The sequence below is a fragment of the Chiroxiphia lanceolata genome, chromosome 6, assembly GCF_009829145.1.
Source record: "Chiroxiphia lanceolata isolate bChiLan1 chromosome 6, bChiLan1.pri, whole genome shotgun sequence".
Classification (NCBI taxonomy): Eukaryota; Metazoa; Chordata; class Aves; order Passeriformes; family Pipridae; genus Chiroxiphia; species Chiroxiphia lanceolata.
In genome coordinates this window covers 59,932,891-60,001,863 of record NC_045642.1, presented here as the reverse complement: position 1 = coordinate 60,001,863, position 68,973 = coordinate 59,932,891, and the positions used below count along the sequence as shown (strand labels likewise).

The 68,973-nt window shown below is 42.5% G+C and overlaps 3 protein-coding genes and 1 long non-coding RNA gene across 4 annotated transcripts; 3 read left to right on the top strand and 1 right to left on the bottom strand.

Annotated features, from left to right (window-relative positions):
* Positions 1 to 28,364: 28,364 nt before the first annotated feature.
* On the top strand, positions 28,365 to 30,194 carry LOC116788455 (inositol 1,4,5-trisphosphate receptor-interacting protein-like 1). The gene has a single exon (XM_032691297.1). It carries the CDS (start codon positions 28,638 to 28,640, stop codon positions 30,192 to 30,194), a length of 1,557 nt encoding a protein of 518 aa, XP_032547188.1. The 5' UTR covers positions 28,365 to 28,637.
* Positions 30,195 to 34,721: 4,527 nt separating this feature from the next.
* On the top strand, positions 34,722 to 36,220 carry LOC116788843 (inositol 1,4,5-trisphosphate receptor-interacting protein-like 1). The gene has a single exon (XM_032692032.1). The coding sequence runs from the start codon at positions 34,737 to 34,739 to the stop codon at positions 36,162 to 36,164; it is 1,428 nt and encodes a 475-aa protein (XP_032547923.1). The 5' UTR covers positions 34,722 to 34,736; the 3' UTR covers positions 36,165 to 36,220.
* A 1,837-nt stretch (positions 36,221 to 38,057) lies between these two features.
* Positions 38,058 to 39,152, bottom strand: LOC116788844. Its single transcript, XR_004357788.1, has 2 exons — positions 38,649 to 39,152; positions 38,058 to 38,226 (listed from the first exon to the last, which is right to left on the bottom strand). It is a non-coding gene; the product is annotated as an uncharacterized LOC116788844 (long non-coding RNA).
* A 115-nt stretch (positions 39,153 to 39,267) lies between these two features.
* LOC116788454 (inositol 1,4,5-trisphosphate receptor-interacting protein-like 1) lies at positions 39,268 to 40,946 on the top strand. Its single transcript, XM_032691296.1, has one exon. It carries the CDS (start codon positions 39,268 to 39,270, stop codon positions 40,822 to 40,824), a length of 1,557 nt encoding a protein of 518 aa, XP_032547187.1. The 3' UTR covers positions 40,825 to 40,946.
* Positions 40,947 to 68,973: the final 28,027 nt, after the last annotated feature.

Below are 68,973 nucleotides of genomic sequence, written 5' to 3'. Positions count from 1 at the left end.
CTGTTCGCCTCCACATAATATTGGGTGGGAAACTAGAGGTCTGATTTCAAGCCTTGGATACAAATCCTGAGCTCCTACTGACCATCACAGGAGTAGTACATACATTTCTGATAGCAAAACTTTGGTTTGCCAGGATGAGGGGGGAAACAGGAACAAGAGAAATACTCAAAAAGCTTGATTAATAGATTTTACTGTACAGAAACCTCTAAACTTGGCATAACCTGAGCGTGTCATGTATGAAGTTACTTTACAGGAGTTTTAAAGATTATCACAGGAAGATCAGGCTGGATGAAGATTTAATCAAATATGTGCTTAAGAGAGGTGTGAGTTTAAGTAATACTCAGCACAAGGAAAAAGCTGAATTTTTCTATTTTCATTACTCATTTACAATGCATTTACAAAAGCTCCTGGTAGTTTGTATTGTATTGTGCAGCAAACTGACTTGTGCAGGGCTCATCTATCTCTGCTCATTGGTATTTAATTATCTTGATCTACCCTTTGGACATTATAAGCCTCTGAATGTATGAAGTCTGAAAACATAGACACACAGATTGCTTCCCTTTCCATTATAGCCCTTTGTGTTTTGGGCTGCTGCATGCTGCTGGGTCAGAGTGACTTTGAACCTCGAGGGGATTTGTTGTCTCAGATGTAACATTACCAGCAAAGAGCATAGAACCTGACAGGTTATATCAACAATTCAGCAATAGAAAAAATCATCTCCTCGTCCTTGAGGATTTATTCTTGAGGTTTTAGAATAAATGAATTGCAATAGGAAAGAGCAAAGGGGAAAAAAAAAGAGGCTTCTGACATAAATAGTAAAATGAAGATAAGTAAAACAACCTCCACTACCCCATAGAAAAGACTTCAGCACTGTAGCAGCTACAGCCTGGTTTTCAACTCACCACATCTGTATTGCAGACCACCTGCTTTCCATGTGTCTCACATCCTCTCCCTCAAACAGGCAAACCTCTGGGAGATTATGACAGCAGTGGCCAGTGCGCGTGAATTCCCTTCCAGAGCATGCGATCAGACCCCATTTTGGCACAGGTAGGAACCCCAGGAGCCATGCTGTGGGGTAAATCAGGCACATACCTGCCCTATAAGGCGCAGAGTGATATTTGATCTCCCAAAAAAAAGGCTGGAAACCTGATGAGAGTAATGACTCCTCCTGGGAAAGCCAAACTACTCAAAGCTGTCACTACGGAGAGGTAAATTACATGAGACAAAAGGTGACCTTTCCCCACAGCAAAGGCCATCCATCATCTTTCAATCCACCAAGCAGCCCTTGCATAGTGGTCCTTCTGAGAGAGTCCCTTGGACCTTATGTTTTCACACCTTCTCCCTCTCCATCCTCACAAGCTCTGGCAATTAAACAGGGCAGGGCAGCCTCTCCAAGGTCCTTGCCCTCTACTCCCACTGCCAAGGCCAGTGCTTCAGGCCTGTTTGGAAACACGTACCCCAAGCTCCTACTGAGCTTCAAGGCATCATCCACCTCCCCAACTCCCCCACAGCACTCCTGGGACCCACCACACAGGCTCCTATCCCAGCACAGATTTGTAATCTGGAGTAAATTGCTGCACCACCCAGTGGGTCTTAGACTCCACTTTGGTCCTGAAAGCACAAGCTTCCCAGTGCCAGGAGAGTGGGCTAAGTCCAGGAAAGACAGAAGTTTGAGTACAGGTGTAATCACAGCCTTCCCAGGCAGTGTGGGGTGTGCTCTCCTTCATAATGAATGGCTGCAGAGATGAGACAGGTACTCTGTCCAAAACTGCAGCCCTGGAAAATGATCTCCTGGAGAGTCCCACCTCTTACCACATGCTGTAAAATGGGGAGACTGGTTCAAGTGGGGCCTTTAGTAAGTGCAATTTCAAAAATGCCGGACCCTAAATAGGAGCATTTTTACTGCATACTGTGTAATTTAACCCCCCTTCACTTTCCAAGCTCACAGCCTCAGTTTTTAGCAGACAGTTCATTGCTCTGAGGTTCCCCTGGCAAAGTACAAAGTCCCTGCCTGGCCCTTTAATTCCCACATCATGAGAGAGCTTTCAGCATCTCTAGCCCTCCAGTTGTAACGAAATGTGATTAAAGGTGGTGCTTTTCCTGGGTAAGCCTGACTGACTGCTCTGTCCTTCATCCCCCTCCACATCAACAGCCGCTCTAGGAGCAGTGAGGATTACCTCTGTTTCTCTGAAAAGAGAGTTTTACAAGGAAATCTGGTGACAGGAGCTTAAACAGCAAAACTATTGCACACATGATCCGGCACAGCCATGGGGTGGGTGTTTAGCAAGTGTCAGACAGGAGGAACCCAATGGGCCTCTGATGAACACGGCCACCTCCCCCTTCCTCCCAGCTTTAACCCCTCTGTAGAGAAGGAGAACTGAGCAGAGTAGACAGGTGAGTAGGTGGGAGGTCTGTATATGCAAGATACATCAGTAGTGGCCTAGTTTCAGCAGTGCTTGGTAGCTGGATTGCCATCCAAGTGTCTGAAAGGCACTGTAGTCACCTCTAGAATATATGTTTATTGAGATGACTCCTTCTCCAGGAGTCTGAATCTGAATCCATGATTTTACCTTAAGATATTATTTGCAAGTATATCCTCTATGGGGCAGCAAGGTCTGCATGCTATTGCAAGTGTTGTTCATGAGCATCTTCAAAACAGTAATATTTTTCTCTTTTTACAATGCTTGTCCTGGCAGCCCAGCCCAGGGTTATTAAAAAAAAAAAAGCATTAGAATTTGTCCTGTAGAGATTCCCAGCTGCTTCTTTAAGCTCTGGCAGAGCAGTTTCAGAAGCCAGGCATCGCTGAGAAAAATGTTCACACTGGCACCAACGGGTCTGGTGCTACTTAATTTCACTGTTAATGATCCAGCTGAAAAGAAAGTATGAGACAAGAGAGTCTGTGTGAGCTCTGAACAGATCATACAGTGACCAGAAGTTTATATGGTTTGATACTGGTAAAACAGTGAAAGTAAAACAAAAATAACTACAATAAAAACATCCACAAATTTTCTTCCTGGAGAAGCTGAAGAAAGTGAGGCAAAGGTCTAGCCAGAATTGTATCCATCATCAGATAGTTAGGTTGGCACCCAAAAGGTACAGCCAGAGATGCAGAAACAGGGTCTTTTTTTATGAATTCTTATTCCCTTGCATTACATCAGAAGGCATTTGTGCACAGAGTGCTCTGTGCACTTACACAGCTCCTCAGCAAGTCCATTAGGGGTTGGCTTTTGAGCCCTGATTTATGCTGATACATGCCTTTATCAGGCTCTGAGTGTTGATTATGTACCATTAGCACATCTCCGGAAACTCAGAGATACTAAAGATTACAGCTTGTGAGCTGGAGGAAACAGAAATGGTTTTCATTTGTAATTTGTCATGGCACAGAGGGTATCAGAGACTCAGCCTATGGAGATAAAACCTACAATCACTTCTAAAACCAACAAGAGATTACTGCTTTTAGTGTAACTGAGTGGCACATCCACCATCCCTAGGACCCAGAACTGCTGTAATATGAAAATATTGACAAAATTGCAGTGATAGGGAACACATGTTAGATAAAAACAACGCTTTGTACCCAGAGATACCTCTAAGCAATTGTCACCTCAGGGTAATCAAGGCTTCTAAGATTGCTATGAGGATATCTGTGTGCATGCCATTGGTTCATTTAAAGATACGGTGCCCATAGGTAACCTGAGAGATCAAATCTAATCTCAGTGGTCTTAGGACAGATAAGTTTGAATATGATAAAACTGAACATTACAATAGCTGTCTCAGTGTAACCTTGATAGCTGGGACTCATATTCCCTTAATGAGCAACATACTTGCCTTTTCTTCCATTTTTATAGCACAGACATAATTTTCTTGTTTGTATACAAATGACAACTAAGAACTCCTTTACAGCAGCCCCTGGGGCCAATCCATAAATCCAAATCAGGCTCAGAACTCCCCATTTCTAACTATTCACTTATTTATTTCATATAAGAAGAAGTTACCTGAGCAAAAGGCCATTGCCTGTTGCCATTGCCTGTCAACCCTGAGCACAACTACTCTGCCTCAAAATAGGCAGTAAATAATGGATGAGTCCAGCTGCCCTTTGGAGCTGGCTCTACCTTCCTGAAGATTGGGTGTTATGATAGTGAACAGTTAACAGGCTGTAATACTGAACACAACCCTTTCCTAGTCAGTGCTTCCATCCCCCATCTATGACACGAGAATTGCAGAGCCCTGCAGTGCAAAGTCAAACACTGTCCTGAGGGATTTGGATGTTGGAGACTCACAGATGTCTGAGTCAGGCAGGATTTGTGTTTTGTCAGTGTGAAGCCAAGCTAAAGTTGTTCTGAGAACTTTAATCTATTTTTTATTAAATTCATGAAATTAAACTCCAGTTAACAAGAGCGCCATACAACCAGGCTCTATTTTACATTTGTAATTAGTCTCATTGACTTCAAAGAATCTGTTTTTGTATAATATTTGCAGGGTTGGGATTTGGTTTTGCATCCAATTGATATATCATTTAGCACTTGATATCAACCCTTCAAAGGGAACATTATTGCTTTACATTTCAAAATCACTTTGTAGTGCATTCTGTATATCTTATTATTCAAATTGGAGAGAACAACCTGCAAATTCTCACCAGCTCTAGTCATCTGTGGCTTTATTTTGTGAACTAAATGTCTGTGATGAACACAAGGCTACATTCCCCAAACTCTAGCTGATGTCAGTGCTGAAACAGCAAAACCAGACAGGATTAATCCCTGATATAAATAACCCCTAAAATCATCAATTTTTATTCTCTGCCCTTTGCAGTGGAGTCAGTAGATGAGTAAATACGTCTGATTACTTGTTTTTATAACTTGAGGCATGTTCTTTTCTTAATGCAACTGGACTTCTACAAAAAAATCAAACCTGAACTGAAAGCAGGGCTCTGCTAGTTTTACATGAACAGCTCCATTGTATAATTAAACTCATTCTCTGCCAAAAAAAAAAAAAAAAAAAAAAAAAGTGAAATCAGATCCAGGGCCCTCTGGTGGATTGTGAGGAAATTGTTATCTTCCTTAAAATGCTGAAATGAATCGCTGCCTTACAAAGCTCAGAGTTTGCATCAACATACAACCTTTGCCCTTTAACATTAGCTTTATGAAAACAGAACTACAGATTACAGCTCATCTCTGTGACGACTCACAGGCAACGTTACAGGGAAGGTTTCCCAGAGTAAGGCATAAAGAACCTGTCCAAAAAGGAAAAAACAACAACCCATTCACTGTAATTTCTTTATCTGAATGCTTATCAACTCATTACAGCTGAACACCGCAGAGGAATAGATAAGAAAACAGAGGCAGATCAGAGCCAGTGAAAGATTCTGTAAGAGGAAATGAGCTTTTGACCTTCACACAGTTTGGGGAGTTGGCAAGAAAAATTCAAGCGAGTGGAATTAGTTGAATATTTTCTGTGCTTTACACTTGGAAGTCTTACCAACCCTTCCCTAAGGATTACCCTGCCTTCAAGTGCTGGAAAGACCACATGTTCTCACAATCCTGTCATCTACCCCGGGCAGCAGAAGTTTAGTGAGGTCTAGGACCTCAATCAACAAAGAAAACTGGAGATGGGCTCTAGGGGAGGGGGGGAAGTGAGATAACTGGGCTCCCAGGACAGCATGAGCAAGGATAACTCCAAATGGAAGGAGGATTGTGATGCTAAAAGGAAATATTCCAGGTCAGCAGTGTCTCTGTTCAGCTGTTGGTAGAACAGTTTTCACAAGCTCTTTCTGGACAAAATTAACCTGGAAACCACAATTGATTTCTTCCTCCATGTCATGTACAGAAGCTAAAGAAGCTTCTGAAAAAGGTTGGAATCCTGGAAAGCCTGCCTTTCCAGCCAGCGGTGATGAGATCAAAATGACATGAACACATAGTAAGTGACCATATGATTCAACATAGAGTTGAAAACTAAAAAGCTGAGAAGAGACTGCTTGAGGTTTGACTTGTAGAAACAGGGAGGAACCATTTGTAATTCTCGGTTTTTCTGACTTCTCAGAACTTTCTTAGCATTTCCTTCTTGCAGCTGTAATAAACTCCTGGGTTATTTGCCTTTGTGCTCATTGGTGGTGGATACATGGGGGGGTTTTTTGCTGCATCTTTAAATGTTCCCTGTACTGTATAAAATAAGTTTTGATTAATATAATCATTTCTGTGAAAGTTAAACATTTTAAATGACACTTCTTAAAATAGTGGTTTGGAGTCTGGATTTGCTTTTCCAGCTCCCAGTTGAAGCAGTTCAGCAGAATCAGTAGGAGGTAATTCATGATTCTGAACTTATATTTTCAGTGCTGAAAGTATTACTGTCAGGGTTTTGTCCAGCTCTGGTATTCTCAGTATTGAAAGTTACTTCCAGTGAGATCATGAAAAAGAAATGTGAGAACCTGAAGTCTTTTTTACTTTAATTATGCATCTGCTGCTCTTGGACAGAGCCCAGAATTTCAATGCTTTTAGCAATTTGATTTTGTATTAAGGATAAAGGGTAACTGCTTGACATCTGTTGTGTAAGTGGGCATGGTCGGATACTAAATGCTCCCAGTGCATATTTATTTAATCAAGGAATGCAAGTTTCCAAGGGGTAGATTAAAAAACATCTCTGAGAAAAGTGAAAGGAGTTGGTACTGATACTCATGGCAACGAGTCTTAAAATGTAAAGAGTCGAAACTTTTCAATTAAAATCAGAAAACTCATTTGGAGAGCTTAATTTCCCAAAAATGTCTGCTTTAACTTTGGCTTATTTTCCACGAAAACATACCATCAATGAAGATAGAATTTGTATCTTCATCTTCTGTTAAAGCTGTGTTCTAGTTCACCAAAAACATCACTGTGAAGCCATTACCTGTTTGTGTGGTAATGACACTTTCTAAAACATGCCTTGTCCCTGGTGCCACAGTGATGCACTGCAAAGGATCCAGACCACTATTTTAAAAATGCATTAAATCTAAGCACCACTGACTGTTCTTGTCAGAGAAAAACATTTTGACCTCTTCTTCCACCCTACTGTATCTTCCACATGTTCCAGTCTCCATACCATCATTTTCACCATTGATCTGGAAAACATGTTCCAGCAGCTCTAAACAGAAACCCACTGCTCTGTTTGTCATTCAGATGACAGGAGACCCTTCTGTGTGTCTGAGAAGGGATTGTCAAGCACTTCCAACATCGTATTTTCCCAAAGTGAAACACCAAATTAAATGGCAGCTTAATATTAAAAAAGAAACAACCAAATAAGTCATCTTCAGAGAGAGCTACTAAGCAGTTTAAAGATAAAATTAAAATTAGAAGCTAATTCTGTAGTCTACGCTGGACAATCTTTATACCTGAGATCTGATCTTTTAGGTGCTGACTTCCATGGTGAGTGCTTTAGTTTTATGAACTTTTCTGAGGCCACCTGGTCGCAGAATCTGAGGTTCTTCCATGACATTTTTAACAATGTAGCTGAAAATGCTGGTCCTGAAGCTCCTTTTGAAATCACAGAATCACAGAATGCTTTGGGTTGGAAGGCACCTTAAAGATCATCCAGTTCCAACCTCCTGCCATGGGCAGGGACACATTCCACTAGACCAAGTTGTTCAAGGTCCCTGAGCACCCTCCACATGACAAGTATGCCTCCAGCATGCTTATTCCCAGGATGCAGACTCTGCTCACACCAGCAACACAGAAACCTAACAGCACTTGCCTACGAGCTGAGGTGAGCAAGTAGGAATCCCCAGCCCAACATTTGTGACTTTTGGCCACTATTTCCTCCTTTTCTGCAACTTTCAGAGAATCCACCCCTCTGTGTGCCATACCTCCAAGGCCCTGTGGCATGGCTCATGTTGAAGAGTGACATTCAAGACTGCCTCGTCCATCAAGTGGCACATCTTGAAAGTACCTGGATTGCTGCTTTATTCAGGCTTATTTTAGACAACCCAAACGGTGAGTCATCCATGAGTCCCTTTGAGTAAATATTGCATAACCAGTCTCAGGAAGTTTCTTAAGAAAGTAATTCTCTTTCTGCCCTTCAAATGTTTATGTTCTCAAATCTACCTTCATCTTATAATGCAGAATTGCTTAAAACAAAGATATAAGGGACATCCTGGCTTGCCAGACAGTACTTTTCTATTTCAGGAAACAATATCATATAAACTATTCACTGTCATTTTAAAATGAGGTAGAGTGTTCTGTCCCTCTTGTTTCTACTGAAAAACTGTTGCAAAAACTCACTCCTCACAAATTCTTCTAATTTACAGCTTAAATTTATTCACGGCCAGTTTACAGCCGTTTGTTCTTGTGCCAACAGTGTACTTTAGTTTAAACAGCTTTTCCCCCTCTCTGGTGTTTCCTTTTCTGATGCATTCATAGCTTCCCAAAAATCACTCTCTATTTTCATTTTGCTGTAGGTTTTAAACTTTGTGTAATTTCTTCAGGTTTTATGCATAACAGTGTTCTGAAACTAGCTGCAGTGTCAGAGATGTGCTTTTACTATGGTTAAATTAGAAGAGACTTCATGACATAATGCCTCTGCATATGTAGATCAAATAGACCATCCCTATTTTCTTTTCAATGTGCCACTGTAATTTCATTTTCCTGCTGCCGTTCACTTAAACTCTGGTTTTCTATGTACCTACTTACATTTCTACCTCCCATTGAGAATAAGAATATAGGGAAGAGGAAGGGCAAAGCAATTTCCAGAAGTATTGGTTTACAAGAGAGAGGTCATTTTTTAAAACTAATTTCCAGATTCCATTTCCTAGATGCTCTTTCACATCCCACCCCCCCCCCCAACTGGTGTTTGCATCCTGTTCCAGAGCTGGATCACTTACACGTTGTTTTAATTGTGCCTTGAATTGCTCTTTTAGACAATGGAAATTCATTCATGGAGAGTAGCTCTGATATAGATTTTTTCAGCCTAGCTCAACTCACTAACTGTTGTCCCTGTGCCCTACCCCAGTCATCTCCAGTAATCAGAACTGTACCTTCAGTCTGTGGTGTGTCTCAGACAACTGCCCACACTTGCCTAGCAGTGTCTTCAAAAGCCTTTCCAAGATGCATCAAGGAAAATTAATTCCACGGGTCACATACCCCAGAGCTAAGTAGAAACCCTCCTTGCTTTTTCCAGGTGCTGAGCTTTAAGATAAGACACAAATAAACTGTCCAACACTCCCAGGAGCCAAAAGGGGTTGTGATGTCTGGTCAGCCAGCAGCTGCACTACTGTGAGCCTTAGTTAACCCAACGATTTGGTTATAAAAACTGAAGACAGATAAAGGGAAAAGAGAAAGGAAATAAGGTAAGAATTACAAAGAGTCATAATGAGTCAAGCCAAAGGATTGTTCAGGATCCTGTCTCTGAGAAGATCCAGTTGCAGCTGTTTAGAGAAAGTGCACAGAGGGAGACGAGGAGCAAAAATACTCCCTTTCACAAGGACTGAAAATCCTCTGCCCTCCTTCCTCAATATATCCTTGCAGATTTCCTGCAGTTTTTACTGAAAGATCTCCCGAGTCAGACATTGGAAGCACATCCTTCTGTTTAACAGTCTTTGATGGAGGTATATCCATAAATTTGCCTAATCACATTTTTAATTCATTTATGCTTTCAGCTTCCATGGCATCCTGTAGCAGTGAGTTCCACAGTGTAATTATAGACTGCTTAAAGAAATACTTCCTTTTGTTTGTTCTGGACCTGCACTACAATTTCATGATGTCCCTGTATAGTAAGAAATAATGGCTATTGTTCCCTATTTACATCTGCATACCACTTGTGGGGTATATTTTATATACTTTATATACCTCAGTGATTTAGTCATCTGCTTTCCAAGGGGAGCACTTCTATTTAGCCTCTCCTCATATAGAAATTATTCCATACTGCCAGTCATGCTCAGTACTCTTTCTAGCTATATTTAAAAAAAAAAAACAAACAAACAACCACAAACACACACACACCCCCAAAACCAAAAACAAACAAAGAAACAAAAACCAAAACCAACCCCCCCCCAGCAAACAAACAAAAAAACAAACAAAAAAACCCAAACAAAACTTGCCAAGGAGGAACTGGGAAGAGGTCACAGTGCTTGTATGATGTAAGGTGTGGGTACACTGGGGATTTGCTGTTGCAGTGTGATGGGGTTTTTGTCTCATGCTGCAGTAGTTTCTACCTTTTTTGTCTGGGTTTTTTTTTTTATTTTCATTGCTGCCAAACACGGAACTGATATTTTTATTGAATTATCACAAAATGAGTCTGAGATCATTTTTCCTGAGATGTGATAGCTAATTTGGAGCTCACTGGTGCATATCTACTCGTGGCTGTTCCTCCTCGTGTGCAGCAGTTTGCAGTTATCAATGTGGAGTTTCAGCTATTGTTTCACGATCTGGTTGCTTAAAGTTTATGAGGTCCCTTTTTCATCTCCTTGCAGACAGCTTTTGTTTTCACTAGCCTAATTCCACACAATTTTTAATACTTGTCACATCACTGTTCTCCACTTTCCACATCATTTATGAGTATGACAAGCAGCACAGGTGGAGCACATGTCCCCCCTGAACTGAGAGGATCTGTCCATTGGACATCATTGTCCCCTCTGCCTCCTCTTTTCAGCCATCATCTCCCATTCTTTTGCCCTGCAGCTCACTGAGTGTCACCCCCACTGCCCTCCCTCATGCCCAGCTTGCTGGTTCTTCTCACAGCACTAAGTCTGTGCTCCAGCACTCTGCTGTGACAGATGTTTTAGCCATTTGTGTCCTCTGGTTTTGGAGAGACTGCTCTTTAGAGAGCCTGTCTCAGACCCTGATGTTCCAGTAATGGAAATATATGGAATTATAGAATCATTTAGATTGGAAAAGCCCTTAAGAACATTGAGTCCAAGCGCTAACCCAGCACTGCCAAGTCCACCACTAAACGATGCCCCCAAGTGCCACATCTGCATGTCTTTTAAATCCTGCCAGGGATGGTGACCTTGCCACTGCCCTGGACAGCCTGTGCCAGTGCTTGACAACCCTTTCCATGAAGAAAGTTTTCTTAATATCCAATCTAAACCTCTCCTAGCACCACCTGAAGCCATTTCCTCTCATCCTGGTCACTTGTTGCCTGGTAGGAGAGCCCGACTCCCACCTGGCTCCACCCTCCTGTCAGGGCAGAGAGAGCAAGAAGGTCCCCCCAGCCATCCTTTTCTCCAGGATAAGCTCTCCCAGCTTCCTCAGCTGCTCCCCATCAGACTTGTGCTCGGACCCTTCCACAGCTCTGTTCCCTTCTCTGGACTCACTCCAGCCCCTCAACATCTTTCTTGTCGTGAGGGGCCCAAAACTCAGCTCAGGATTTGAGATGTGGTCTCACCAGTGCCCAGCACAGGGGGACAGTCACTGCCTTGGTCCTGCTGCCACACATGGCTGGACTGGATACAGTATAGAGAGACCACATCACACATGTCCAGCAAATGAGGATACACATCACATGAGCCTCAGACTCAGGCACAGAGGAAGCAGATCCGTGTCTGCTAAATTAGACCCTGCTGCATTCATCCTTCTCTGATGACAGGGTGAGTGATAGAACTTCTTTTGCACACAAGGGTGTGATCACCCCTCACTGATTTTGCCTAGTGATACTTCAGTCCTGTGTGAGAGGCTGGAGAACAAGGTTTGCAGCTTCACAGGCACATCCCAAGAGCTGGAGAGGCTGCCTGGATTTGTTGCAACTGCCTTAGCAGGAGTCTGGCCCATCTCCTCTTCTAGTGAAACACTAGGCAGAGGGGCAACAGGATCTAACCATCTTTTGATTTCTAGTGAAACACTAGGCAGAGGGGCAACAGGATCTAACCATCTTTTGATTCTAACTGCAACCCCAAAACTCTAGAGAATAAAAGAGTGTGTAAGCTGATGCTAAAAGAAGTTGCTGCTTTCTGCCTGGGCTCCCACCCAGCTTGGACCTCTGATATCTCCTCTGGTGACAGAAAGTCTAGAGGCATTAGCAACACACAGAAAGATGAAATTGGTTTTGCCAAGGGTATTGCCAGGGCCAAACCTCACTGTAGTCAGTGAGCAGCAAATGTTTTAACCATTGAACCAGAATTCAGGACCATGTTGTGCACTGTTTGCTGCCTCCCCATCCACACATCACCAGTTTCTGATCTGCCTCTCACACCATAATCTCATAGACAATCCTCAGGCATACATGTCATTCAGGCAAATTAATTTTGCCGTGATTTTAAGGGGAAGAGATCAAGACAGTGCGGACTGTATTTGATGCATCTGGGTAGGAAAGTCAGCATGGCCATTCCTTCCCCTGCAGCAGAAGCAGCATTTGTCTGCATGCTCCTGTGCTGTCTCTAACTGGTTTGATTGAGGCATGACTGTATTATACCATTAGTAACATCTGTAAAAACATCTGAGATGTCTTTGTTTTATTGGAAAACTGAAGACTTCACTTGATCAATGGCTGGTTTTATTATAAGATCTCATACAGGTGTTACCACTCAGCCAGTGGCAGTTCTCCCACCTAAATCCCCTTGAATTAAGTTTTGAGAGGTTTCAAATACACATTCCATCAAATACAAGGGAGATTTTGGATTCCCTCTTTCTATTACATTTTATAATTCTATTAAAAAAGCAATCAAATTTCCCTGGCAAGAGAGAATGAGTCTAACTTGATCCTAGTTCAATATGCAGAGTTTCATTATCATCGCCAAATTTAACATCTTTCTCATTCTTTCTCCTCTATTTTTTCAGCATGTCCCTAGAAATGTGAGCTAGTTTCAGAAGGGAAAAACTGCTGCCTGAACTTGTCTTTGTTACCTCTGTGGCAGCACAGTCCTAGGTCTGTCACACTGTAGAAGCTGCTGGGGTGTTGGGTGGCCTTTTTAAAGCATCCTTTGTGGTTGACCAGTGCCAAAGACAAGTAACAGTAACAAATTAATTCACCTCTGTCCTCAACTTTTGTGGTCTTGAGGCTCAGAGCTTGTCTTCCAAACATGCTAAGGCAGTTCTTAAGGCTTTATTCACTTAATTCTACCACCATCACAGTACAGTACCATACCCTCCCTCTGTGGCTTTATTCATGGGTGTCATGTGTTAGTGAATATTTTAGCATCCCAGTATCTTTAAACACCTGAGTGTTTCTCAAATCAGACTTGAAGAAAAATTTTGTTCAAGTTTGGCCCTGTACGAGCATATCAGCCTCCTTCATGGTTTTCCTAATTGTTTTCAAGCATCTTAATTGATTTAAAACTGCAGCCTAAAATTTGGGAAGAAATTACTTGCAAGTATAGCACTGAATTTTTAAAATTACATGTTTCATCATAGTAAATCCAGTGTGTTGGCTGCAAACAGCAGAGAGTTCTTCCAGCACAACTATTTATCATACTTATCTTTTCCCCCAAAATGTACAGAGATGTGATACTAACAACTACTTACATGTATTTCCCATGAGGCTATCTTACACTCACAGCCAATTGAATCTAACTAGCTAAGTTCTTTTTTATATTTTTCTCTAGATTTCTCTTTTCCTTCTATCCTTGTTTTTCATTACATCTTTTGTTTTCTTCCTTCTGTGTGTAAACTGTAGGAAAAGCAAATAAATCTTGGCTATTTCTCTTGACTTTTCTCCTCTTACTGTGGTTCCTTCCAGACTCCTCCAGTTCTGTTCTCCCTCAGTTTATTATCTCAAAACCATGAGTGTTTTCTACCACTCTGGTACAATGATCTTAATGATTTATAACTCTCTGTGTTCTCTTTACCTTTTCTGTCTTTCAGGAAATCTACTGTGCTGTGTAATTCCCCTGAGCTGTAATGAAAGAGTGCTCTCATTATCTAGAAGGTATATATAAGTATATAAATATAGTTCTTCAATATCTAAGTAAAGACTATATAAGTAAATATCCATCAACTCAAAGCAGTTGTCTTCAAGCACTGGAAATACAAGCACATAATCCTTTTAGTGGAGAAACAGAAACTTCAGCCTAGGCCTTATCTAGAAAGCTAATTAGATTTTGAAGTAGAGAACTGGTTCATTAAAAAAAAAAAAAAAAAAGAGCTCATAATTAGCATGTCTTTCCATCTTTTACTCATCTGTTGGAATTAATTTGGTCTGTGGGCAGCACGACCAGGAAACAAGTCTCATCAGCTCTCTTCATTATGCCTGCTCTCCCTCATAATCTCAGAAGGCACTTTTTCTGCTCACATGTGCATGCTGTCGATAGCAAACCAGCCTTTGTTACTGTTGCTCTAGGGGGCCTTTATAAGGAGTTTAGTTTAGTGAAATAAATAACGTGAGTCACAGCTGGCCCAAGATGTGATCAAGAACATGATGCTGTGTTGCAACCAATGTTCTGGGGAGCCACATTTCCTCTTTTCTGCAAGAAGGCAAGCACCTGATGCTGTCAGGTTTTTTGTCTCTTCTCCTGATAGAGAAATTCTCTTCTTTTTTGGGCTGGCTGGAAATTCTCTACTGAGACACACACACATGATTTATCCCACTCTGGGAGTGAATGTTGATTGACATTAGGCCACGTGGCCCTTATGTGTGAATTTTGCTTTTTCTGTGGTTTTTTTTGCTGTGTTTTACTTTCGTTTGTTGGTTTGGGGTTTTTTGGTGGTGGTGGTTTTAATTTCTGCTCTTTTCTTTGTTCATTTAAAAGAGTAAGGAGATCCAAGTCCAAGTGTGACTTCTGATAGGACAAGGGGAAATGGCCTCAAGCTGTGCCAGGGGAGGTTCAGGTTGGGTATTAGGAAAAATTTCTTCACTGAAAGAGTGGTTAAGCACTAGAACAGGCTCTCTAGGGCAGTGGTGGAGTCACCACTTCTGGAACTGTTCAAAAAAGCAAGTAGATGTGGCACTTCACACAATATGGTTTAGTGGGCATGGTGGTGTTTGGTTGAAGATTGGACTTGATGATCTTGGCGGTCTTTTCCAACCTTAATGAATCTATTCTATCATTCTATTCTATTCTCTCACAAATTATGACAGAATTAGTAAGATGAAGGTCTGGAAATGGAGCTTATGTGAAATTTTCAACATCTATTTCAACAATAGAAGCATCAGAGAAAGACACTTTCTTCACTTCAAAAATGGAACAATAGAGTGCCCTGAGCCCCAGTATCTGGTTCTTATATTATGCTCAGAAAGACTGGTGTCTTATATTGCTAAAAGAATTTTCCAGAAATGTGAGTGCAGCCTTTCAGCTGCACTTTTGAAATCATAGTCCCTCTCCCAGAGCAACTGAAGGCAGTTGTCAGGACTCTTGATGCTCAGGGGCTCCACAGCCCTGACACCTCTCTTGACAGAGTCATTCTGCATTTCAGATGGACTCAGTCACTTGGGCTCCTCGAAATTCTCCTTTGCCTTGGCAATATCACTATCTCAGCCTGTCAGAGCACAGTCACTTCCATCACAGAAACCCATACATAATCCTTTTGCCCCAGAACATTTTTTACCTATGGTGATACAAGAAGGGGAATTAAAAACACGTTTTTGCTGCATCTTTTCAAAAGAAATATATCAATTGTGGATCTCAGAACAGGGAAGAAATTCTTCAATTCTTTTTAAATTAACTATAACACAAACACAAAGCCTTAAGTCCTTCTTTGAAAAGTAGAACTGTTTCATAGCAATACAAGTTGGTCATCTCTCAGTCTTCCTTTCCCTAGAAGATAAAATTGTTTAGCAGCCTTTTAGATGTTTCATTAACTTAGTCATTCATGACATTAACTTAGATTACTAATTTTATAATTTTAGTAATTTTAAGTTCTTTAGACTGTGTTATAACTATTTTACAGTGGGAAGCTAGTGTCAGCTATATATGATTTCCTGTTAGATTATTTCAAAAATGGCTTTATGTTTTGGAGGCTTTCACTGTTTATATTTTGGTGGTTTTTGATATATTAACCTGTTCAAAACTATTTATTGGGTTTTCTTCTCCTCCATCACAATAATAACTCAAAAGCCTACTCATTCAATTTCCTACTATCAATCTTCAGTTCAGGAATTTGAACAAGAAATATATTCCTGATATAACATCAAGGGATATAAACTTGCACAACTAATTCAGAGACATGAGGGAAGCTCCTGACACAGTCAGATAAGACTTTGAAACTTCCAGGTTCTTGCTCTCCTACAAGAAAGTGTAAAAGGTAATGTAACATGAAAGTGTCATGGAGAATACCACTATTTTCTCTTGCATTCACCAGCTTTCTCTGCTCCTTGGGATTAAAATTTGCCATTAGTCTTTGGTTTTGGAATTTCCACTACCAGTGACTTTTAAAAACAGGTTACAGAAACAGTACACAGGGAGAGTTTGAAAGAGACCTTTCTGCCTTGGAGCAAAGGGGTGAACTAGATGACTTCCCAAGGTGCTTGCTAGTCTTGTTTCTGCGAGGTAGGGAAAAAATATTAATGAAAAAAAAAGAAATACAAGAGAAATAAAAATATTCTTTTTAAGATTTCCTTAAGCTGGTTATGTAGGAGTCCATTACATACCCAAAACAGTGTCTTAAAGTATCCTTGTTCTGTGAATTACATTAGAAGTTCTCTCCATTAAAAGATACAAATAGCTCAAGGAAGGTTTGCTGACACCAGATCTCAGATGCTTTTCTCATCATATCTGTCAGACTGAGATGATAGGGCTTGGCATCCATGCAGACAGACCAATTAAGGTATTATTTCATCCTGCAAAGCTCAGGGCACTTGTTTCAGTCCGGCAGGTTTTCAATTTCCACGGTGCCTCAGAGATGCAGAGATGTGCATATCTTCCCTGTGGAAGAATGCAAGAAAAGAAAAGCAGGTGCAAATTCCTCACTGCATTTGACTGTTGCTCTTAAGTGTGACTCTACTGCCCCAAACAGTAGACAAAATATTCCAATGCCACCTTTTTGAGGTTCACATTTCCTAGAGACCCCTGGTAGCTGCCATTGGAGTGTGACTGCAGGATGTGCTCAAGAACTCGTGAATACTTTTGTTTGCTTCTCCCTACCACTCTGTAAGTAGTGTTCTTGATCTCAGTGTATCCAGGCTCCAGGAAAAGAGGATTCTTAAGGATGCCTCATAAGACTGAAATTATTCTTCCACACCTACTCAGACACTTGGGTTTCATGTCCTGCATATAGATAAAGTCAATAGCAGGGAAGAATATGACCAGAAAAGAGTTGTGGCCTTCAGCAGGCACAAAATAGCATCATTTCAAAGGATTCAGTGGGGCTATGCAAGTACACACAAACTGCAAGTTAGAGACAAAATTAAAGCCCTTGTGACTTCATTGTGGAGGCCCCATCCATGAAAGTGTTCAAGGCCAGGTTGGATTGGGCTTGGAACAACCTGGTCTAGTGGAAGGTGTCCCTGCCCATGGCATGAGGTTGGAACGAGATGAACCTTAAGGTTCCTTCCAAACCCAAACCAATCTGTGTTTCTATGATTCATGATCCTGTAATGACACCAGGTCCCATGAAAGATTTACTTTTGTTTCAATGAAGCTTGTTCAAACCTCTGATGAAAAGAAAGACAAAAAGGATGGAGAAAGAAAAAGGTGATGTTTTTCAAACAACAGAGTTTGTTCTCTTATAAAAATTGAAAATATTCACTACCAAGAAGGGAAACACACTTCACATTCCTGTATCTGCAGATCCTCTTTGGAAAGCATGGAAAGTTTTGGTCCCCCCTCTTGGAGAAATTAACTTTGCCACTCATAAGCTTTGAAAAATATAGATTTTAAACTTCAAAGAGTTTAGTGGGTTGGATATTACTGATAGATTATTGATATTATTGATTGCAAGGATAAAGTTTAAATTAATAAAAAGCAATACCTTGGAACTGTCCATGTCAAGACTTGCTATGAAAATATCAGGTTGAAATTTCACAAGTGCTGATTTCTAAGATACCTCAGATCCTACTGAGATCAATGGTACAAAAAGATTCAGCATTAAAACAACACTCCCCCCACTGATGCTCACAATACTTTATATGCCTGTTACAGTACATTGATCAACTTAAAACATCAGTGGCTGGATATTGTTGCACTTTCCTCTATCATACCCAAAAGCCCTGTGCTATCAGCTGTAATTTTCCCTGCGACTATTCAGTTCAGTCTCAGTCTTCATCACCAAGGATCTGTTAGCAGTGCATCAGCAAGTTTGGTTTCTGGTTCATAGCTAAGTTTGTGGCCCTCTTTTCTGGATCTCAGGCACATTAAATGAACACATTGTTACAGGAGCTGTTGTATGAGTGCTGCGTGCCAAAGAAAAATCCCTTCTTTGGCCTTTTCTCTGTCTTCACCTACTTGATAAACCCATAGATCACGATGGTTAATTTAAGTAAAGCACTACAGTAGGAGCTCAGGCTGAAGCAGTTTGCTGTGGATGACCCTATATCCCTTTCCTGAGCCAAAGCATTTCAAGGTGGAATTTTTCATCGTGTAGCTGTAGGTGTCAGACAACATTTAGCTGCACTGAAGTGCATATTGCTGGACTGTCACCATTTAATTAGGTGATTCAAATAAATTTGTAGGTGTAACTACATTACTTACTGTTCAACAAACCTGTGCCATTCGCAGATGTAACTGGAAGAGACCTATGCTGCCATTTAGATGCCCAATGAAATGATTAGACAGTTTCGTTAAATTGGTCAATAATGCCTAAAATTATTTTTCCCATTTTGAGATCTGCTATTAAACCAATTTGTAACCCAGTTAATATGTGCTCTGCAAATTCTATTTTATTCTACGCTGCTTATTTGCATATATTTTTGTTGATAATTTGTGTGTGTGGTGCTTTTACAGCAACATTCCTCTGTAGGTACCTAGCTGATGGTTTGTCAACAATTCCCTGCTTTCACTGACATTTTTCATTTTCAAGTTACTCTCTCTGTCAAAATTTATGTCAAAAATTTCTGTCAGCTCTGGGACAGTGACCCTAACAAAAAATTGGCATATATCCATTACTGCATAGTGCTATTTTTTGCTTGCATAAAGTGAGTGAGCCAAGACCATGAGTCACTAGGCAACTGCTAATTTATAGATCAATGCTGAGCTCATTTTTGTCTGTTAACACAATATCCAGTCCAGAGCTGGCTGAAGAAGTCACTGCAACAATAAAACATTTTATAAGTAATGCCTTACCTATTGTTTTTAGAAGCACTAATGAAGTTTTATTGGTTTATGGGGTTTTTTTTAATCTCCTTGCAGACTTTCAACAGCTATCCCCCAAACAATCATCTGAGGTAACTCAGTCGTCCTTCACAACTGCCTCCAATAACAGCTGAAGGGGTGACATTTTCCAGGTGCTTAATGGGAAATCTATCATTTTAAACACTTAAAAGGTGTTTCACATCAAAATGTTTCTACTGATAAAATTATTAGGAAAAAAAAAAAGCAAAAACTATCTCATATATCTTACCTGATACTAAAAGCTGAAGTGATAACAGTTCTATTAATGCTGAGGCATAGAGAGATTAGTTTCCAAAATGTAATCTCTCTTAAACATTTGCACAAGGTCTACCATGACAGATTCTTGCCATTTCATCTGACATTTCATCTAAATATGCACTGGTTTGCAGAGATGATTCCAGAAGCACTTGGATTAAAAAATGACACAGTGAAAGTCAGAAATATCCCAGTGACACAAAGCAGAAGCAGACAAAAAGCTGCAGATGGATTACAAGCACTATTTTTTAAAGGACTGAGATTTTTCTAGAAACAAATACAATAATGACTGCTTAGCAATGCTTGTGAAACCATCAAATATCGACATCAGCAGAAGGCAGAGACAGAAACACATGTCTATGACACACAGTGATCCATGAGATCGTGAAGAACATCAGTTTCAAAAGTTTCCATGACAGTCAGCAAACATACAAGGACAATTCCTAAAGTAAATATACAGCAGTAAAGCACCATCAGCACTTAAACAGTTGCTTTCACTATGCTATTAAATTATTTTAAATTATACTAAAAGGCATTAGCAGAATCAGAGCAGAATGTGCCACAGCAGAAGGTGAAAGATAACACACTCAGAATGATTAATCCAGTCTGAGATAGGTTTGAAAATCCTTTACATTAAAAGAGAAACCTAGCAACTGCTGCCAGACATTTTTAAAATACTGTACATGCAAATATACATTTTAATGGCTTTATAAACCACCACAAGATTATGTAGCAGTAACATTAGCAAGCTCTTAATGAGCTGAGTTAATGATTAATACAGTAATGCTGCCCTGCATGTTTGCTGCAGTTAAAGAGCTCAGGAATATTATGCACACAGATTTTAGTCTGCCAGAGCAGGTCTCTGTGAGATGATTTAGTTACCTAGGAAGGGACAAAAGGGTTGATTTTTACAATAATTCCCCTCTGGTGAGATAACAGTGCTTTCCATTCAAACAGAAATCCCTATACCCAAATTAGACCATTTGGCTTTCCTCACTGCCAATACTGAGTCATCCCCTTAGACACTCAGAAACAAAACCAGTTGCTACTGATAGTACCAATGCATATCTGAATTTGGATGCAATGTCCAGTTTTAATGCTTGTTCATTCAATTACTGATTAAAAATATTACACAGATCACAAAATGGTATCAGTTGGCCTTGCTGCCTAAACTAATTTACTGAGATTCTTTGTCAAGGAAAAAGGAAAGAAAAAACAGGTACTTTGCTAAACAAGACCCTCTTTCTTGCAGGATCTGATGTAAAGGTAACAGAATACTTAAGCAAAATTACATAAAAATTTCTCTGGAGAAGGCTCACAGTAGATGTTTTGGGGGTTGGGGGGTTTTTTTCTCCTTGAATTAGAAAGTGTGCAGAATTTTCAGAGCATTAATTTCAAATTGTACTATTATGTACTTGTTATGATATGTTAATTCAGAAGAGCCTATTTGGATTCATGGACTTAATTTGTTACAGACTTCTGCTGAAAAAAATTATACATTTACATATGTATATATATAAATGTGTGTACGTATGTATATGTATATATATAAATGTGTGTGTGTGCATACGTGTATATACATATATATATGTGTGTATATATATATAGATGTCTTTGGGTAAGTGAAATACAGTACCCATGAACAGGGAAGTCTAAGACTAAGCCAAAATATCTTTTTCAAGGCAGAAATAAATGGAAGGTTTTGCCTTAAGTGGACTTGGAGTGACACCTCGTGTCATAAAAAAGCAGTGCAAGCAACGAGCTACAGACAGACCCGCTTCGATAGAACTGCAGAAGCTGCTTGACCAGTTTTCTCCCTCTCCACTAGAAATGTCAAAAAACATTAACACGAAGACTTTAACAAAAGTCTTTCCTATTTTCAATATATTTAACCACCATGCTGACAAATCAGACGTCTTTCATGGCATTTGTTTCAGTGAGGATCCCATTTTCTACCACTGGGAAGCGTTCAGCAGGTCTGACTGCAACAAAATGAAAAGAAAGAAAAAAACCAAACCCACATAGTGATTTAATCATAATTACTCTTAATTTGATAAAATTCATCCAGTGCAAATGGCTCAGTGAGCATTTTTTTCTCCTTGAGAATGGCCCATTTTAACTGATGCTGACATTTGCAATCGATTTCAGCTAATCCACAGTAAGGTCCTGTGCTGCAGTTTGGCACAGTTAATCTCCACTGTCCCCCCCCAAGATAATCTGCTGTACAGGAATGACACCCTTCCATTGCACAATCCAGAGTAAAACTCGCTAACCCTCTTTTTTTGACACTTTACAAACCAGCTTATCAGCCCTACTCCACTGCCCTGCACATGAAAAGAGAAAGAGGAAAAGTCATTGCAGCTTGAATTAACCACCAGCACTGGGTCAGGTGCCCAGTGAAGTGATGGGGAAGGTGTCCAGTGTGTTGCTGCAGACTGTTGGCCAAGCACAGCTGAGGAGCACAAGCATCCCGTTTCCATTGTCCTGTTAGGACTGGAGCACTAATCCTACAGAGATTTAATCAGGCTGAGAGAGCCAGGGTTGTTCAACCTGGAGAAGAGAAGGCTCCAGGGAGCACAACATGAATTGGCCAATCTGCAAATGTTGGGTAAAACATGAAGTAAGAAATCTGTGAGGAGGTAGCACTTGGAAAGTGAACGTTCAGTTCACAACAATGACGATACACAAAATGCATGTTTTGAAATATAAACCAAGCTTCGAGTCCTGTTACCTCTGAGTTATTTATTCTGTTACTTACTGAGTCCAATACAAGGATGAGTGGGTGCAATCATCAACCTTCCTTATGAAGGTGGTCAGAATATCTTATACTCCACTACTTTCTGGATGGAACCTCCAAACCACCTGCCACCATCACACCCAACTCCAGCGAGACCTTGGAGGACCTCCCAGTGTCTAAAGGGGCTACAAGAGAGCTGAAGAGGGACTTCTATAAGGGCATGGAGGGATACAACAAGGGGGAATGGCTTCACACAAGCAAAGGGTAGGGTTAGATTGAATATTAGGAAGAAATCTTTGGCTCTGAGGGTGCTGAGGCACTGGCATAGTTTGCCAAGAGGAGCTGTAAGTGCCATATCGCTTGGAGTGTTCCAGGCCAGGTTGGATGGGGCTTGGAGCAATCTGGGACAGTGGGAAGTATATTCAGGGTGTGGTTTACATAGTAAACATGTAAGTGCTTTCAAAAGGAAAAAACCAAACCTGCTGCAACAGTCCAGCTCATTATTAGTAAGTGTTTGGTAATTCTAAAGATTAACCGTAGCAGCTGTGTGATTACTTAAAAATATTGTGACAGGGGTTTTTATACTCTTAGTTATATTCTGACACATTTTTTCATACCTGTGGAGGGGATTTTGTTCAGGTTTTTGGTGGATTATGAGCTCTGACTGGTTTGGTTTTACTGTATCTTTATGCTTTGTGCAAATACAATTTACTGAGCTCAGGGATAAGTGGGTGCAATTCCTCAGCCTTCCTTATGAAGGTGGTCAGAATAGCTTGTTATTATTTTCTGGACTTTTAGAATAAAAAAAAAAGCAATTAAGTATTCCAAGCAATTTCAAATTTCTTCTATTGTAATCCTTGTGATTCCATTAGAAATACAGACTCTGGAATGCAATCTTTAGGAATTTATATCTTCTTTCCAAACTCCTTGAAATCCAGTGACTTTTAAGCTGAGTGGCTACACATCTGATAATATTATTATACTTTTCCTAAGAAATACGAGAAAATAATAGTCACTACAGAGAACTCAAGAGAAGATGCAAGTGATAACCAAAATCAGAATCTTGAAGAAATAATTACGGAGTCATGATCTGGAACTTCTTACTGAAGTATCAAAACCCCCCCCATTTTTAGATATGTATCAAATTGTTTATTATGGTTTTTTGTAATTTAGAACCTACTTCTGGAATTTTCTTCTTTCTCATTTGAAACAACATTTCTTAAAACTTGAATAATTACATTGAAACCATTACCAGAAAACTGGTTAGAAAGTAGATATTTTAATGACAATAATACACATAACTCTTTATCATGAATCCTTGTAGCTGCTACTACTTTCTCTTCGTTGGCATAATTGAAAAGCTTTCTCAGTCAGCAGAATTCTGCACAGAAGGTGGGGTCTCAAATTATTTGGAATTACCTAACAATTTTCTATGCAAGTTATTAGCACCTTGACAAAAAAGAGTGGCATTTTGTTGTTCAGTGCTGCAAAATAATACCTTATCTGAGAAAATAGATGGTCTTCAAAAATGTGCAAATTTGCAAAAGCCTTATCTTTATTGCAATAAAATTTCCAGGACTGAAAATCTGAAAGCCCTAACAAATTTTCTACTTCAGTTGAAAAATAACTGATGAAGAATATAGAGGTGAGTCTGGCGTCCTTCTTATGATTTCTTCTCTTCTAACTGTTCTAATGTATGGTATTTTAATAGTATGATCTATAAATGTGTCTAATAAGTGGGGAACTTTTAGAATTATTGAACAACAGAAAGGAAATATTTTAACTTCAATTTATAAAAATTAAGGGTGAAACATTATTTGGAACTGCTTATCTGTCAAGGTTTTCACTAAAAGACCTCTGAGGTTCTTGGTGTCAGTAAGACTTCTTTTAGTTTTCTTATACCTGCAGATTTTTTTCTCAATTTCACTATCATGTAAAAGGATTACCATGTAATTTTTTATGGGAGGTTTTTTTGTTGTGGTTTTGCTTTGGGGGCTTTGGTGTTTTTTTCAGTGTTTGGAGACATTTACTCCTTATCAGGAGGAAGTTTTATCCTGGCTTCTTCTTATGCTGTTATATATCAAATTAGCTCCTATGAAAAATTAATTTCTCCCCATGCCAACCTTCGAATTGGAGGGTCGTCCAGAACCAGCGAGAGCTCTGCAATTAGCAGTTTGGCACATAAAGGGAGAAGGAGAAATGTCTAAATGCCCATTTCTAGCAAAAAAACCATGTAGCTTTCTCAATTCCCTGACTCTTCGCCCCCCCACAGGGAGATGGAATTGCTGCAGCTCAGTCCATTTTTCCTTGGGAGAACAAATGAGTAAAAGGGAGATGATACTGAAAAAAAGGGAGATACTGATGCCAAGACAAAAGCAGTTAGAGCAGAGGGAGGTGCAGATAAGGATGAATGAGACCAAATCACTGTGAACCTTCAAACCCATAAAAAAAGAGGAGAGAGAAATTGAAGCATGATGACAGGTAAGGAAAGGGAAGGCTGAGAAATGACGGCCAACAAAGTACAAGTGTAAAGGCAAGCGAGCGTTTCCAGAAATGATTATTTACCAGCAAGGATGCTACAAACACCAGGGGCATCTCACTGCAAAGAACTGCGGTGTCATCATGGAGAGCAATGACTGACATCAGTGATTTAGTTCTCATGAGATCCCCCAGGCCAAGACATGGGCTGCAGCCAAAAGCTAATGAGCTCTCATGACATGAGGCATGATCTGTTAGGTTTCTCCTGCACAACTGTGAAACTAAGGCTAGGGGACTGTTTATTTTCATCACAGTATCATTTACAAAGGCTTTCCAAGCTAATTCCCTTTTGGCAAAATGCATTCTCTCTTTCCATGTCAAAAGAAAGCTATAGTTTGCAACAGAGGCCAACATTGTTTAGACTCCAGTCAAATTTGTTTTTACATTTGAATGATCTGCCTCTTAGCCTACAGGCTCTTCAGCATTTGCAGTGTTATATTAGATTAAAACTGTATTGTTTAAAACATTCACAGGGCTTACATACTCTGCAGAATTTGCAAGAGGTCAAACTCACTGGGAACTTAGGAAAAATAGGAGGGTGATACCACCCTGTCATCATTCTCATTACTGCCAAGTACATGGTTTCATCTTTCCCTGATCCTAATAAAACTTTCCTACCAACTTGCATGGTTCAGAGTCATATCCAAAAAACACTAATCACTATAAAGTCTGTGTCAAAACTCCCTAGGGCTTGTCTCTGTTTAGTCCAAAATCCTTTCCATTGATGAAGTCATGTCAAAAAGGACAGAAAATACATATCAGTGGGATTTGTGCATATATTTATTCTTTTTTTGCACTGTCTTTAGTTTAAAGGGCTTCTAATTTAAATCTAAATCAAGACTGTTCGGTTGTAAATGTAAATGGAAATAATGACTACATTTCTAAGCAGATACTAGATAATTATTAATTTTTCTTGGTTTATCTTTATCTGTAATTAAAAAAATCTTCCAAATCTGTCCCTGCATTTTGAATGGAAATAGAAAATAGTTAATAATTATTACATTTGTGTTGTCATTATTCATTATTCTTCAGCATTATTGACAACCAAGTTTCTAAAACACTTAATGTGTTGCAGGGCATCCATTTCCAGTTTCAGTTCTGCCAGGTTCGTACTTATTTGAATCTAATGCCTCAAGCCTTAGGTAAGAGCTTTGACCAGTGGGCTCTTCAATGGAACTGCATCAAAAAAGAAGCCTGAAGAGATCCAATCCAGAACTGTGGACTAGGTAACATACTTAATGTGGTAAACTGGATTTCAATTAGCCACCCAGTAAAGGGGTTTGCAGAAGCTTTTTTGGGGAACTCCTACAGAGTTCCCCAATTATTATGGTTATTGCCTAATCCAGTTGGTACCACAAACATTTCTCAAATGTTTGGGATATTAGAAAGCTTTTTCTCACCCAACTATCAAGCTAATGGGTGAGTTTATGGGTTTTTTTTTCTGATTTCCAGTTGATTAGTCTGTGTCTCCTCTTTTAAAAACAATACAAGTAACATAACAGATCAGAGTCAGACTGTAGTTGCCTCAGTTATTCTAAGATGAAAAGATCTGTTACTGACTTCCTGTACAGTAGTTTTTAAACATTCCTAGTAGTCTTTAATGTACTTTGAGTGAACTCCTTGTACCTACAGTGTAACTGGAAAATCTTGCTGATTACGTAAATCAGACCCCTTAAAGATACTTTGATCCAGAGTCAACAGATTCTTTTAACTGAGGGTGCACAGACCAAGGACTCTATTGCTGCAGGGTCCTGTCATTATGGTCATATCTTCCTCCTTTGGTTGTCGTATGTAGATCAGGTCATCTTGGAAGCAGACATGAGCTTCAGTCACCTCATCTCTCTCAGAAGTGCCTATAGCTACTGCATATATGAATATTTTCAATAATAATCTCATTTAAATAATAATCTCATTGAGGTGTATAGGCAGAGTGCACTAAGTTGTCTTAAGAAGAGTTTTATGGAATTTTTATACTTGAGAGCCAAATCCTTGATAGTTATTCAAAGGCAGTGAGTGGTTTATGCTCTCGCTTTACCTTATCTTAGCTGTACAGCAGTTTCATAGATCCTAAAGATTTACCTCTTAAAACAGAATGAAAAAGGAGTTTTGCTTTCACAAAGCAGGGAGTCATTATTATGCCACTCAGTGATCAAATATGTGGAGAGAAGTGATTGCTGGCCTCAGGTGTCTGAAGAAAAGCTGCACTTCCATTTTAGCTGTACCCTCTAACTCTTGTCGCTGAGACCTGAGTTGGAATGAAGTCATGTTGAGGGGTCAGTCCTGCCTGGGTGAAACAATGGCCTGAAGTTGTGTCAGGGGAGGTTTGAGTTGGACATTAGAAAAAGGTCCTTCACCCAGAGGGTGTTTGGATCCTGGAACAAGCTCTCCAGGACAGTGGTCACAGCACCAAGGCTGATGGAGTTCAAGAAGCATTTGGACAATGCTCTCAGCCACATGGTGTGACTCTTGGGGATGGTCCTTGCAGAGCCAGGAGATGGACTTGATGATCCTTGTGGGTCCCTTCCAGATCAGCATATTCTGGGATTCTGTGATTCTATGGTATAATTGATAGGAATAGGAATGGGATAGAAGCCAGCCTACAACAGAGGAGTACATGCAGTAGCTCAAAGCAGAGCTGTCCCTTTGGCAAAGAAATTCAGCTTTTTCTATTGACAACCAAAAGTTTGAATTTATTAAAATAATTTTCTGTTGTGATGAGGAAGAAATGGGTTTGCAGTGCACAGGGGGGATTCTGGCATAACAAATCAAGCCTTTTTCCATCCAGAAACTGTCCCATCATTTCCGCAATGCATTCATGCTTCAGAAATCAGTTTTCAGTGCTGAGTACATGGAGGACGCAACATGATCAGGGAATGCCTTTGACAAAGCTGGTCAGCTGCACAGTGGGGATGAGAACTGGGATTAACTGCAGCTCTAACACCACAGACAAATGAACAGGGCCTCCTCACTGAGTCAGTCTTTCTCAAGGGAGTACCAGGAGCAGTCAAACTCGCAAGATGCTGCACTGAAATAATCATTGGAGCACTTGTTTGGACATTTCAGGTCAAGAATGACCTGAGAGTAAAGTAACCTCGCAGCCTCAGGCCTGTGGGTACAGATTACCATGCCCCGAGACATGGCATGGGCACCAGAGCCAGACCTTGCTTTGCACTTATAGAAAGGTCAAGAGGGAAGAAAGTCAAGGGAAGGAGTTGCATTTCCTTGAGTCAGGCATCAGAGAAAGGCCTCCCTGTGATTTGTACCAAACGCGCAACCTTGTATCAAAGAGGCCCCCACAAGAACAGAGCTCAGCAGCAAAGGAAGCCATCCCAAGTCACAGGAGGGGATCTCAGGGAGCAAAGCATCCATGAGTCACAGCACCCAATTGGATGTTTGACAAGGCTTTGGGGGCTTCTGCCTGCTTTGGAAAGGAGGTCCCTGGAGACCCATTGCAGAGAGGTGGGCCTGCATTTTGGGGGTGTCGGGCCTTTGGTTGTGCGGGGGCCATTTTGAGTCCCTGAGCTGGGGTGGGGACAAGGGGTGGGGCTGGCCTGGCTGTGATGTGCTCTGGTCCCTGTGACATCACAGGGCTCATGTCACAATGGGGGCAGGGGTAAGCGGCCCCAGCAGGTAACGCTGCCCCAGTCCAGCCTGGGCAAGCGACGAGTGCGCACAGGAGGGAAGCTGCACCTGAGCGAGTGGTTCTCTCTCGGAATTCAGGAGCGACTTTTCACAGGAGCATCTTGGGTGTGGAACGGTGCTGCTGCAGGGGTAGTGGGACAGGCCTTGCTACTTGCCAACTGCCTGGGCCGTCTCCTTCCTGCCCCAACTTTCCTGCAGCTCCCATCCACCCCTCCCACCCTGCCCATTCCAACCCCCACCCCACCCCCTAAACAACCCCTCCCTTCCTTCCCTTTCAGTCCCACTTAACCCCTTGTCTCCCTAATCCTGCAGGCCATGGAGGCCTTAATAGTCCTTGTCCTCCTTGTGCAAACCCTCATCCAGTACCCACACGTGGTGGCTGATGGGCTGGATGAGGCCACCCGTTTGCGCATGGAGATGCGTGAGAAGTATCTCAACCAGGAAATGACTCGGCTGCTGCAGGAGCTGGAGCAGAGCAGCCTGGAGCCCGGTGTCAGAGCCTGGGGAGCCCTGCTCTGGGCTACTTTGGAGCAGTGGCACTTCTGGGCTCTTCTTGCAGTCCTGGGCCTTCTCTTGGCACTGGGCTTTAGCCTCAGGAAAAGGAGCCGTGAGCCACACGGCAGTGCACCACAGGAGAATGCCAGCAGCAACTTGGAGGTACAGGAAGATCAAGTTAATGGCCGTGCAAATGTGGAAGAAAACAATGCTGCTGGAAGAGAAGAAAGGAAATATGGTGCAAACGGAGACCAAGAGCAAGATCCTGACAGTAAGGTTGGCAGGTTCATAGAGGAGTGCATACGCTGGCCTATTCTGGACAGAGGTTGCATGATAACTGACCTGATAGATGATTTGACACGTGCCTTTGGACACCACTTGTCAAGTCGTTTCTACCCAGTGCCACAGCAAGCCATCGGCATGGGCAGTGCCTTTGAAGGTTGGAGTCCCCGCAAGGAGGCTGTTGTGTACCGTGTCCTCGTACCCCTCAGTCCTCCCCCGGGGCACACCTTCCACCTGGAGCCAAACACTGCAGGAGGCATACCAGGAAAGAACTTCTGCATCCGTGTGGAGCAGGTCCACATCCCTGAGGAAAAGCTGCGGAGGAAGAAGAAGTCCATCCTCCTCTACAACCTCTGTACTCGTTCCTACCTAGATGTGGAGAAAACTACCCTATGGTTCCGTCTGATGGTGAGAGCAAGTTGGTGGCGTTTGCCTCAGTCCAACCATTGGCATTTAAAGTTGCTGCCCTCCAGCCGCTCCTGTGCATTCCGGCTGATCAAAGGCGGAGAAAGCTTCTGCGTTGAGGTGCTGTTTGGGCTGCAGCAAGGAAACTCAGACATCTATGTGAGCAGCCAGTCTAGAGAGGCCCTCTTCACCCCAAGCACAGTGTGGCCGGAGACCTACGGCATGGCAGAGATGAAGTTCTTCAGCCACATTGCCCGGCAGGCTCCACCTGACAGCTGCCACCTCAGATGCCTGCAGCTCTTGGCCCGTGCTGGGGTGGGCAGAGCCTTTTCCAATTATACCCTCAAGACCATCATCATGCACCTCCTCAACACCATCCCCATGGCACAGTGGGGCAGGAGGCATTGCCGCCAGCGGCTGCTGGATAGCTTGGATTACCTGCGCTGCTCCCTGCAGAAGAAACGCCTGGACTGCTTTGTCATCGGCAACCAGAGCATCCCCCTGGAGATCGACTTGCCTCCGCACTTCCAAACGCTTCAGCCACCCAACCTTTTCTGGCACCTGGCACAGGATCCAGATGCCCACAGAGAGGCCTGGCAAGACTTCTTTTTCCTCCGCTATCGGCTCCAACAACTGCTCACGGCCATTGACGGAGAAGCCAGCTCTGCTCCGGTGGCTCACATTGCTTAAATGAAGAGCTCAGAGTAGCAGTAGCTAATATCTTAGTAGTTAATTGTAGTTAGTATATTTTTCCCCAGAAAATAGACAAGTAATTCAATCCATCACACAACAACCGGTGAAATACCAATTGGATACCGCCCCCACTTTAGGAGAAACCCTCAAGGCCATACAGCAGGGGAAAATCGGCAAGGCAGCTGGGGTCGACAGAATTCCACCCAAAATCTGGAAACACGGGGGTCTTGCACTCCATACCAAATTTCACGAGTTTGTGGTGCGCTGTTGGGAACTAGGCGAGCTACCATCAGACCTTCGAGATGCAGTCCTCATCACTTTGTATAAGAAGAAAGGAATTAAATCTGATTGCTCAAATTACCGTGGTATTACTCTGCTCTCCATTGCTGGTAAAATCCTGGCAAGAATACTCTTGAACAGACTAATACCCGCTATTGCCGAAGGAATTCTTCCTGAAAGTCAGTGCGGTTTCAGAGCCAACAGGAGTACCACAGACATGGTGTTTGTCCTCAGACAACTGCAAGAGAAGTGTAGGGAACAGAACAAAGGTCTCTATGTAACCTTTGTCGACCTCACCAAGGCTTTCCACACTGTGAGCAGAAAAGGTCTGTGGCAGATTTTGGAACGTTTAGGTTGTCCCCCTAAATTCCTCAAAATGATCATCTCACTCCATGAGGATCAGCACGGCCAAGTCAGATATGGCAATGCACTTTCCGAGCCCTTTCTAATAAAGAATGCTGTGAAACAAGGCTGCGTGCTAGCACCAACTCGATTCACAGTCTTTTTCAGCAGGAGGCTCCAAAGGGCCACGGCAGACCTCGAGGATCAGGACGGTATCTACATTCGATACCGTACTGATGGAAGCCTTTTCAACCTATAGGCGACTGAAGGCCCACACCAAGACCTTAAAACATCTTGTCCGGGAGCAGCTTTATGCTGATGACGCCGCCCTGGCTGCCCACACAGAAGCAGCTCTGCAGCGTTTAACATCCTGCTTTGCAGACGCTGCTGAGCTCTTTGGGTTGGAAGTCAGCTTAAAGAAGATGGAAGTTCTTTATCAACCTGCACCTCAGGAAGCCTTCCATCATCCCCATAGCACCATTGGCCAGTCCGAACTTAAATCATACAGAGTTGGGGCACTTGTTGACAGCAAATCTAGAAGTAGCTCTTATGCAGTTAGTATATTTTTCCCCAGAAAACAGAGAAGTAATTAATACATAGTTGGGGTTCTTGTTCCCAGCAAATCTAGAAGTACCTCTTATACAAGTGGTATATTTTTCCCCAGAAAATAGATAAGGCATTAATATATAGTTGGGGGACTTCTTCCCAGTAAATATAGAAGTAGTTATTATGCAAGTAGTATATATTTCCCCAGAAAACAGATAAGTAATTAATACATAGTTGGGGCACTTGTTCCCAGCAAATCTAGAAGTAGCTCTCATGTAGTTAGTATATATTTCCCCAGAAAACACAGAACTAATTAATACATAGTTGGGGCACTTGTTGCCAGCAAATCTATTAGTAGTTCTTATGCAGTTAGTATATTTATCCCCAGAAAATAGAGAAGTCATTAATAGGTAGTTAGGGGATTTTCCCCAGGAATCTGCAACCTGATGTCCTGTTATTTCCATTAAACATATTGTTTCAATAAAACTTACTCTTTCAAAATCTGGACTGGTATGTTCTTACTGTACTTGACCTGACCTATAGTGCCAAATTGGTTGGAATCGGAAATCAAGCCCAGTTGCACCCAGCCCTACTCATGTCTGAGGACCTGCTGGAACTCCAGGGGCTTTCTTCCCTGCTAAATGTCTATGCCTCGAATGCATCAGACACCCGATACGCTCCCCAGGCAGCCGGTGCCACACAAGTGGGCACCCTGGCTCCAGAGAACAGGCTGCTCTCTTGGCACTAGGATTTGCTGCTGCCCCTTCCCTTCACAGCCAAAGCAGACTCGGGGCACTCAGAGCTGATGCAGCTGAAGAGCCCGTGGAGGCTGACTTCAGTGGGGACGCTGGGCAAGGAGAAAGAACTTGACATTTGGGACAGCGTTCACATGTGTTATGCTTTCCCCTCCGATCACAAAGCACCCTCTGCAGCCAAGGGGAGAAGGTGGCCACTTAGCTCCTAAAAGTAAACACTCTTCTCAGTTGCACTCCTGCATGCAATGTTTCCACATCTGATATTCACCTTTGCCACTCTGGCAAGCATTAGTTGCCTCAAATCCTAAAGAGTTCCAGAGCGTGTGTCACGTGCAGACTGTGAGGAGGGAAAGCATCATCACTCTCATTTACAGGGGACTTAAGGGACTATTCCATGAGTGCCCTGGGAAGATCCTAGCAGGACCTCAAATCCATCAGAGCCCTCGGAGCCCAGGGCTGCCATCTTTCCCTGGCACTTTGGCAGCCATCCTTTTGGGGAAAGGTGTCCCTTGTCAGTGGGACAGGAGCAATAGAGAATTCAGCAAAGGCACTTGGACAAAGCTTTGGGTGCCCCACATTCAATTCAGACCCTTGCATACACTGAGATGGCATCTCCAAGATCAGGCAGCTGGACCTCATGCACGGCTTCATGTCACGCTGGAGACAATGGCAGAGACTTTAGAGAAGCAGCTGCCTCCTGCTTCCGAAAGTCACCCAGACTTCAGACAAAACTCATCTCCTCCAGCCTTCCCAGCAAACCAATTGGTGTTCTTTCTCTTGACAAGAAGCTAAAAATTATCCCATTTGAAGCAGAAGAGCAACTGGAGGAGCTGTGCTCTGGCCAGCCTAGCAGGCATTTTGTTTCAGCAGGGAAGGACAAACCCTTGAATTTAAGGGAGATGCCTCCCCTTTTAGTCAGCTTGTTGCCTGGATGGAACTTCTGCCCAGATTGATCTCCGATCGTGGAAACTGCCCATCCACTCTGCTTCTCTCCCTCGCTCTCCCTCCTTTTTCTTGCACTAAACCACAATCCTATAATTTAAAAATCCCTCCCTGTCCTTCGTCTGATGTGCCTTGCACAGGAACTGACAGTGCAGCAACCATGGACTTCCTGGACAGAGTCGCCACTCCCAAGTCAGAATTAATTGACTCTGGCATTTGGACATGACAATTTCAGCAGCTTCAACAGAGTCAATTGAGCACAAGAGTCAAATTCAAAGGAATCTCTGAACAGCAACAGAAGCCTAGAGATCACCAAGGAAGTGATCCGACAAGGAGTAAGAAAACCCTTCATTGAAAAATTTATTCCCTTTGCCGTGGTGTTTGAATAGAGCTCTTTTAGCCATCCACAGATCCGCAGAATGGATCCACAGATCCACAGAAAAACTGTTCTTCTCCAATCCCTGCAGTGTCAGTGTCAGCCGGTCACCAGTAAACAATCACAGCTCTAAAAGGATCCCACAGAGGCTTATGCTAGAGATGAGTAGTCTGAAATACACCTGCAGGGCCTAATCACCTCCTCTTTTTGATGCTGCACTCTGCCATTTTTGGCCCACAATTGGCTCTTTGGTTCCAAATGCAGGCAATGCAACAGCCACCAGCACAGGCTGGGATGGGGCAGAATGGGGGGATGTTGTCACAGGGGGCCCTGCCTGCAGTGACCACCCACAGACCAGTCATTCTCCTCAATAGGTTGATTGGTGATTTATTAGGATGATTGTTATCGCTATTTACCCCTCAAATATCCCTGGAATACAACACCAGGGGCTTTGCTGGCGCATACAGCACTCGTACCAAACGTGCGGCCTTGGATCAAAGAGGCCCCCACAAGAACAGAGGTCAGCACCAAAGGAAGCCATCCCAAGTCACAGGAGGGGATCTCAGGGAGCAAAACATCCATGAGTCACAGCACCCAATTGGATGTTTGACAAGGCTTTGGGGGCTTCTGCCTGCTTTGGAAAGGGGGTCCCTGGAGACCCATTGCAGAGAGGTGGGCCTGCATTTTGGGGGTGTCGGGCCTTTGGTTGTGCGGGGGCCATTTTGAGTCCCTGAGCTGGGGTGGGGACAAGGCGCGGGGCTGGCCTGGCTGTGATGTGCTCTGGTCCCTGTGACATCACAGGGCTCATGTCACAATGGGGGCAGGGGTAAGCGGCCCCAGCAGGTAACGCTGCCCCAGTCCAGCCTGGGCAAGCGACGAGTGCGCACAGGCGGGAAGCTGCACCTGAGCGAGTGGTTCTCTCTCGGAATTCAGGAGCGACTTTTCACAGGAGCACCTTGGGTGTGGAACGGTGCTGCTGCAGGGGTAGTGGAACGGGCCTTGCTACTTGCCAACTGCCTGGGCCGTCTCCTTCCTGCCCCAACTTTCCTGCAGCTCCCATCCACCCTTCCCACCCTGCCCATTCCAACCCCCACCCCACCCCCTAAACAACCCTTCCCTTCCTTTCCTTTCAGTCCCACTTAACCCCTTGTCTCCCTAATCCTGCAGGCCATGGAGGCCTTAATAGTCCTTGTCCTCCTTGTGCAAACCCTCATCTAGTACCCACACGTGGTGGCTGATGGGCTGGATGAGGCCACCCGTTTGCACATGGAGATGTGTGAGAAGTATCTCAACCAGGAAATGACTCGGCTGCTGCAGGAGCTGGAGCAGAGTAGCCTGGAGCCCGGTGTCAGAGCCTGGGGAGCCCTGCTCTGGGCTACCTTGGAGCAGTGGCACTTCTGGGCTCTTCTTGCAGTCCTGGGCCTTCTCTTGGCACTGGGCTTTACCCTCAGGAAAAGGAGCTGTGAGCCACACGGCAGTGCACCACAGGAGAATGCCAGCAGCAACTTGGAGGCACAGGAAGATCAAGGTAATGGCCGTGCAAATGTGGAAGAAAACAATGCTGCTGGAAGAGAAGAAAGGAAATACGGTGCAAACGGAGACCAAGAGCAAGATCCTGACAGTAAGGTTGGCAGGTTCATCGAGGAGTGCATTCGCTGGCCTGTTCTGGACAGAGGTTGCATGATAACTGACCTGGTAGATGATTTGACACGTGCCTTTGGACACCACTTGTCAAGTCGTTTCTACCCAGTGCCACAGCAAGCCATCGGCATGGGCAGTGCCTTTGAAGGTTGGAGTCCCCGCAAGGAGGCTGTTGTGTACCGTGTCCTCGTACCCCTCAGTCCTCCACCGGGGCACACCTTCCACCTGGAGCCGAACACTGCAGGAGGCATGCCAGGAAAGAACTTCTGCATCCGTGTGGAGCAGGCCCACATCCCTGAGGAAAAGCTGAGGAGGAAGAAGAAGTCCATCCTCCTCTACAACCTCTGTACTCGTTCCTACCTAGATGTGGAGAAAACTACCCTATGGTTCCGTCTGATGGTGAGAGCAAGTTGGTGGCGTTTGCCTCAGTCCAACCATTGGCATTTAAAGTTGCTGCCCTCCAGCCGCTCCTGTGCATTCCGGCTGATCAAAGGCGGAGAAAGCTTCTGTGTTGAGGTGCTGTTTGGGCTGCAGCAAGGAAACTCAGACATCTATGTGAGCAGCCAGTCTAGAGAGGCCCTCTTCACCCCAAGCACAGTGTGGCCGGAGACCTACGGCATGGCAGAGATGAAGTTCTTCAGCCACATTGCCCGGCAGGCTCCACCTGACAGCTGCCACCTCAGATGCCTGCAGCTCTTGGCCCGTGCTGGGGTGGGCAGAGCCTTTTCCAATTATACCCTCAAGACCATCATCATGCACCTCCTCAACACCATCCCCATGGCACAGTGGGGCAGGAGGCATTGCCGCCAGCGGCTGCTGGATAGCTTGGATTACCTGCGCTGCTCCCTGCAGAAGAAACGCCTGGACTGCTTTGTCATCGGCAACCAGAGCATCCCCCTGGAGATCGACTTGCCTCCGCACTTCCAAACGCTTCAGCCACCCAACCTTTTCTGGCATCTGGCTCAGGATCCAGATGCCCACAGAGAGGCCTGGCAAGACTTCTTTTTCCTCCGCTATCGGCTCCAACAACTGCTCACGGCCATTGACGGAGAAGCCAGCTCTGCTCCGGGGGCTCACATCGCATAAATGAAGAGCTCGGATTAGCAGTAGCTAATCTCTAAGTAGTTGATTGTAGTTAGTATATTTTTCTCCAGAAAGTAGATAAGTAATTACTACATAGTAGGGGCACTTGTTCCCAGCAGATATTTAAGTAGGTATTATGCAAGTAGTATATTTTTCCCCACAAAATAGGTAAGTAATTAATACATAGTTGGGGCACTTGTTCCCACCAAATCTAGAAGTAGCTATTGTGCAGTTAGTATATTTATCCCCAGAAAATAGACAGGTCCTTAATAGGTAGTTAGGGGATTTTCCCCAGGAATCTGCAACCTGATGTCCTGTTATTTCCATCAAACTTATTGTTTCAATAAAACTTACTCTTTCAAAATCTGGACTGGTATGTTCTTACTGTACTTGACCTGACCTATAGTGCCAAATTGGTTTGAATTGGAAATGAAACCCAGTTGCACCCATCCCTACTCATGTCTGAGGACCTGCTGGAACTCCAGGGGCTTTCTTTCCTGCTACATTTCGATACCTTGAATGCGTCAGACACCCTAGAGCCTCCCCAAGGAGCCGGTGCCACACAAGTGGGCACCCTGGCTCCAGAGAACAGGCTGCTCTCTTGGCACTAGGATTTGCTGCTGCCCTTTCCCTTCACAGCCAAAGCAGACTCGGGGCACTCAGAGCTGATGCAGCTGAAGAGCCCGTGGAGGCTGACTTCAGTGGGGACGCTGGGCAAGGAGAAAGAACTTGACGTTTGGGACAGTGTTCACATGTGTTATGCTTTCCCCTCCCATCACAGAGCAACCTCTGCAGCCAAGGGGAGAAGGTGGCCACTTAGCTCCTAAAAGTAAACACTCTTCTCAAGTGCACTCCTGCATGCAATGTTTCCACATCTGATATTCACCTTTGCCACTCTGGCAAGCATTAGTTGCCTCAAATCCTAAAGAGTTCCAGAGCGTGTGTCACGTGCAGACTGTGAGGAGGGAAAGCATCATCACTCCCATTTACAGGGGACTTAAGGGACTATTCCATGAGTGCCCTGGGAAGATCCTAGCAGGACCTCAAATCCATCAGAGCCCTTGGAGCCCAGGGCTGCTCTCTTTCCCTGGCACTCTGGCAGCCATCCTTTTGGGGAAAGGTGTCCCTTGTCAGTGGGACAGGAGCAATAGCGAATTCAGCAAAGGCACTTGGACAAAGCTTTGGGTGCCCCACATTCAAATCAGACCCTTGCATACACTGAGATGGCATCTCCAAGATCAGGCAGCTGGACCTCATGCACGGCTTCATGTCCCGCTGGAGACAATGGCAGAGACTTTAGAGAAGCAGCTGCCTCCTGCTTCCAAAAGTCACCCAGACTTCAGACAAAACTCATCTCCTCCAGCCTTCCCAGCAAACCAATTGGTGTTCTTTCTCTTGACAAGAAGCTAAAAATTATCCCATTTGAAGCAGAAGAGCAACTGGAGGAGCTGTGCTCTGGCCAGCCAGCAGGCATTTTGTTTCAGCAGGGAAGGACAAACCCCTTGAATTTAAGGGAGATGCCTCCCCTTTTAGCCAGCTTGTTGCCTGGATGGAACTTCTGCCCAGATTGATCTCCGATCGTGGAAACTGCCCATCCACTCTGCTTCTCTCCCTCGCTCTCCCTCCTTTTTCTTGCACTAAACCACAATCCTATAATTTAAAAATCCCTCCCTGTCCTTCGTCTGATGTGCCTTGCACAGGAACTGACAGTGCAGCAACCATGGACTTCCTGGACAGAGTCGCCACTCCCAAGTCAGAATAAATTGACTCTGGCATTTGGACATGACAATTTCAGCAGCTTCGACAGAGTCAATTGAGCACAAGAGTCAAATTCAAAGGAATCTCTGAACAGCAACAGAAGCCTAGAGATCACCAAGGAAGTGATCCGACAAGGAGTAAGAAAACCCTTCATTGAAAAATTTATTCCCTTTGCCGTGGTGTTTGAATAGAGCTCTTTTAGCCATCCACAGATCCGCAGAATGGATCCACAGATCCACAGAAAAACTGTTCTTCTCCAATCCCTGCAGTGTCAGTGTCAGCCGGTCACCAGTAAACAATCACAGCTCTAAAAGGATCCCACAGAGGCTTATGCTAGAGATGAGTAGTCTGAAATACACCTGCAGGGCCTAATCACCTCCTCTTTTTGATGCTGCACTCTGCCATTTTTGGCCCACAATTGGCTCTTTGGTTCCAAATGCAGGCAATGCAACAGCCACCAGCACAAGCTGGGATGGGGCAGAATGGGGGGATGTTGTCACAGGGGGCCCTGCCTGCAGTGACCACCCACAGACCAGTCATTCTCCTCAATAGGTTGATTGGTGATTTATTAGGATGATTGTTATCGCTATTTACCCCTCAAATATCCCTGGAATACAACACCAGGGGCTTTGCTGGCGCATACAGCACTCGTACCAAACGTGCGGCCTTGGATCAAAGAGGCCCCCACAAGAACAGAGCTCAGCACCAAAGGAAGCCATCCCAAGTCACAGGAGGGGATCTCAGGGAGCAAAGCATCCATGAGTCACAGCACCCAATTGGATGTTTGACAAGGCTTTGGGGGCTTCTGCCTGCTTTGGAAAGGGGGTCCCTGGAGACCCATTGCAGAGAGGTGGGCCTGCATTTTGGGGCTGTCGGGCCTTTGGTTGTGCGGGGGCCATTTTGAGTCCCTGAGCTGGGGTGGGGACAAGGGGCGGGGCTGGCCTGGCTGTGATGTGCTCTGGTCCCTGTGACATCACAGGGCTCATGTCACAATGGGGGCAGGGGTAAGCGGCCCCAGCAGGTAACGCTGCCCCAGTCCAGCCTGGGCAAGCGACGAGTGCGCACAGGCGGGAAGCTGCACCTGAGCGAGTGGTTCTCTCTCGGAATTCAGGAGCGACTTTTCACAGGAGCATCTTGGGTGTGGAACGGTGCTGCTGCAGGGGTAGTGGGACAGGCCTTGCTACTTGCCAACTGCCTGGGCCGTCTCCTTCCTGCCCCAACTTTCCTGCAGCTCCCATCCACCCTTCCCACCCTGCCCATTCCAACCCCCACCCCACCCCCTAAACAACCCCTCCCTTCCTTTCCTTTCAGTCCCACTTAACCCCTTGTCTCCCTAATCCTTTAGGCCATGGAGGCCTTAATAGTCCTTGTCCTCCTTGTGCAAACCCTCATCCAGTACCCACACGTGGTGGCTGATGGGCTGGATGAGGCCACCCGTTTGCACATGGAGATGCGTGAGAAGTATCTCAACCAGGAAATGACTCGGCTGCTGCAGGAGCTGGAGCAGAGCAGCCTGGAGCCCGGTGTCAGAGCCTGGGGAGCCCTGCTCTGGGCTACTTTGGAGCAGTGGCACTTCTGGGCTCTTCTTGCAGTCCTGGGCCTTCTCTTGGCACTGGGCTTTAGCCTCAGGAAAAGGAGCCGTGAGCCACACGGCAGTGCACCACAGGAGAATGCCAGCAGCAACTTGGAGGCACAGGAAGATCAAGGTAATGGCCGTGCAAATGTGGAAGAAAACAATGCTGCTGGAAGAGAAGAAAGGAAATACGGTGCAAACGGAGACCAAGAGCAAGATCCTGACAGTAAGGTTGGCAGGTTCATCGAGGAGTGCATACGCTGGCCTGTTCTGGACAGAGGTTGCATGATAACTGACCTGATAGATGATTTGACGCGTGCCTTTGGACACCACTTGTCAAGTTGTTTCTACCCAGTGCCACAGCAAGCCATCGGCATGGGCAGTGCCTTTGAAGGTTGGAGTCCCCGCAAGGAGGCTGTTGTGTACCGTGTCCTCGTACCCCTCAGTCCTCCCCCGGGGCACACCTTCCACCTGGAGCCGAACACTGCAGGAGGCATGCCAGGAAAGAACTTCTGCATCCGTGTGGAGCAGGTCCACATCCCTGAGGAAAAGCTGAGGAGGAAGAAGAAGTCCATCCTCCTCTACAACCTCTGTACTCGTTCCTACCTAGATGTGGAGAAAACTACCCTATGGTTCCGTCTGATGGTGAGAGCAAGTTGGTGGCGTTTGCCTCAGTCCAGCCGTTGGCATTTAAAGTTGCTGCCCTCCAGCCGCTCCTGTGCATTCCGGCTGATCAAAGGCGGAGAAAGCTTCTGCGTTGAGGTGCTGTTTGGGCTGCAGCAAGGAAACTCAGACATCTATGTGAGCAGCCAGTCTAGAGAGGCCCTCTTCACCCCAAGCACAGTGTGGCCGGAGACCTACGGCATGGCAGAGATGAAGTTCTTCAGCCACATTGCCCGGCAGGCTCCACCTGACAGCTGCCACCTCAGATGCCTGCAGCTCTTGGCCCGTGCTGGGGTGGGCAGAGCCTTTTCCAATTATACCCTCAAGACCATCATCATGCACCTCCTCAACACCATCCCCATGGCACAGTGGGGCAGGAGGCATTGCCGCCAGCGGCTGCTGGATAGCTTGGATTACCTGCGCTGCTCCCTGCAGAAGAAACGCCTGGACTGCTTTGTCATCGGCAACCAGAGCATCCCCCTGGAGATCGACTTGCCTCCGCACTTCCAAACGCTTCAGCCACCCAACCTTTTCTGGCACCTGGCTCAGGATCCAGATGCCCACAGAGAGGCCTGGCAAGACTTCTTTTTCCTCCGCTATCGGCTCCAACAACTGCTCACGGCCATTGACGGAGAAGCCAGCTCTGCTCCGGGGGCTCACATCGCATAAATGAAGAGCTCGGATTAGCAGTAGCTAATCTCTAAGTAGTTGATTGTAGTTAGTATATTTTTCCCCAGAAAATAGAGAAGTAATTACTACATAGTAGGGGCACTTGTCCCCAGTAGATATTTAAGTAGGTATTATGCAAGTAGTATATTTTTCCCCAGAAAATAGATAGGTCATTAATAGGTAGTTAGGGGATTTTCCCCAGGAATCTGCAACCTGATGTCCTGTTATTTCCATTAAACATATTGTTTCAATAAAACTTACTCTTTCAAAATCTGCATTGGGGTGTTCTTACTGTACTTGACCTGACCTATAGTGCCGAATTGGTTTGAATCGGAAATCAAGCCCAGTTGCACCCATCCCTACTCATGTCTGAGGACCTACTGGAACTCCAGGGGCTTTATTTCCTGCTACTTTTCAATACCTTGAATGCGTCAGACACCCTAGAGTCTCCCCAGGCAGCCGGTGCCACACAAGTGGGCACCCTGGCTCCAGAGAACAGGCTACTCTCTTGGCACTAGGATTTGCTGCTGCCCCTTCCCTTCACAGCCAAAGCAGACTCGGGGCACTCAGAGCTGATGCAGCTGAAGAGCCCGTGGAGGCTGACTTCAGTGGGGACGCTGGGCAAGGAGAAAGAACTTGACATTTGGGACAGCGTTCACATGTGTTATGCTTTCCCCTCCCATCACAGAGCAACCTCTGCAGCGAAGGGGAGAAGGTGGCCACTTAGCTCCTAAAAGTAAACACTCTTCTCAAGTTCACTCCTGCATGCAATGTTTCCACATCTGATATTCACCTTTGCCACTCTGGCAAGCATTAGTTGCCTCAAATCCTAAAGAGTTCCAGAGCGGGTGTCACGTGCAGATTGTGAGGAGGGAAAGCATCATCACTCCCATTTACAGGGGACTTAAGGGACTATTCCATGAGTGCCCTGGGAAGACCCTAGTAGGACCTCAAATCCATCAGAGCCCTCGGAGCCCAGGGCTGTTCTCTTTCCCTGGCACTTTGGCAGCCATCCTTTTGGGGAAAGGTGTCCCTTGCCAGTGGGACAGGAGCAATAGCGAATTCAGTAAAGGCACTTGGACAAAGCTTTGGGTGCCCCACATTCAATTCAGACCCTTGCATACACTGCAATGGCATCTCCAAGACCAGGCAGCTGGACCTCATGCGTGGCTTCGTTTCACGCAGGAGACAATGGCAGAGACTTTAGAGAAGCAGCTGCCTCCTGCTTCCAAAAGTCACCCAGACTTCAGACAAAACTCATCTGTTCCATACCAATCATTCTCCTAAAAAGGTTGATTGGAGATTTATTATGATGATTATTCTTACCATTAAACCCTCAAATATCCCTGGAATACAACACCAGGGGCTTTGCTGGTGCAAACAGACTCTCAGAAATGGTACACAGTGATACACATTTTTAAAATCTTAGACCTCAGGTCTACCCAGTGGAATTTAATACCCAGTGGAATTGTGTTGGTATGTGCAAAAAGCAAAGCACCAAAGCCTCTGCTGCTGCAGGGAAGTGGAGTGGGGTTATAGCAGCAACAGATCAAGTCCCAGGAGAGGATGACACCACTGTGCTGCCCAAGGCAAGATGATGGAGGCTTAGGTGAAGGAGGGGACAGCTACTTGCCACCCTATACCTGTGGTTCCACATACACAACTGATACTCTGAGATGATCCTGGGCTACCTGAGGATGCTATTTGTTTGAAAGGGCAGTTCTCTTGCAGTAGTGTGAGTTACTTGAGATGCAGGCTATCTGCATGAAAATACAGTTCTTTGAGCTCCTCAATTCAGAGCATTGTGATGTGATAGTGAGATACATATTAAAGGGTATTAAATCATGTCTACAGCACTGATTACAAATTCTCACAGTCCTTTGTCAGCATGCATGGTATGCTCCAAGCTGTTGCTCAGTCTCTGGGAGAGGATGCTGCTTAAGTGATACCTTCATTTTTCCAAGCCTTTGGAAAACTTTCTGAGTAGGTACAGCTTGTAGAAAGCCCATGCCACTTGCAGAGAAGGTCCAGTGGATGTTTGGGCACAGCAGTTACATCCAGCCACTGCCACTCTCCTTACACAGAACAACAGACACAGGCCAGCTGGCAGAGAGTCAAATCCTGGCCCTACAAAAACTTGTGGATTGACTTCCGTAGGCCAGGGTTTCACCAGACACATTCCTGCTCAGCTTCATAGCTTTCTTCATTGTTCATTAGAACCATGAAAACCACACACCAGGACAGACACATAAATCTGCAAATAGCAAATATATCCTGTAACCCTGAGGTCTGCTATATTTTCCTGTTGTACCTTAACCTTCAGGACCTTGGTTGTTATCCAGGGCTGTTGTTCCACATACACATTCTTAATTTACAAAGCTTTTGCAGCTTGTCAGTGAAAATATTACCTTTGATGCAGGGACTTCTAAGAGTACAGGGCTGCATTAGGTTGGGCTAAATAAGCAGATTGAGCCTACCAGTCTCCAAATTTTCAGGTGAGAACAATGTCCCTTGCAAAAGGTTGTTTGTTGGCTTGATGCTGGAAGGAATTTGGACCAACCTGCACGTGCAGGGCTGGGTGCTGAGCCTCTCCCTGCAGATCCATCTGTTATAGCCTGAGATGACACAGTTCTTCAGGCTGGGACTTTCCCTGAAGCTCTGGAAAGCCCAAGGTCATAAAGGGAATTAATTCAAATTGCTTGAAAATAAGCTTGGTTGAAAACAAACAAATGAGGCATCTCTCCTGGAGTCGAATGCTCTTTCTGGAAAGCTCAGCTGGGCTTTAAAGGGCTTTACTTCTTTCAGAGGTCTTGGAGAGGTCTGTGGCTTCTCTGACTTGCAAGTGTAGACCAGGATGTATTTCAGCCCCTTTAATGATTGAAAGGCATTGAGTCTTCTTACTCCAAAGGAACAGATAAGCAGCTTTCTGAGTACTCAAACTCAGGCTGGTTTTATAAGGGGCATTAGTGCAATAGTCTTTCTGTGCTTAATAATGTGTCTTGTAGCCTAACAGGAATATCAGTGTACACACAGGCTTAGAATAATAGTCTAATCTTGTTATTGTTTGGCATTTGCTTTTCTTTAAATAGTAATACCAAACTATTGTAAGCTAAGACAGTGTATCATAAGCTGGGATGCACAATCTTTGTTGTATGTGAATACACTGGCACACTAAACAGCAACAGCTGAATGGTGTCATTTGGAAAGGAGGAGGTGAGCAAGCACTTTCAATAAGTCAATGCTCAAACACAGGTCCCATGGCAGAGCGTATATGGATGAATCAAGGAAATGAGTAGAGAGGAAAATGGGATCCCAGCCTTTGTGCTGCAACACAGTTCCTGAAACCCTGGTTTTTCGTTGACTGTTTTTCACTTGTTGGACTTACGTACAGAAATGCTGAAAATTACAGAAATTTTAGAAGAATTCATTTGATGTAGAGCATCCATGATCTGTACACAAATGGCTGGTGAGTGGGCTGAGCACTGCATCGGTTTAATGACCTGGAATGCTGTTGAGTCACTCCATATCGGATAACAGCTCCATATTGGATGCTGTTTCAAGAGATCTAACATCTTCGGGTGGCACAAAGGAGCAGGCACACTCCCTCGTGATCCAGCTGGCCCAAAACTTGTTAAAGGGAAGGAAATAGTTCCCAATCTGCACAGATGGCTCCTGTTAACTCGTCTGTCTCATCCCAATGGCTCAGCCTGGTGTCACACGGCAGAGCTTGTGCTGCTTTGCTGTCAGAATGAGAGAGGGTGTCAAATGGCCCAAGCTGCTTTTGATTGCTGTCCTGTAGACAAGTACTTAGCTTTTGTTTTGAACAAGGAATAGGATGGATATTTGCAGCTGGAGGAAGGCTGTAGCAGTCAGGCATGTTGCACAAGGCACCAGATTACTGCCCTGACAGCCTCATGGGCTCTTCCCAAGCATTAGAGGCTGTGGGAGTCTTGGCTAGAGGTGGGTCCTGATTCCCACGAAACATTAAGAGTGGTCCTGCTTAGCTCCATATTCCCCTCCCAGATGTGCCTGCTCCCAGGGGCTCAGTAATCTCTATTATTCTTAAAAAAAAACCCAAACAAATTCTTATTCCACATAAGAGATCTAAATATAGTACCCAAGGAAAAAAAGTGCCTCGTTTTTGTATCATGAGTAAACTCTCTGTGTTAATTCTGCCCTTCTGTGTGCACATTCTGGATGTGCTTTATGAAGTCAGTGAGGCAAAACCAGCCCTGGGAGCTCTTCCCACTTCCCTCAGAGCCACACTCCCCTCTGGGTGCTTGCCCAGCTGCTGTGGAACCCCCTGACCCAATCCAAGAGCTGCTCAGAACAATTGTTAGGATTGTAGGAGGTAACAAGGAGGATTGAGGAGGTCTCAGTTTCTTTATCCCTTGTAAGAGGGTTTGCCCTTTAAGATCATATCTTACTTCAGAGCATCCTGGTCAAGTGGAAATCAACACTAGCTAAGTAAATGCTGATCATCCTGCTTAGCGACTTGAATTAAAAAGCTTTGCCAATCAGCCTTGATTGACAGAAAAAGGACAGGGCATTAGGATCAGTCATGCAGCTTTAGAAGGCAAGAACTTCGGTTCAACCTTATAGTTTCCACTTTAATCAAACTTAAACAGACCTGTATCATCAATTGCAGAATACTTACACATTGCTTTTGCCAGTGAGAAAAAACAAATCTACATATTAGAATCCATGTAGGAGTCAAATCTGTGCTAGAGAGAGTTGTTGCTCTGCTGTGATCAATAAGCCCATTACCCTTCACTCCGTGCCTTGGCTATGAGAGAGCCCTGGGAATCAGATCTGACTATTGTGATGTATTGGTGTGATTTTGCCTGTGCTCCTCTGAGAGGCTGGGATGAGATTGCATGGAAGAGCAATAAAAGGAAATACAACCAGAAGGAAGCAAACAGCCTGAACAAAGACATTAGAGGTAAAAGAAAGCCATTTGGAAAGATGAAGCTGGCAGCATGATCAGGAAGATGCAGCAAATAAGAACATTGGCTACAAAGTTGGTGCCTGCCTTGGCTGTCTCCTGCACATTGCTCCAGCTGAGTGCTGCCCAGAAGCTCCTTGGTGTGATGCTGCTGCTGCAGATGGGACAGCCTGAACCCCCACAAAATCAGCTGGTCAGGGATGCAAAGGGTCAAGGCTGCTTTAGACGGTCAGCACGAGGCTTTGCAATTTTCATACACACCTGACATTGACCTTATGCTGCTCCATTGTTTTGCCCTGGGAGCCATTGCAAACCTCTCCGTGCTCTTAACAAATATTGCATAAATATTGGACGAAAGTATCAGAGGGCAAGGTTGCTCACTCCAGCAAATGGGGGTTTCTGAGGCACTTCCACGACTAAGCACAAACCTTGTATGTGATCTTGGCTGTAGTTGTACATAAAGGCCTCAGCAGCAATCAGGACACACTGTACTAGACAGAGCATTGGAGAGCCCACCTTAAAGCACCTTCCAATGTAAATACATCAGACAGACAGAATTTACTTGCTTCTCACAATAACCCAGCCCTTGACTCACCACCAGACCAAGCCCAGCTCAACACAGCTGTGTCTGAACTTTCACAAAATCTATGACTCCACAGACGAAGGCTCCTCCTTTTTCAGTGGCTTTCCAAGGAACTTTCCTCCCTGTCAGTAGGAGAAGCAGCATGTTGCAGTTACAAAAGTGTTTTTTATAAAAAACATGATTTATTTATACATCTATTTAGATATGCAATGGTATAAAATCAGCCACTGGACACCAGCAGGCACCTGTGCTGCGTTTAGTCCAGCTGCTAAGTTCAAGTTTGCATATTTGCAGTATCTTCTAAACAGACTTAGCACCTCAGTACTCCTGGAGGCAGATATAATATAGGCATGTTGACTAAGTCAGTGAATAACATAAACCAGTGGATAATTAAATTGCCAGACTTGATTCTCTTTCATTCATGCTCATAACAGTTTTACTTGACAAATAGTCCACATCTAAACTACGCTGATAGAACAAGTAATACATGTTCTAATTAGGCCACTTTATTAAGTCAAACTGTGTTGTTCAGTACACCTGGGCAGGTTGCACAGGCTTCCATGTAAATTGCATAAATCATGATAAAATCACAATAAAGCACTTCCAATCATTAGATTCCAAGAAATGTTATCTGAGGAGTAAGTCCCATTCTTCCCATGTGGGTGATAAGGAATCTGAGACCACAGAAAACCTCAGAGAAATCACTTGTATTTGACACCTCAGAGTCAAATTAAAAGAATTTGGCCTCTATAATTCCACTCTAGAGGACAAAGTTTGATCTAATTAATCAAGTATTACCCATAAAGCAAACAAAGGAGCATATGTTCCAGCAGAAGCCCCCATACTTGACCCCTCTATCACCATCACTGCTGCCCAGCATTGTAGTGGGAACAAACAGAAGCACATAATCTTACAGCTGCTCTATTGTTAACACATTAGCAGAAGGATTTACAGACACGTTTGCTTATGAAATAAAGGTTTACATGTTCAGAAAGGCAAACACCTCCTCTGCACAGGAGCTACACTCCACAGAGAGCTGCTCCCTGGAAGTTGTGCTGAGCTGAGGAACATGATCAGGGCATCTGTGACTATTAAGGTTGGCTGCTTCCCTCCAAAAAATACCAAAAACTGCAGTGAATACACAGTTGCCAGTATGAACAGATCATGGTGACGAAGCTTGTGTGGCAGCTGCACTGAGAACCTGAGCAGCTCTTCAAAATAGTGCCATGAAAGAGGAGAACTGACACATTTACTTAACCTTTGCACAAGAATAAACATTTGCCTCTCAAAGGCAAATTCTGGCCCCAGTGATACCAGTAAGTGTTTTGCTAACAATGGAAATTGGGCCAGGATTCTAATTCAGGTTTTACTTCCAAATTTATTTCAAGAAAGATGTGCTCTGTGAGAAGTTGAGTTGATCAAGGCAGGCAGATTTGCAGTTTTCTGTACCCACAGAACCATCAGAAAAGCTTTTCTTAAAATCCCAGTGCTTTACCTTTCTGGTAGTTGGAGTGCTGGGGTTTTTTGGAATCACATGAAGCTGAAGATGACATTCATGGTCTTCGGGAAAGTCTCATCAAAAGCAAAGTTCATGGAGTTTTCTAAAGGTATTTCTACAGCGTCAATCATCTCTCCTTCCTCGGGCTGGCCACCTCCTCCACTGGTTCTAATCTGGTCTGTTACTTCAGCATAAAACAGTGTCTGCTTAGAACCCATCACAACAACTCCAGACCCGGGAAAAAGCAGAGGGGGAACTCTGTTCTAGATAAAAAGAAAGCAGCAAGAAACTAGGAATGGAAACATGGGTCCCTAAAATGTGTCACTAAGCAACAACAAAATGCATGCCCTTACTCTCTGCTAATGTCAATTAGAATCTACAATTGCAATTTTATTAAGACAGAAATTGATTGCCAGTTCCAACCCCTCTGCCATGGGCAGGGACACCTTCCACTAGACCAGGTTCTCCAAGCCCCATCCAGCCTGGCCTTGAACACTTCCAAGGATGGGGCAGCCACAGCTTCTCTGGCCAGGTCTTTATTACCCTTACAGTCAAGAACTTCTTCCTAATAGCCAATCTAACCCTGCCCTCCTTCAGTTTGAAGCCATTCCCCCTCATCCCGTCACTTCAGGCCCTTGTCCAAAGTCCATCTCCAGCTCTCTTGGAGCCCTTTAGGTACTGGAGGAAGCTCTAAAGTCTCCCCAGATTTGGGTGTGATGGTGGCTTGTGGTTGGGAGATCAACCACAGGACTTCAAGCCTGTCTTGCATTTGGTTTTCATAAGGTCCAAACTAGGAGTATTGCAAATATCAATAAAGTGGCAGATATTATGTGGTCTGATCTTATGTGGATCCAGGCCAGCTTCTAGTAGACTCCTAGATACTGCCATTCCCATTACTTGTGATGTCAGAAAACAGGAAAATGATTGAACAAAAATAACTGGGATAAATAATTATATTGGACCCACACCTGGAAAAGTTTTCTGGGCCTTTAAACAGTAGAGATCCAGTAAAGAGCTGTTTGTTTCCTTTTTGGAGTGGGAGAATTGCTTGTAATTCCAGTGTGATCTTAATGACCTCTTTTTCTTGTCATTCTCAATTCTGTCTTAGGAATTCATGAGTCAAATTCATCTAAAATCAATGGCCAGCACAAAGTCTACACACAGAGAATCCTTCCTGAAAAGGCATGTGGAGGATGCCAGTGATGCCACAGACCTGGTGTTGGATGCCAGCATAGCCCTGAAGCTCATGCATCAGAATGAAGCTTGGTGTTATGGATCAATATAGGATCAGTATATCCATGTATTAGGATCACTGTAACCACAGTTGTAGTCTGGCATCATCTATCACCTTCAGATTTATAAAAAATAAACCCCCCAAAGACCCCAAACAATAAACAAACAAACAAAACAAATCTTTCATCTCTTTAAATGCGTTGTTTACAAAAAGTAAAAATTTTGTCAATTTGCCCTTTTTGTTGTTGTTGTTCCAGGCAGAATTTTAAAATATTTCCAAGTGGAAATTAGGAAAAGTTTTAGTTTGGTAGTACAATTCTTGTTAATGTAATTAGAAACAGTGGAAAACATTCCCTTTGAAGAAGGTTTATCAAATAATCCATGGTAAACTTTTAAAGGTACTTCAATTACCTGTTTCTTATGATTCCAAGTTGGTAGCTTTTAACAAAACAGATTTACTACAAAGATCTGGAGTATTTTGAAGTATCAGTGCTCCACTTGAAGACAGCTGACAAGAAAGAAAACACTCCCTCTCCTCTCCTTCTCTTGGTGGTGTACTGGGCTGAAATTTTGAGCCCACAAAGACCGATTTTTTTGCTGCCTTTATTTTATTTTACCTATATATGAAAGTCTGGATCTTAAAAAAAGAGGGTAAAAGAATAAGCAAGCAATCCAATTGCTTTATAACAACGGCAATGTGATTATTTTAAGTTCCTACACATCTTTACTTGCAAAGAAGCATTAGAAGGCACTTACATAACCTTTGTATGAATAACCTTGACGCTCAGTTGAGGGGAGATTCAAATTTAGACTGGCAGTATTTCAAGGACTGTTTTCTGCTTGACTACTCGAAGCTTGTCCACCTCAGGTAAGCCTTTTCTCTGTGTTTGTTAGAGCTGCAAGTACTCCTGTGCTTACAGTTTGCATTTGAGGTTGTTTATAAATAGAATTCTGCTTACTTCTAGTGCCACTTTCTCAAGCCAAGGATCTTTTTGTTCTGGCAAGGAGAAATTAATAAATCACTCCTGTAGGGATGAAAGCCAAACCAAAGGTTTTTGGATGAGCAATCTTAGCACAGAATCTTTTCTTTTTGAGAGAGATAAAACAATAGTTTTAATAGTTGTAGTACTGATTTTGGCTGTTATATATTATTCTTTTTTGAGAAAACTTCCCATTGACTGAAAAACTGGGGAACCTACCGCATTTCTAGGATGGTTCTCATTTTAATGTGATTGATTACCCCATAATCTTTAAGGAATCTTGTAGTACCAGATGGAATATAAAAGTGTTGATTGTCTTCATAGTCAGGCATAGAGAAAATGGCTAAGTATTTTCAAGCTATTCGACTTGTGTACCACAGAGAATAGGTGAGCTCTTCCCCCAGGTTCGTATGGACTGTCTCCTCTTTCTCAAATCTGACTATAGAAACTGTTGTAGGTACTTGCAAACTATGATTGCTTTAGAAGGATTTAAACAGATTTAAAATATGACAGTGTAAAGAGACAAAAGAAACACTGAATCGTATATGATTGGATATTGATATTTGGTGCTTCACTTTGAATGCAGCCCTTGAATAATAAAAGGTAAATTTATTTGTCTCTGCTTGTGAGAGCAAAGTAATAATGAAATGAAAAAGGCTAGAGGCACCTCTTGTGATTCTTCTAAATAGGAAACAGAAGAAGATCATGTAGAAAGGACTGAAAAACGTCAGTGCAAAACAAGAAAAAATACTGTTAACTGCTTCTCTGTGTGCATTTCTGCACTGAGTAACCATTCTGTACTTGGGACTTCAGAACATACAGTATCATGGGAATGGAAATAAATGCATATTTAGAGTGTCCAATCAAATTCTGAGGCTGAAATTTAAGGAGAAGTTTCAAATATTTCTGTAAGAAGTTGTTTTCAGTGCAGCAAAGTGCCTAAGTTGTAAAAGATATTTAATGTAGCATTGTCCTGGTTAACTCTGGGCTTACAAGAACAGAAACATTTTGCAAAGCATCAAATAATTTAGGATTGTTAAGAAATTTTACCCAGATAGAGGTGGCTTGAAGCTCCCCAAAGTCCCTATACTTGGTGTTTCTATGACTGGCTCTTGGACTTCAGAGACAAATCAAATCCCACCCAGACACCCCTGCATCTGTGTCTCATTGCATCCCAGGAGACCATGTGCATGTCAGGACAGTCACAAGGTGGATTTTGTATCCACGTAAGTTAAGTCCCAAGATTTTCTGGGCAAGTCTCAACTTTGAAATTTTCATTACTGCACTTATTTATTTCACTGCCTTACAAGAATCAGTTTGAGACCTGTGATGGAGCCAAGATCTCTGTCATAAGCACTGAGGAACATCTGCCCTGAGCAGCTTGTAGAGCTGTGTCCCCAGTGGAGCAGTGGTCTTAGGACACCCAGTTGCCAACTTGTAGCTCTGAGACAGAACCCTTTCTTTGCATCCTTGATATTTGTGATGGTATTTTCACAGTTTTAGTACAGTTAATGCAGTGCTTTCCATCTTTTCAAGTGCATTCACTCTAAGTATGTGAAAGTTTATTTTATACGTAAGCCAAGAGCTTGAAGGGAGCTAGAAGACCTTTTCAATCTTGAAAGGAAAACCTTTTCTCCCTGAGGGATAGCAGGTGCCCTCTGAGCTCAGAACATTTTAGCTGCCAAGATCAAAACAAACTCCCTGGGATTCGGAGCGTGCCCATTTTGAGATGCAGTGTTTCAGCTAATGGCACAACAGGTTGGGGAATCATTTGAGGGGTTTTCTTTTTTGTTTGATTGTGCATTTGGGGTGGTGAGGCCCTGGCATAGGCTGCCTAGAGAAGTCATGGATGATCCATCCCTGGAAGTGTTCAAGGCCAGGTTGGATGGGCCTTTAACCTGGTCTTGTGGAAGGTGTCCCTGCCCATGGCAGGGGAGTTGGAACTAGGTGGTCTTTAAGGTTCCTTCCAACCTAAACCACTCTAGGATGTTATGACTCTTCTATGAGACCCCATTCCAGCTGGTGACAGGAAGTTATGTGTCTTTCCTGAGAAGCAACTATCAGCCCCACACTGTTAAGTTGAAATCTCATGGTCTGACTTTTATTTTAGAAGAGAAGTTCAGCAGTAATTAACCAGATCCTCACACTAACATGCAGATGCTCAAACTGCAGTGTTGTAAATCATCAGAAAAATCAGCCTTATGAAAAAGAATTTTAAGAAGAAAATAAGCCATCAACAGTGTTGTGGTATTTCTATGCGGTTTGGGATCTGCTGTCAACATTTATTGTACTATTCTCTTTCTTCTTATATTATTGCTACCTCCCTGGTTGAGATCTTCAGCAAAGACAAGACTTGTGGCTACAGAGGTGAATAAGTTGGTTGGGTTTTGGGGTTGTTTTTGTTTGGTAATACCAAACATAGAGACTACTCTTACTGATTATAAAGAGGCAAGGGGTGAAAAAAAGTCTTACAAGTGATCTCACGATGACTGTGAAAATCAGTACTATGGAATTTGTGTCAATCCTAGTCTGTTGTCCTTAGTAAATGTTGTGCTATGTGCAAACTTTAAATGGTCAGAATGTCCTTGTCTTTTGCCTGTTCTTTTAACAGCATAATGAATACCTGGAGTCTTTCCCTGTTTCTTCTGTTTGTAGGTTATTAATAAGAAAAGATGGAATCTCTCTCTTGTGTATGCAACCCTGAATTGCCAGTTAAGGAAAAGCAGCTGCCTCAAATGTTGGTGGATAGTTTCCAGGGTCTGGAAGTACGTATGTTATGCTGCATCATGGACAGAAGAATGCTGTTTAGTAAAGGATAACACAGAACATTGCAGGCAGAAAATTGCTGCTCCCCTTTTCCTCTCTCCTCTCATCATTTTTCTAGTCATCCTTCTGATGTTTTCTTCCTCTGTTCTCATTATATTTCTTGGTGTTACCTCTTCTTCGTTCTTCACATCTTTATGCCATCTGTGGCAAAGGCACGATTAACGCTTTCCAGTTTTTCTCATTATCTTCTTGTCCTTTCCTTGCCCTTTCTCTTATTGTTGCAAATTGTCTCTTCACATTCCTTTCTCACCAGTGCCCCCCACTAGAGTTTGTGAGAACTGGTGCAGGACTGGTTTGGAGGTCTCCACAGTAACACCTGCAGCCTCTGCATTTACTGCCTGTGGAACAGATTTGCTCGGTGGTTTCTTCAGTCATTTATTTTATCATTTTCATTTGCAGTTGTTTGAACACAATGTCATTTTGCTAATATTGTGTTCTTCCTACCAGTGCTACACAGAGCACAACATGGGTTTTCAGTTCTTGCAGTCTCAGTTCCAGTCTTGGAACACTCAAGTCCTGGCTTGCAAGCCTTGTCCTAAACTCTAAGTCACTGCCTCCTTTGTTCTTAATCTGAAATTTAATCCCAGTCCATTTTTCTCTGGTATTTCCAGATACCTGGCCCTAAATGTAGGGTCATTCTGTCACAGCAAGTAGGAAAATCAATTAGGACAACTCTTCTCTAGTCCCCATTGCTCTCCTTTTCTTCTTTCTGACCTTTTGCACACCTGCCTTTCTCTTTTTGCTCTGATATTGGATTTTTGGTTTGCAAGCAACCATTGTCATGGTTTACTTTATTACTGTTTACATAACATCTCTCCTATAAGGAAAGGCTGAGACAATTGGGCTTGTTCAGCCTGGAGAAGAGAAGCTTTGGGGTGACCTAATTGTGGCCTTCCAGTACCTGAAGGGAGCCAACAGGAAAGATGGAGAGAGACTATTTATGAGAGCCTGGAGTGACAGGATGAGGGGGAATGGCTTCAAACTGAAAGAGAGTAGGTTTAGATTAGATATCAGGAAGAAATTCTTGACTATACCCTGGCACAGGTTGCCCAGAGAAGTTGTGGATGCTCCATCCCTGGAAGTGTTCAAGACCAGGCTGGATGGGGCCTGGAGCAACCTGGGATAGTAGAAGGTGTCCCTGTCCATGGCAGGGAGTTGAAACTGGAAGATCTTTAGGGTCCCTTCCAATTCAGACCATTCTATGATTCTCTGATATCATGCCAGTTTGCAGAGCCCCCCTGAGGTCCCTTTATCTGATGTTAACACACAGAGCTAACAGGTTGATTTTCTTGTATGTATCTCTCATTTTGTTGGAATAATGACTCCATAAACTATTTTCTTATTCATTGTTCTTTGCTTTCCCTGCCTGCCACCCCTTATCATACTTCATAGTATGATATTTTCATGCTGCTTAAATTTGCTTACATTCTTAAGGGATGGTCTCAGTCAAATAAAGACACCTGGCCCTTGCTTTAATCTTTGCAGTAGTCTGACATAAAAAAACCCTTCTCCTCTCTGTAACAGTCTCAGCTTATGTGAATGTCCCAAAACAGAGTTTCTGAAATAATAAGCTGAGACAGAAGGCAAAACCAGCAGGGATCCTAAGTCATTCAAGCATGGTAATTCAAAGTTTGGAGAAGTCTTGTAAAATATGTGCTGTATGGCCTGAATAATTGTTGTTACAGAAAGGACAGTTTGTAGATACTGTAGATGGCCATGAGGTGGCACATGCAGCCTTGAAAGGAGCTATGAAATACTGCTGAAATCTGTCCCAGTGGCATTTCAGAGTATTAGGAATCTCCACAAAGGGCTTTGGCTGCTGGGAGTAATTCCCAGACAGGAGTTTGAAGAGAGAGGAATAACTAAATATGCCTGATCTTTTCATGACACCAGTCACTTTTTGAAAAAAATTATGGAAGTTTTTAAGGTAATGTAGTGTTTATGATGCCAATCCAAACAATACCTGGCCTCACAGGTTCCACTCTTTATGAAATTACTTGCATTTTGGATTTCGATTGTTTTAAATATTAGCCACCTACAAATGTCAGATTTCATAGTGTAATTTTTTTCCAATTTGTTTCATTAAAAAACCCAATACAACCAGAATCATCATACATATAAAATACTCTTTTTATTAATATGTATTACATACGTATCAGAGCATTCATTTGCCAGACCAAGAAGTAGCTTGCCTTTTACTACATTAATCATGTCAATTGTATTATCCTCTCTGCACCCCCATGCTACAATTAGAAGCACTAAGTGTCTTTTCTCCCTCTCTTAGGGAAAGTGATAATTGCAAAAGTGTTCCTTGGCCACAGTTCTCCAGCTTGTGCAATGAATCCCATCTATCAAGTCAACTACCAAGGAGCTAATTCAGTATTTGGGCCATGGAAATGACAAGAAAGTGGTGCATCTACTTCTGGCAATTATGTGTATTTGTAGGCACTTATCAGGATTAAGTTCAGGCTGAATTAACAGTTGTATTCTAAACTCATCTTTGAGTATGGGTTGCGTCAGAGGTTTCGTCCATTGGGACACAGTCTCTGCTCAGTAAAGTGCATTTTTTTCAAGACAGTAACAAATAAGAAGATTCCTCTCTGAATATTCTCTTAAAGATTCGTGCTTGTTTTGTTGACAGGGAGAACATGAGCAGTGCCACGCTGCTATTTAGCCAGGAGTCCACACTAAAAACAGCTCACTTCATGCAGGTTCACACCTACTCTTCCCACAGTGGGACTGAGTGAGTGTTGCAAAGGGCAATATACACATACCACAGGGGAAACCTTCACCCCTAAAACACACAGACTTTTTCTTTAAGCAAATGAAATCGAGAAATAGAGTTGTAAGCAACCAGATTAAATCACCGTATCATGTGTATCCTCTGAGCAAGAGATTCTGCTTTACCCCATTTTTTGCAAGAGAACAGAGTGGGATTTGAGTAATAATTTTACCTGTTCACTCTCATATACTGTCCAAACTTTAAAATGCTAACAGGGAACAACATCTGTCTCTTTATAAAGGAACTGGGATGGTTTCTGGTTTCTTAGAAGGAAGGAAATAAAAGGTAATTTGGAAGGTGATCGCACCGTAATATGGAGTAGTTTTGGACAGTGCAGGAAGGGAAGCACTGCTGGAGAGCTGTCCATGCTTTCAGGATCTAAGGTAGGCTTTGACAGGCTGAGATCTTCATGCTGGAATCTGACAGTTGTTTATTCTGCCCAGGGTATTAGAGAGTCAAGGTAAACTCCTTCATTAGCCTCTGTGAATCTGTATGTCAAAGAAGTCTAATGGTAGAATGGAATTAAACTGATAGATCTTCATGGAAGAAGATACCTTTGACTCAACATTCTGAAATTGCTGTCAAATTTAGCTAAAAACCAGCAATATATTTACCCTGTTTTGTCCACTAGAAATGTGGGCTTCCTTGGAATGGAGGAATTGTGACTGCAGCCCCTGGCATTGTGACAGGTTTGTGTTTGACCAAAAACTGGTCCTGACAGAATACATTGCTGGATTTGAGTGTGTTACTCTCCTATTTGCTACACTTTGATTATGAGGCAATTAAACCCAATTTCTAGCAGATTGGTGTTATAGAAAGATGTTTTTCTGACTTGATTGCTATTAATTTCCTAATCGAATATCTCATTTTACACTCAGTATTAAATGCATTATTTAATTAAAAATTTAAAAGTTTACAAATTTCAAATTCCTTTTATTTTATATAGCTCAAAAAACAATGTCTGTTTTCTATGTGCAATATAACAGTGAAAGAGGGAAAGAAAAACAAAGAAAGATTTATTTTGTCTCATGATTTGTAACGTGATGATGTTTTGAACGTGGAACTGACAGTAAAGGTCAGGCCTCAGACTGCTTCAATGAAAAAAGCCCACAATATTTGCAGTGTTTAAGGCCAATACTTATTCAGGTACAAGTGAAACAGTGACGTCAAATTTTCAGTAAAATGAATGTATTATGCAATTGTTACTTTGTTATTCAGTTTGGCTCATGACCTAAACCAAACACAAAAGTTAAAAACTAAAGTTTCCGTTTGGGCTTGATTCTGATGGTACTTACATTTATTTAACACCACTAGATCTGGTGTTCCTCTGCCTATCAGTTATTATGCAATGTGAATTATAATTCATCATGGCTAGGCTTCACGAACAAAGATTTGGGAAATTATAATTATTGGGCTGAAATCTGGGGGGAAAAAAAAATCAGCAATTTTAGAGGCAATGTTAAGAAAGAGGAGAAAGAGGAGGATAACATTTCTCTTCCTATTTTAACAAAGTTCCATCTTTTCAGTGATCTCTGTTTACACTGAGATACTAACAATTCTTCACTCTCTTTTCCTTTTCCTAAGGATCTGTTCCCTGTCTTTGCTCAGCTCCACTCTTCCTTTGTTGCTCTTTCATAATGGAAGAATTGCCAGTTTCTTAGTGCCAGCAGCATCTGTTCCCTCCTCTCTGACTCCCCATCACTTTTATTTCAGGGAGAAGTTAGAGAACGAATAGTTTTAAATAACTGAAAAAGAGTCATCATAGGCTATATTGTCTTTTCATTATTTCATGTTAGGTTTTATTCATATTTTATGGTATTTTTATGGTTTAGCAGTAGGATTGTATTTGTATTGGCACACCATCAATTGAAGCTTTCTCATTTTAAGGGCAGTCATGGAGTATTATAGAATTTGGCTACAGGTCTGGCAAAATTCTTGTTTCTGATCCACATTTGGCCTAGGTTTTGAGTTTGAATGGGAACAGCCTGAGCATGCTGCAGGACAGTTCTAGATTTAAAAACACTTCTAAAGCCTAGCATCAGCTTTCTTGAATTTACTTCATTAAATAATATTTATGTCCTGGTGAGAAATTAAGCTCTAATCCTTTTTTTATAAGGAAGATTTAGTAGCATAAATATTCTTCCTTTGTGAGGTGTGCTCACAAGACAGGATTGGGCTGGGATGCAGAGAGGAACAGAATAGGGGACTAAACGTGGATCATAAATACTGGGATATCATTAGCAGCCCACAGTTCTGATGCCTGTTGATATTATCTCCAATTTGAATCACAATGTTACAGTGGTATCACTTTATCACCCATTTGACCAGTATGATGGTTATTTCATATGAACAAATAGAGAAACAATTCTGGAGCACACTAGGCCTCCCTCAACGGGCCCAATACTGAACAAGGGGAGTGCCAGGCTCTGGATCCAATTAAGTCTATTTAAAGATTAAATGTGTCTGATTAATTTAACCAGATATTTTTATGTGAATCATAACCATGTGATCATTTTTGAGGGCATAAAAGGCTTAAATAAAGTACAGTTCTTCAACCTGAGAGGGGAATCAGCTGAAGAAGCCCAGGGAAGACATAAACATTTTACAAAAACACACTCCCAACACACTCAGTCCTGACATCACACACAACCCGTGGCATAAGGTACATGTCAGCCCTTGAAATTCCTGGGAAAGCATTCTAACAGTTAAAAAGGCCTAAAATCTGGTCCTCCACCATATTATTTCTAAGGCCCCTTGCAGTGTAAGAGGCCCTATGGTCATTATGTGAGGAGTGTATATTTCATGTATTATACACTAAACTAGTGGGCAGTCCAACATATTCTGTGTGCATAGGGTAGGCTTGTGGCGATATCTTGAGGTTTCAGTCTCACCTCTAAATCCTTTAAACATTTATCAAGTGTTCTATAATGTTTTCCTTGGTTTGTTTTTCTGTTTGTTTGTTTGTTTGTTTGTGTGGGTGGTGTTTGATTTTGGGGTTTCTTTGTTAACATTTCTAGGTCAAAAATGAAACTCCTGGATTTTAAAAACAAATATTTATACATCAGTGAGCTTTGTAAGATTAATAAACTTCTGAGTTAGCCCATGTGACTCCAGGGCAGTTTATTACTATCAATGTCACATAAAATCCAGACAATCAAAATGGGTCCAAAGGTTCCTTGTCTCACGTGTTTCAGGCAAACAGCTCAGGCAGGGATGACACAGTGGCTCTGTCAAAGATCATAGCAAAGCTCTAGTTCTTGACATCCACAAGGTGACAGCACACCAAACAGAAAGGAAATGCAGGTCTCTTTCTTGTATGTAAATTATAATGGCAATTAAAAACCAAATAATTCTTCAAGACAGCCTCCTTTCAGCTGAGTGCCACCAGCCAGTTAAAGGCTCTCACTGATACAAATGGAGTCCTGATTTCTAATGAAGTTGTAGAAGCATCACAATATATTACAGGATCAAAGATGAATGAGAGTTGTTGTTGTTTTTTATAACTTATCCCAAGTGCTATGGAAAAGGAAAGCTTCAGGAATAATTTTGCAGCAATTTTTTATAAAGAACATTTTGTTTTCTGTTTTTTGCCAAGATAGAAGTTTTGTCCTTGCCTCTGGCAGTAGCTCAGAAATTATATAATAAACACCGATCTTACAAAGATCTTTGCTGGTACCAAAAATTATATTCTAGCATGATCTTGGAAACAGTCCTGTTCAAGTTCTTGCTGAATTCAGAATGCAAGAAAATAACTATGTTGGTGAATAGAAAAAAAATGGGGAGGAAAATCATAGAATCATGGAAAGGTTTGGGTTGGAAGGAACACTGAAGATCATCTCATTCCACACCCCTGCCATGGGCAGGGACATCTTCCACTAGACCAGGTTGCTCCAAGCCACATTCAGCCTGGCCTTGAACACTTCCAGGGATGGGACAGCCACAGCTTCTCTGGGCAACCTGTGCCAGGGCAGAATTTCCTCCTAATATCTAATCTAAATGTATTCTCTTTCAAAGACATTTATCCTCAATACAATTATAACTTCAGTTTGTTCATAATCTTCTACAGCCTCTCAAGCTTACTACCATTTGTACAAAACGAACTGGAAGTTCTTCATTTGGTTCATTAATATCCTGAATTGAAAAATGCCTGCTTTAAAAACGCTATCATGAGTAGTTCCAGTCTTAGATTCTTTTTATTTATTAATGAAATACAAAGTATTTTCTTATCCATGTAAATTTTAAGCACCTCATCATGGTTCTTCCCAAAGGCATAGAAAAGCATGCATTGGAACTCTCTTTCCCTTCTGTGTTTTGACTGACCATTTTAAAATCCTTAGACAGGATCAAGCCTATTGCATTGCTTGAATTTCCTTAGGTCCTGACTGCGATCTGTATTACCCATCAAATTTCCGTTGACATTTTTAGCTTTCATTTTCAGAAATCTGTGTTTCTAACAACTGTTTAATTCTCAGCGCTATCATTTTTCCTATTTTTCATTCACTTCTTCTGTAGTGGAATAAAAGGGCCACCGAGTAGGACTCACGAATACTTGCTTTAATCTGTAAACTCAAAGGGGTGAAAATTTCTTTTAGTGTAAATGGAACAGTGTGTATTGACAAAACATTTAGTGCTTAACTTTCTGTGTCTTTAAACATCTCCTAAATAGCCTTCCCATTTTTTTGATCTAGTTTTTGTGTCGTTCATTTTGCTCATGCCTGCTTTTAGCACACAAAAAATTTCCTTTTTAAGACACCGAGGCCGTGTAATGCACTTCCTTATGAAATAGACCTGCTTGTTCTTTTAAAGGCAAGACCAAGTCCTAAATCTACTTGTTTCATTTAAGGATTCCAGGAATTCTAAATATTTTGGAAGTGTTTCAAAGGAGAGTGTCAGTGAAGCTTCAAGAATATTGAGCAATTTTTTAAAGACCAAGGATGTTGGTGGCAAGGGTAGTGACAGAACCAGAGTGACCCAGGAAACTGCAGCCAGCTACTTTGCATTCTCCTTGTGATCAGTAGAGATTGGCCCTGTGAATTTTTCATTAGAAAATTCAGTAGCTATGCTTAGTTTATTTACTCTGCCAATTCAGAACGCAACATTTTTCCAGATGTCACAAAAGTATAATGTTGAAACATGTTGAAACATTAATTCTTCCAGTAAATTTATAAACATAAATTCAGCAACACAGTTTTCTAATACTGACCCTTCAAATATACCCCGCCCTAAAATTTAGAGGCTTAGGCATATTGCATGTCCAAAGCCAAATGAGCTTTGTGCATATTAAACTCTCTACACTAATCCATTTCTTGTGATCAGGCAGGATTAAAATTTCACAGAGTTCTACTAAATACCCATATGAAAAACAGATTGCAAGAACAGAGCCAGTAGGTCTGATTTCAAGCCAGCAAACTTTGAGTACAACCCTTTGAGCATTATCTCTCACCTTGAAAGACCACCTAAAATTATGAAGTAATTAAGTGGTCAGTGATGAGCAACAGGACTGAGGGAAATTGGTTTGTCTTAGGGAAGAGCCTTGTCTTTGGGTTATGCAGTGCTTAATTAGGTGTGAACTCTCAGAGTTTCTCAGATCAATCAGGACAGGTCTCTCCTGGATCCTCAAGTGCTGAGCATTGTAGCTGAGCCGATATTGCAGCTGTTCCTTAACTGGGATCATCGGTTTGTAACTCTAATTCAGCTGCTCACTTTCATAGAATTTGTGTGAAGTCAGGGAGTGCTGGTCTGAAAAACTGGGCCAAAACTCATCAATAGGTTTAAAAATCAGTGGTAAGGCTAGCAGATGGATATAGAGACAGCACAATCCCATTAGCCTTGTTTCCTTAGGAAAGGGACCTAGCAAAAGGCCACAAGACTCAGTGGAGGAAGATCCAAGGTCATCCTAACCTGTTCTGATCCATCAGCTGAAATCATGTTAATCTGCCCTGTATGAAAGGTTAAAAGCTCCTCTGTCAGTTCAATTTGTTATTGGAATACAGAATAGCTAGAGGAAAACACGTTTCTGCTGATAACTGTAGCATTTCATTCTGTGTGCATTAGGGAATTCATGTTTAGAAAAATTGCCAGGAAAATTAATGCTTTAGCATATGTCATAAATGTTTTGTGACATCAGAGAGAAGGGATTCATAAAGGGTACAATAAACACTTCGGGAAAATAAAATAATACAGCCAGAAAATGCTCTTCAGTTATCACCAAAGCCAACCTAATGGTACTGATTATTTAAGTGATTTTTGTAGAGACAACTTAGATACAATACTGGATTTGGATCCCTACAATACAATTTTAATGTTTTGATTGGGACTCTGATCTTTTCTCAGCTCTACAATGATTGCTAACACATCACAGTATTATGGAAAATAGAGAGTCATAGTCATACAGATTATAGACAGGATCCCTGACAGCCCTTGCAGGAAGCTTGCTGCCATGTCCCCAAAGTCAGAGCCTTTCTAAGAAACACATTTCACAGCAAGGACAGCAAAATATATGTTTGGTATTGACATTTATTTGTTTCTGCTCATATTTGTCTTTTTTTTGCTTAATTCAGAGCTCTGGATCTGGTATTAGCAGACCAGTTTAGAGATGTCTGCAGCATGAATTTACAGAACAACAATCTCCTATCTTTCAGTGATTTAATCTTCTTCCTAATGCCAAGGGGGGTTTGTGACACAGTCTTCTATTTTTTTTTGTAATAATACTAATGATAAACTAATTTTCTTTGATGGAAAATGGTCTTTAATCTCCCCTAATACCCTGTTGTTTGTGGGTTTTTGTAACAAGAGCAATCAATCAGCACCAAGCTGATTGCAGCCACGGTTTCCATTTTACGGCGGTGTTGCAGTAATCTGATCCAAAATCAGTGAATTGCACCAAACTTTTTTAAACTGCCCAATCATCTGTCTAAAGATCAAACTCCCGAATCAGAAAAATGTAATTGGCAGTTTTGCTAATGTGTTAGCAGAGGAACACTCTGATTAATCACGTTTCCTCTTTACATGTATTATGGCTGAGCTACAGTCAGATTGAATCAATACTGCCTGGACAAAAGCTCCCAAATCAGGGAACAAAGAGGCAGCAGCTGTACTGAGGGGTGGCCTTGTGGCTACAGACAGCAAGGATGTGCCAAAGGAAGCTTTCAAAACATACTTTTATTTCTCCTGTACTCCACTGAGTAGGAAGGAGGTGCCTTCAGTGTCAGCAGCTTTGCGTCTCCCTTTTTTACCTCCTCCCAGCTTGAAGAAACCCAGTACATTGGTGTTCTTGTTTGTTTGTTTGCTTGTTTTGCACACATGTGGTACGTTTGGCATCATCTTGTTGGCTTTTCTTAGCTGAGTTCTTTGTGAGCAACTTGTTAGGCCACTTCTTCATCAAAGCAACTATGCCAGGCTGCTGCCATCTGCTCTTTGGACCTTGTTGGTGGTCAGGCTACACGGAAATGTTTTCACCTTCCTGCAAAGAATTTAATTCTGAGCAAGGGAACCACCTGCCTGTCTCTGCTGGTTTGATCTGGCAGAGTGTGTAAATGTATCTCTGATCAGATCATCGATATTCTGTTTTCATCCTTAAATTTGTACAACGTTATATGACAAAATTTTAGGAATATATTCAGACAGTGAGAAATATATTGAGATAGTATTTCAGTCCCTTGAGCCTGACCTGTGAAAATTCAGCTATCTTGCACTGTATAATGTTCTGATGGCAGTCACAACCCCTTGTTAGAATCATTGAGTTCAGTCAGTTCAGATTACTGCATCTTTTATAAGCATAAAGAAGGCTTTTCTACATTCATCCAGAGTTCTTCTGCAGCGCTGTGTGTAGTCTGAGCAATCATTCATCCTGCCATTAAACCTCCTTTCCTTTGCTCATTTCATAAGTGATATTCTTTTCATCATCCTCTGAAGAAGACAGTTGTACTCCTTTCTTCTTCTTTTTGCCATCAACATTAGATCAGCCTGTGTCCTAAAAAGCATTTTCAAATCACCTTTCAGTTTGCATTTCTCATCTGTGCACTTTTTCAGGACTGAAACTTCCTGGACCTGTCAGGACTCATTTACTCATTTCTGCATATATAAGGCAACATCCATTGTCAAATTCAGTTTTATCTTCTCAGACAAGTCTTGCAAAGTCACCATGCAAGAGTTCCCTCTATATATTGAATTCCCTCTGTACATTGAATTCCCTCTATGCATTGGTCAAATTTTGTAGAAACAGCAGAGACAGGGCATGGGAGAATCCCTCAGAACCTTGTTATCGTGTGCATCCTTCTCAAGACTTCACTCAGCTCTTCTTGCCTTCATTCTTTGCACATGTTCAGCACCTGGAGTGTGTGAAAAACATGAATTTGTTTTCAGATTTTCTGGGGGAAAGGGACATTGGCAAAAGAACACATAGAAAAGGGATGTCTGTGAATTCATCATAATGTCATAAATTTCTGTGCTCATTTTGCTTATCTGCTTCCTCATGGGACATGAACACTCTTTGCACAGACTGGGGGCTCAGAAATTACTTGAGTTCAGTAAGAGTAGGAATGCCCCTCTTGATTATGGGAGGGATTTCTTTTTACTCCAATGCCTTCCAGCTTCATCTCCTTTTTTAAATAATGAGAAATTTTACCTTTCCTGAATGCCCCTGAAACTTGGCTGATGATCCCAAATATTAGTGTAAGTCAACATAAATATTCCACGATGTTTCTCAGACTGCTTTTTTGAATGTGACCTACTCAGAGTCACTGATTAGAACATGTCAGATTCTTGCTCAGTAGCTGCTACTTAACAACCTAGAAGTCAACACTGAAATGGAAATTATTTTATTATTACTGTGTGATATGAATAAGACTGGGTTTTTTACCCCCAAAATGCAGCACAAAAGTATTTAGCAAACACTTATGCTTCATTTCAGGTTTATTGGTACTTCTACCATCTTCAGTTAGTAATGATGCAGTGACATTGTCAAGATTACTTCTGCCATTGATATACTTTCAAACTGTTTCTCACTGTCCCCTTCTCTGCATCGTCTCTTTTCATCAGTTTTTGGAAGCTTTTACTTCTTATTGTCCATTCTTTTTGCCCACTTCTTTATTTTTCAATTTCCTACTAAGTGGGTACTGTCTTTTTAACAACTGTTGACTTCTTCCTCAATTGTGAGATATTCTAGGAACAAAAATGTTCTTAAGCACTCTCCAGAACCTCTTGACAGTGTCTCCAGAAATTGAATTAGTCCTTAATTTTTGCAGCTTTGTGAGATAAGCCTGCGTAAAGCATAGAGTGTGCATAGTACGTATTTACACATCATAACACAAATTAATATTGCATATTAACATACAGTTTGGATATTGTTTTGTTTGCAATGTATGAATGTAATCAATTCTTGTCCACTACCTGCTCAGCAGTCACCAATATTTAAGGGGTTTGTGGAAACTGAGTTTGCCAAGGCCATTGTTTCGTTAGCTGGGACAAAAGGAAGAAGTAAAGTTAAAATGAGGTCTCTTGTTTTTATTTATCTTTATTATTAATCTGTTCACCCATGCTACCTAATTACAGGTCAGGCATAACAGAAAGGAAGTTTTGACAAGGAGATTAAGGGAAGAATGTATGTGGATTTATTCTGCCCTATTGTCATTCAAGTGTTGTGAGAACACACACGAAGGTCACCTTATCAGTCCCAACCCAAACTATTCCATGAGCCCATGATAAGTATTTTACTAAATTAAACAGCAGTTTAAAGACATTTTCTCTTCATGTCCTCTGACTTCTGTGAGCAGAGGAGTGGGTTTATTTATTTGCTTGATTTTCATTGTCTGGATCCCAAAAATTCAACCCAGCTTCAACAGAGTGGAAGGGTATATATGTAGCATTTCCACCTCCAAGTAATAGATTTGTTTCATTTTTCAACACATTTCTTTTATCATATAAAGGTTTAATTCCTGTGAAACCTGCTGCAGTGATTGGTGACGTTGCAGTCATACCTATGTACTCTTCATAATTAAATATATAAGAAATACCTATGATGATGACTGACCTAGGTTTTGTTTCTCAAGATGCCCATATTTTATTTAGGAAGATTTTTTGCTTTAAATGGAGATGATAGATAGATAGATAGATAGATAGATAGATAGATAGATAGATAGATAGACAGACAGATGAAATCAAACACACTGTCTCACACTGTCTTCCACTGTCACTGAAGTGGTCCAAAACAATGCACAGAAGGTGGCACTTAGTTGCCAGGTGGGGTTAAAACATGACAATATGTCACGTGGAACAGAAGGAGCAGAAGTATCCATATTTTCACAGGGTATTTTTGTCAGATATTTTTTTATACAAGTTTCAGAGGAACCTAGTTCTCTTACCTCTTAATGTTACTACATAATACAGGTTTCCAGCAGTGCTGTGTCAATGTTTGAAACTGTAATTTCAAGGTGCAATACTGTTAAAACTTCTCTGTCCAAATATCATTAAATGGGGATCCAATGTATCTTCTTCATGATAGTCACCTACATAATCATTTTCAGCTGCAATTTGATAATGCAAGAACATATTGTCTTGTCTATCTAAAGATACTAAAGATGCTCTCTCATCCCATCTGTATCCACTGGAAATACTTTCAACAGGTAATAGTCTTCATTTATTGCTGGTTTGTTTTAGCTCTCACTGTCCTTCCTCATCAAAGTACTTGTGGTTCAGTCCTGCCTATCCCCATCCTTCTTGCTGACAGGTCATGTCTTACCTATGCCTTGAGATGCAATTGTGTACCTTGAGCTACTGGTCATCAACATCCTTTTTGCCATATTTCTACCTTTGCCACTCCTGTTGAGAAGGGGTCCCCCTGGACAAGCTACCTTGTTGTTCTGTTCCAGACCTTGCCCTGAAATCCCCACTGACAGTGAAACCAAAAGAAAGCTTCCCAACAGTTGGGCATCTGCTGTGATCACTGTCTGTCACACTGACCAATTTCATTGCTCATTTTCTTGTGCTCACCCATCTGTCAGTCTGTCTGCGTTCATTGGGTGTCTCTCATCTCATTTTACAGTACAAATTCACAGAGATTTTTAGTAGAATTCACTGTTAGGTTTCCTAAACACAAGAATAACAACAACAGTAAGGAGTCAGAGAGGAGGCCAGCCCAGCACGTGTCTCCTACGAACAGAAGGGTCATTGTCTCTGTAGCCCCGTTTATCACTAAGACCCCACAGAATGAAAGAGTTTATTGTCCCACTGCAGACCTGTGTGTTCTCTATCACAGCATGAAACTTCTCTGGAGATTTGTTTGATGAACTGAATTCCTTCCTGCCAGCTCAAAAGCCGGCAGTATTCGTTTTAATCACCGATTTCCACAGGAGAGGATACAGAGTAACAAGGAGATCTAGAGTCTGTTGCCACTCTGTGTTCTGCAAGCCAGTTCTCTCCTTATGTCTCAGTTTCACATTTATGAAGCACAGAAACAGTTCTTTTGCACATCTGAAACACAAGTACTAAGGATGATGAGAAGAACCTGTATAATCGGTTTTATTCTCACATCCTCATCAACCTGTCTGGCTTTTCCTCACACCTCTTTGCTTTATAGATAAAGCTGATGCAGATATATCTGTATCTACAGATATAAATACAAGCTGAAAGAGGGTAGGTTTAGATTGGACATTAGGAAGAAAATCTCCTCTGTGAGGGTGAAGGCCCTGGCACAGGTTGCCCAGAGAAGCTGTGGATGCCCCTTCCCTGGAAGTGTTCATGGCCAGGTTGGAGGGGGCTTGGAGCAACCTGGTCTAGTGGGAGGTATTGCTCCCATAGCAGAGAGCTGGAAATAGATGGTTTTTAAGGTCCCTTCCAACCCAAACCATTCTTGGATTCTATGAGTCTGTGATAAGAAGCTCTACCAGTAGACACCTGCATCACAAAGATATTCTACTCCAATTGTCTCCTTAAATTTCTTACAGCCAGGATGCTGTCATCATGCCCAACCACATCTAAACTGTTGCTGAGCTGCAAACACTGCTTGCAGCACCGAACCTCTTTTGGTAATATCTTATACTTCTCACACCTATGGGTTTATGTCCTTATTGAATCCTTGTATAAATTTCTCGGCATAAATATTTTACTATCTAAATAAAGCTCTTAAGTAGGATACTAGCTTCTAGATCCTACCAGAATAAACACTATCATTCAATACTATCTTCACTGCTTTGCCAAATCTCAGTGTTCACATTGATAGCAGGTCGCTGCTGAAACCAGGTAGGTTAAAATTCATGTACGCTCAGGTTCTGTTTCAGAACTTCATCTGTCAAAAATGTGTTACCACAGATCTCTGTCTGGCTACATTAATATGTCTGTTCTCAAACTCGGGGCCTTCATAAGCTGGTGAAACACATTTTCCCACTTGAAACCACAATGCCTGTATACAGAGTTCAAAGTACTTTTGGATTGAGTCAATTCACGTGTAAATGTTCTATTTCAAAACTGACCTGTGCTTTTACTCATTGGACATCACTTAAATAAAAACATGGCAGAACAAATGAGTAAGGAAACAGAAGCATGTCAAGACTATATCTTCAGAGGAATATCCGGTTTATATTCAGGTTCAGTGAAGATGTTATACCTCATTAGCTACAACAGAACTGAGCCATTTTCTCATTAGATCATCCAAGTGGAACAACACAAAAGATTTTTCAAGTTTGTCAGTTGCATTTTAGTTGTGCTTTTTAAAGTGCTTGTTCGAAAGCAAGAATTGAAACTGTATGGTGTTGCTTAAGCTTAAAAAGTGCTTTTGATCTTAAACTTCAAAAGAGATTTTCCCAGCATTAAGCAGGCTGGCACTTTATTCAGTACTGGTTTAGGTAGACACCAGAACACTCTGTACATAATAATATTTTCTTGTTTCATGCTATTGATTAAATCTCTTTTAATGTTGTCACTGCTAAATTTGAGATGATTTACAGTTCTTTACTCACAAGAAGTTGATCATTACTCTTTATATTACTGCAAAGCCAAAAAGATATTTCTATCATGAAGACTAAGATATAAACTCTTAATTTATTTTTTTTCTTGTCTTATGAAGTGTTTTCCAGTTGCAAACTCTCCAGAGGACTCGGGATTTCCTGAATTGACAGCAAATTTTACAAGACATAATCCTCTCAGAAGAACACATGGGAAGCTGAATGAAAACAGTAAGCATTTACTGGGCTCTGATCTTATATTTGGCCATGAATTTGGAGAGCCTCTACCGAATAAGTCAAATGAAAGTGAACATAAACAAATGGGATTACAGATTCCTGAATACCTGACACAGTTACAGCCCTT

Coding starts and splice junctions, on each gene's coding strand:
- LOC116788455 (XM_032691297.1), top strand. CDS start 28,638: ATGGAGGCCTTAATAGTCCTTGTCCTCCTTGTGCAAACCCTCATCCAG.
- LOC116788843 (XM_032692032.1), top strand. CDS start 34,737: ATGACTCGGCTGCTGCAGGAGCTGGAGCAGAGTAGCCTGGAGCCCGGT.
- LOC116788454 (XM_032691296.1), top strand. CDS start 39,268: ATGGAGGCCTTAATAGTCCTTGTCCTCCTTGTGCAAACCCTCATCCAG.